At 46.1% G+C, this 69,758-nt stretch overlaps 1 protein-coding gene across 6 annotated transcripts; it reads right to left on the bottom strand.

The window, feature by feature from the left end:
- Positions 1-10,090: 10,090 nt before the first annotated feature.
- Positions 10,091-45,861, bottom strand: LOC142465195 (dnaJ homolog subfamily A member 4-like). 6 transcript variants are annotated; one of them, XM_075569185.1, is made up of 8 exons: positions 45,577-45,861; positions 44,797-44,936; positions 43,236-43,416; positions 37,580-37,684; positions 36,734-36,961; positions 32,790-33,020; positions 11,039-11,139; positions 10,091-10,794 (listed from the first exon to the last, which is right to left on the bottom strand). In XM_075569185.1, the coding sequence occupies exons 2-8, from the start codon at positions 44,926-44,928 to the stop codon at positions 10,582-10,584; spliced, it is 1,191 nt and encodes a 396-aa protein (XP_075425300.1). In that variant the 5' UTR covers positions 44,929-44,936; positions 45,577-45,861; the 3' UTR covers positions 10,091-10,581. The 6 variants fall into 6 exon arrangements, with proteins under 6 accessions (XP_075425300.1, XP_075425301.1, XP_075425299.1 ...); XM_075569186.1 differs by having other exon boundaries at positions 45,622-45,861; XM_075569184.1 differs by having other exon boundaries at positions 43,236-43,398; positions 45,747-45,858.
- Between the last annotated feature and the right edge of the window lie 23,897 nt (positions 45,862-69,758).

Here is a 69,758-nt window from a genome sequence, read left to right as displayed (position 1 = left end):
CGTGGATGAAAATGCCTTGCATTTCTGGAGCGACCAGTTGCAGCCAGGCGAAGAGTTAATTCTAGAAGAATGGTAAATATAACAATCGTTATGCGTTGACTCTGCGTTTAAATTTTTTTTTTTTTTGTAACCACCATTTTCACTTTCAATGCGTGGATACAGCGTAACATTGCAGACTGCATAACATGTAGCGATCACAAACAAATTGTTTCCTAATACAATATAGTAGAACCTGAAAGAGTAGTACACATTGCTGACGGTATACATATACGTACTTTCCTATCCCTTTAAACATATTAGCAACATTTTTCCATAACTCTAACACATACCTGTTTTGTTATCATGCAACATCTACAACATTGAAAACCGGGTCCACCACGTATGACGTGGGACCCTTGTCATGGGCCAAGGCGTCCTTAAAAAGGATTACGGATGTAAGTCCCGCCCCCAAGCGACGTGCGCGCCTCAAAGCCTATTGGCTGTCATGTTTTGTTATAGTAACGGTAACTGCAGTGTGTGATGCGTGCGGCTCAGTGTTTGTAGGCGTACCCTGGGCGTTAGCCGAATGTTAATTGAGTGGGAGGAGTGTTAGCGTGCGTTTCACGCTGGCTTAACATGACGTCACACGTATTGCATTTGCGCATTGTGTTATCGGCCGTCCTTTCTGTCCAAACACGTCTGGTTTAAAAGAATACAGATGTACTCGTTTAGAATGATTTTAGTTTCATCTTCATTGTATTTGAAATAAAGATGTGATGTTTACTGGTATTTTCTACATGTATTGAACGCACAACGTTCGCTTTGTTTTGCGCATGCGCTAACAGTTAGTGGAGCCAAGCGTGAAGTGCGTGCGCACACTAAGATGTGCGCGCACATTTTTCAGTATACAGGCAACGTTCACTTCATATACATAGTTATGGCTGCTACAAATAATAATAAAAATTACATACTGATGTACACTTGTAGTTGTAACATATAAATGAGTGACGTGTGTATGTACACAATCATATAGAGCTGTGTAACGCGTTGTCACGGATACATATATAGTAAGGTGCCATATTTGACCATCATGTGTTTGCTGTATTTCAGAGATGTCGGGGAAGATACAATCGGATCAATGTATGATTTCAGAAGAGTCTACCTTTATATGAGATGATTGTGAGGAGGAGCCACCGACTACTATACTACATATGGAACTAATTTTATATTGCTTGCAGCGCTTATTAACAAACAATTAAAAAAGTGATACCCTTATGCCTATATTGCATAAGCACTTAATTAACATAATGATGTTGCAAAATAGTGCCTATTGAATTTTTCTTGAGTGTTCTTTAATGACTACTAACATTTTATGACATGGTGTGTTTTTTATATAACAACCATTCCCACTCTGCTAACACATTTGTGTATTCTATTGTGTAATGGAACGTATGACTGTCGAAACTATGTAACAATAATAATAATAATAATATGAGCATGTTCATGTATAGGGCTGCTAGTTGTACGCAGCGATTTACAGACACATGTTTCGGCCTGAGGTCCCTGGCCCGTGGAACGTACACATGTTTTTTTGCCGCATGAGGCACAGGGAGATAAAGTGACTTGGCCAAGGTCACAAGGAGCCCACACCGGGAATTGAACCAGACTCCCCTGCTTCAAACTATCAGTGCCAGTGTGTGTCTTTACTCACTGAGCCACTCCTTCTCCCAATGTAAAGGACACTTACAACCAAGTAGCCATTTAAATTTAAAATCTCTTGTTACATGGGTATGTAGATAAAATGGTTTGGGACTGTAGCAAATAATGTTACTGGCCAGATGTTATGGTCCCCTCCAATGCATGATGTTCTGAATATGACATCACCATCATGTTATGAAGTACGTTTCTGTGTATATTTCATTAACCTAACTAACTATAGTTTACGGTGTTTATTAATCGTTTAAAAATACATAGTATAGTCAATATGATGATATAAGCTACCATAATAAAGCTGGTGTTATCATTTGTCGGTGTTATACATGGATCCTACACCAATTGATAGAGACACAAACAGTTGTCTTAAAAAGTGTGTCTATGCTAGTGATGAATGTGCTCCCGTAAGTAAACAAATAAGTACAGTTATCCCCTTTTCTCCAAACACCTCTATATTACATGAATGGAAATTATAAGGAAACATACATAAAATGTGATGAAATGTGAGTAATCATTTTGTAATACAATGCACATGAAACCTCAAGAGTAGCTAAATGCATATACATGATACAGAAAGTACATATATGTAACATTTGTGTTTAAACCAATATGTTGGGTTTTTAGTTCAAATAATTATAGGAAGATTGAGGTAGCCACATCTTATGAGAGATGTCAGCAAATATACATACCATGATCAGTCATACTGCAAATATACCTATAATGCAAAGGAACAATATATAAATTGCAAACATTGACATGCCATCTTCAGTACCGTAAACAACACATCAAAGTGTGTATTTGGTGTTAAATGTGCAACACCATGTATATTTAATGACATTCAAAATGTAAATGAGCCTGGTGTACACATCATATGGATGTACATGTTACACTGCACCAATAACATTGTATGTAAGCATACTAGAAGCATGAATGAGTATGGGCATAATATGTGTATTGTGTTAGCATAAGGAACAACACAATGCTAAAATATTAGTGCTTTGTTACCCCAGTTGTATTCACATACACACAACTAAAGTACAATTGAAGAGGGATTATATAACCTGTGCAACAATAACATACCGGTGCCACATCCCTTTGTGCACACAGCAGAGAAAAGAAAGGTATGCAACCCATATTCATCTGTGTCCTAACAGAAGGTTATATAAAAAAAAATTATTGTTAAGATAACATAATGTAAGTATAAAAGTAGAACTTGGAACATATCTGTTTTTACTTACAAGAAAAAAATGAATTGATGAGATTCTGTCGTGTCTGGCCACCACTGGCTGTTTGTTCATTTTCAGCAGCTACATGGGTGGGATGCTCGTCTACCAAAGGCTCAGCTACTGCTGCGGCACAGTTTATTCGAGCATTTGCCCGTTCTGTGCCGCAGCAGTAGCCTGGCGCGCGCCCGAGTGTGACGGGCGCACGCCGAAGCAGCGGAAGAGCGCCCTCCGATCGGGGCGTTCTCCCTACCGCTGCCGGGTCCGCCGGGTCCCCCGGAACCCCCTGCCGCTGTCCCGCGATCGCGGGACACCAGGGCTCCCTCGGGGAGCCCCTGGACACGCGTGCAGCGGGCGCACGCCCCCGATGACGCGTGACCGCGCGTCTATGACGCGCGGCACGCCGAGGGGCGGCCACTAGCAAGCCGGGAGATTTCCCGGCTTGCGGTACCGACCACACTTCAATAAAGTGTGTCGGTAGTGTAGGTCTGATTGTACATTGTGCCTGAGTGCAACATTGTGCAAAATGCAACAGGCAAGGATAATATCAGAGACTTTTTGAGGCTTGTATAGAAGAGCCCCACCAGTTCTGTCCAGACACCTAAATCTGGTCTTGAGTAGGCCAAATGTCCTCTCTATAACAGATCTTGTAGATATATGGGCTGCATTGTACCTCTCCTCTGCTTCAGTTTGAGGGTTTAGCACCGGAGTCAAGAGCCACGGCCTAATTCCGTATCCTGAGTCACCTATAATGAATGGAGCACACATAAGCTTACATTAGTGATCAAATTCTACAATGCCAACATTCCTAAATAAAAATGTGTTTTGTGTTATAACATGTAAATGTGTACTCACCCAGCAGCCAACCATATTCAAAATGTCCCTCTTCGAACGCATGGAAGACTGAAGAGTTCCTCAGGATAGAGGAATCGTGACTGGAACCAGGGAATTTGGGTACCACATGCATTATCCTCATCGTGGCATCACATACCACCTGTACATTGAGTGAATGGTAGTGCTTCCGATTGCGGTACACATGCTCACTCTGACTAGGTGCAATCAAAGCAACATGTGTGCAATCGATTGCACCCAGCACACATGGTATCCCTGCTATATTATAAAAGCCAGTCCTGACTTCCAGCCACTCTGTCGCCTCTGTAGGAAAATGAATATAATTCCTAGCGCGTCTATTGAGTGCATAGAGAAACTGGGTCAAGGCCCGCGAGAATGTAGATTGCGAGACCCCGCCCACTATGCCCTCAGTTGTCTGGTATGACGCGGAAGCAAGATAATGTAATGAGCACAGCATTTTAACAAGCCCAGGGACTGCACGACCTCTGGCTGTGAAAAAATCTAAATCTCCCCTTACTCCTGATAAAGAGCTAAGATTGCTGCTGAACTCAAACGATAGCGACTTACAATCTCCTCCTCACTCATCCCATCTAACAGGGTTCTCTCCCTGTACAGACGCGGACGAGGCACAACTTGTCTCCTCTGTCTTCTCCTCTGATCTCCTGTCCCTCGGCCTGTCCCTCTCCCTGTCCCTGTCGTATCCGCGTCACTGTCCCTGTCACTGTCCCTCGGTGTGTCCCTCCCTTGCCCTATATGATTGTCTTCATCATCAAGCATGTCATAGAAAAGAATGTTCCTCCGTCTCCTAAACAATCTCAACATTTTGAAATGAGTAGCTGTGAATGAGCAGGTAATGGGCGTCCTTTAAATAGGTATAATGATGTCAGGTGACATAGTAAAATGCAAGGTTTTACATGAACATAATAAAGTACTTGTGTGGCAAGCTGTGTGCAGTTGTTGTGTGTATTCTGCAGGGAATGATGATATTTGCCAATGATGTGACGTGATGCTTTGTAGAAACATTGCTTGCAAATAAATAGTTGCATGTGCAATGCATGTAAAACTTGTGAACGCAAGAGTCAGTCATGTAATGAGACAAAAAGGCTGAGATTGATGTGGGAAAAGTTTTGTGTAACATGTGTAATTAGGCATGTTATTGTGACATGTTGCCAACAATGAATAGTCGTGTGCATATGCATGCATTTCTGTAAGGAGGATAGTTGGTATAGAATGAGTTAACAAGGTGTCCCAATGCTGAATTACTGTACATGTGTGTATAAGTTAGGTTGAAGTGCTTGTAATGCTACGGTTACAATGTAAACATGCAATGTGATTGAGCGTCCAATAAGTGACGTCATGAAAATAGGGAGGACCAAACGTAGATGTAAACATGAGAATTTAGATGTACATGAACGTTTAAAGATGCGTGACACATTACAAGCATTGTGTAATGTAAAGGAACATGAATATACGGTGTATGTGTGACATGTGTGACATGTGTAACATCATGTAAACAATTGTCGATCAATGCAGTAAAATGTGTGCTATGATGTGAGGTTCTCCTTTAAGAGTTGAGTATAGTATTTTCCCTTGCCACATCATCACATGATGAGTAATGTGACCCGCAAATGCTGCAAACATGTAAAAGTATAATGTTATGCAAATAATACACGTCAGCCGTGACACAATGCAGGGAATGCCCCCCACACTGTAATGCAAATGACGTTTGTATTGTGAGCAATGAAACGTAAACAGTACTATACTGTTATACGTCCCCGCTCCATTGACTCCATTGATGTACAGAAGATTTTTTTTTTCTAAGTGCCGTTCCGGCAGCCTTAGCGATCGTTCTCCCGTCCAAACTGCCAACTTTAGTTGGCGGGAGAAATCGGCCATAACATCTCAATTTCGTAGTGCCGATCAGCCCCGATAAGCTGTTTTTTTTTGTTGAATCCAGCCGATTTAAAAAAGTGGCGATCAGTGGCGAAAACAGGCTTATCGGCAGCCGACTGGCCATAACAAAATAATCGGCTCCGAAACCTGGCGAAATCAAGCACTTATCGGCGCTTACTGAATCTCAAACCCAATTTTGGCTATAAAATGGTGATAATTCCCTTATCAACGCTTACTGCATGAGGCCCTTGGCCCTGATAGCGCTGGTGAGTTTATGTAGCAACCAGTGCAACCTCTATCAGGGGCAGACATCACATAGGTCTAACCTACCGCACACTATGCCACAATGTGCTAATGTATATATCCTTAGTGTATCAATTGAGTGCGCACTATACGCCTAGATACACTCACATTGAGACTGTCCTTCTGGTGGGCTCCCAGAGGCTCCTTTCCTATACCTTTAGGTAGCTATAACTTATAGCGTTCGATCCCGAGTATCTATTAGGGATCTTATTACATCTACCCACCTAACCTTAGGTGGGTTATCAAGGATACAGTCACGTGCTGTTGAACTACACCATTTAATTACGTTTTAACACCCTATTTTTTATTCATGTTTATTAATAAAGTATTTTAAATTTACAATTATACATTTGTTGTGATTGAGTGCTGGAAGACTGGGTTCTTTTTTCTACCATATGATATAATCACGTCTCCATCCAGTCAGCACCTCACTGTGGTTAACACTAGCTGTGCGGGTTTTCTTTACATGTAGCTCCCACTGTGGGCACAGGCATGCCTCTCTTTGCTTGTTCTTTGGTGTCTACTGCGTCCTCTGCGGAGGTCCAGACTTCGGACCTGATGCTCCCCAAACCCCATATGCCCAGGGATGCTGACCTCTTATCGTTTGCCAGTTCCATGGCAAAAAACTACGTAAACACTCCAACCGTCACACTCAACTTGCGAGGGATAACGGCCCTGGACTTTAACAAGAGAACAGTATCAGTATTTTTCAGTGCACCCTCCTACCCTCTACACTCGCTACCTAGTGATCGGATTTCTTTTGGGGTAAAGGATTCTCACAAACACCTACCTGCTTATTTGAGCAAGACTATTGCTCTTCCAGAATGTTTCTCTGCTACACCCGACCAACAATCAGTGTGTCTTGTCTTGTACTCTGCGACTATTGCTGGAAGTCTTGCACCTGGCTTGTGCCCTTCTGACAACCATGTTCTGGAACCTCTTTTTTCCAAAGATCCTGGATTTCGAAATCGCTCTGTGATGCTTTATGCGCCTCAAGAATTGCTGTACCTTCATTTTCTTGTCCAAAGATTGAACTCGCCAATGGACTGCTGGATCATGTGCCTACTTCCTGCCTAACACACTTCAGAAACAATTCTATGTCACCCAGATCTCTGATTGATTCTGCTCGTCCAGAGGCTTTGCTTAGAGGAGGGGGGTGGGGGGGGATACTGTGAGGAATCCGTTCCTGGGTTTGGCTGGATCTCACTCTTGCAGAGCTGGTGAGCCCTCATATAAACCTTACCTTGGATTTGCTAGCACTATCACCTGTCCTTGCAATCACTGAAGCTCTGTGTCTCTGCTCTAGCATTGGAGGAATTCCCACACACCCCTATTTTGGGATTGGCTATCTGCCCTTCTTATACTGGCCTCTCCCTTTGACTCATTGCTGAGCATAACCCAAAGATTCCCTTGGATATACCTCTGTTTGCCGCAAGCCACTTGGCTTAGCCCTGCCTTGTTCCTGAGACCTGCTGCATTCACCCCAGGCAGAGGTCTGCTATCTGGTTCCTGTACTGAAGAGTTGGATCCCCAGTGCTAGTCTTGCCTTGTTCCTGAGACCTGCTGCATTCCCTCCTGGCAGAGGTCTGCTCCTGTGCTGAAGCGTTGGATTCCCAGTGCTACTCTTACCTTGTTCTTGAGACCTGCTGCATTCACCCCAGGCAGAGGTCTGCTATCTAGTTCCTATACTGAAGCGCTGGATCCCCAGTGCCAGTCTTGCCTTGTTCCTGAGACCTGTTGCATTCACCCCAGGCAGAGGTCTGCTATCCGGTTCCTGTACTGAAGCGCTGGATCACCAGTGCCAGCCTTGCCTTGTTCCTAAGACCTGCATTCTCCCCTTGCAGAGACCTTATTATGGGCCGCTCCCGTTCCTCGCGCAGAGGCCCTTCCCGCGCTTCAGTTGCTACGCTGAAGCGTTGTGTACCTGACTCCCTGTTGCCGAACTCCAGCCTGGACATCAACTACTCTGACGTCTGCAATTCTGATCCCGGTTTGCCCATGGATTTCCCTGCCTTCTCCAACTTTGATCAGGCTACGAATGACTATGAACTGCGCAATCCAGTACTGGCTTCGTGGTCTAAGGTCGGTGTATTCACATCCCCACCTCAGCCCCGCAGTCCGGTCCCGGTTTGTGGCGAGTACGTCCGTTACATGGTGATACTAAATTGTGTAAGGTAGTAGAATCAGAGCAGGATGTAATTTCTCTTCAGAAGGACTTGGAGAGACTGGAAACATGGACAGCTAAATGGCAGATGAGGTTTAATAAGTAAGGAGTTAGTAGGACCACACCTTGAATATGGAGTACAATTTTGGGCACCAATCCTAAGAAAAGACAGTATGGAACTAGAGAGAGTGCAGAGAAGAGCCACCAAATTAATAAAGGGGATGGACATTCTAACTTATGAGGAGAGGCTAGATTTATTTACATTAGAAAAGAGGCGTCTAAGAGGGGATATGATAACTATATACAAATATATTTGGGGACAATACAAGGAGCTTTCAAAAGAGCTATTCATCCCACGGGCAGTACAAAGGACTCGGGCCATCCCTTAAGGTTGGGGGAAAGGAAATTTCACCAGCAACAAAGGAATGGGTTCTTTACAGTAAGGGCAGTTAAAATGTGGAATTCATTACCCATGGAGACTGTGATGGCAGATACAATAGATTTGTTCAAAAAAAGGTTGGACATCTTTTTAGAAAGGAAAGGTATACAGGGATATACCAAATAAGTAAACATGGTAAGGATGTTGATCCAGCGATTCATCTGATTGCCAATTCTTGGAGTCAGGAAGGAATTTATTTTTCCCTTTAATGGGATTTTTTGTTTGTCTTCCTCTGGATCAATAAGTATAGATATAGGATAAAGTATCTGTTGTCTAAATTTAGCATAGGTTGAACTTGATGGACGTATGTATTTTTTCAACCTTTTCTACTATGTAACTATGTGTAGGGTCATATAATGTTCGCTGTTTCCAAGCGGGGCCATTGTGGTGTTTTACTGGGGGGAGGATGTAAACCCGCTCCCCATGGTTCCCCGAGGCTTCCGATGTTTCCCCTTACCTCCAATGTTAGAAGGTTCTAGGGGCATGCGACACGTGACACCAGGGAGCCAATCGCGCGACAGAGATCTTCTGCAGAGGCAGTTACATTCCACGCATTTAAACAAGGAAGGCAGTTGGAGCTGGAACATGGACAGGGGAAGGTGTGTAGGTGCAGGGGTCTGTGACCCTCTGCACTAGGCCAGAGACACCCCCTAGATTGTGGCTGCCCTAGGGAAGGCCACATTAGTTAGGGACCCTGCCTTTAGTGGTTAGCCAGATTAGGGCCACAGCTGCTTTTGGAGCATCTTGCTATCTGCAGTCTGGGACCAGACTGAAGAGAGAGCGACTATCATCGCAAGTGTCACTTCAGTGGGAGGTGTTCGGACGGCGGAGGATATCGCTAGGATCGGCGGATCCCTTTACGTCTCCTTGTCAGCGCGCCCGGGTGTGGACACACCCGGCAGCTACCTGTTCACCAAACGTGCACCAACACTACTGTACAGTAAGGCGCTGATCACGCCTAGAAGGGAGGGTATCTTTGGGGGACACTCAGAGGGTGAGGCGACCCTGGGACTCTTCTGGTATTGTGGACAGTGTGGGGTACAAGGTGGTGGGTCAAAGCCCTGTGTGGCTAGTGATAACTGTGATAGCTGTAACCAGTAGAGTTATTATATCCTCTGTGTTGATTAGTTTATATATATGACAGTAAAAGGTTATTGCATAATCTGTGAGCTGTTATTATTGGTTCCTGTTTGGGCTAATCTCATATAATTGGGATTCTGTGCAGGTGGAGGCGCTGCCACGTTATATATTTTTTAACCCAGGCTCCCAGTGGCAGAGGCTCAGCTCTCTGTGAGCCCACAGGTAACGCCAGCACCAGTAGTCCCTTTATGCTACAGGGAAAAGGGGCTACACAAATCTATACTTCTGCGAAACCAATAGGCTCGTGGAATATCTGAATAACACTCGTTTTTTGGACACAAACCACTGCAGTAATTTTAACATCAGTATCTCTTTGTTACACATTGTTAAACTCTCCAATGACATGAAGTCAGGATTTACATAACTGAAAATAAAGGCAAAAGATTTTGGTTGGATGCAAGTTTTAATTAAGTTATAGGGCTCTTTACAATGCAGAAACTGTAACCATATTAAACTGAGTCACAGTTACTTAACATGTTCATATTTATACAGAAATAACCTCAGCAGACTAAAAGTAAAACAATTAAATGTGGTTTTTTTTTGGGAGGGGGGGGGTCCAGGAAAACTGGGAATGTAACTTTAAACATAAAAATAACTAAATAAAAACTTTATTAAAAACAAAAATCCAGAAAATTTAAAATAAGGGTAATTATGTACAAAACAGAACTGCATTGCATTTCCATCGGTCCCACAGCACACAGAAAGGGTCACGTTTAGGTCATATGTGGAAATCATTAACGCCTCCTACAGCTTTGAAGCCCCTGGTTGGGGGACATTAGTGCAACCAACAGTCGTTATACAGAATCTACAGTGACGTTAGTCCACACATTCACCAGGTATTCTGTTTTGGGTGACATTATCTTGTTTGTATTTATTTAGGAGGTCTGGCACTGCACCCCTTCCCTTTGCCTGTTGTCTTCCTGGTACGCCTCCCCACTGTAATGTCTTCTCTGCTCTCTGGGGTCGCATTCTGTGAGCTCTACCACATCCATGTCATCTGTGACCAGGACATCTTCTCTGGGTGGGAGCAAGGCCTCCAAGAGAGGGAGCCTGTCCAATGGAAGCCAATGATGCTCAGGAAATGCCACCTGAAAACAAAACAAAATAAAAGCATTTACAACTTGTTAATATTCAAAAAAAGACAAAAAAGATTCAAATGAGAGAATGTAAAGGAGGTTTAGGATTACATCAAGATATGTATTTTTTTTTATGAGGGGAGAGACTGCAGGGTGAACCGTACTAATTTGTATGTTGACATGTTGTGATGATAGTGAGAAAGGCGCTAATCTTCAGATAGAAAACGATTGAAGGGAGTCATCGAGAGACCCTTACCAGAAACTGAATTATTAGGACACCCTTTTCGAAGGGGTCTCTTTGCAGGGGCATGCCTTCATTCTGAATGCTCTTCAAGCTGCCCTGTTTTATCACATCACCTGGAAGGATACAAAGTAGATTAAACAACAAAAGAGAGGGATTTAGTGCATACAGATCTAGGATTACTTATGGCTGCATTATCCTGCAATGTACAGGCACCGCATGTTCACAACACAAAGTATAAGTTAATTGGGGAAATCCATCCTTCTCAGTTATCAGCATTATAGGCCTTGACCGAGAGAATCAACAGACGTATACGCAAATGATTTTTGTCATTTTTTCAATGATTTAGGTCATCTATCTCCTTGCTGAAAAATTGCATAACATTTACTAGCAAACACACAGAATCCCACCCAGCAAGCTCAAGAAACCCCAAAACATACCACACATATATATATATATATATATATATATATATATATATCTACTGTAAATATTCCTGTATATTCATTTGCATGTCTTAGACAGGTCTGCAACCCTGTCTTTCACCATTATCACCCAGCAAACAGCACTTCCACTGCAGCAAGGGATTCTGGGAAATGACATGCAAATGAGCACACAGTGCCACTTTTTATCTCATGCTCACATTACATGAGCAACCCTTAGTCAATGCATGCTGCTTTAAACACAGCTTTTAAGCAAAGACTTGGGAGATGCAAAGTCAGTTAACCCACTCACAGACATGTTTCAATCTTGATGGGTATCATCAGTGTCAGGTTGGCTTGCTGACATTTGCTCAAATGAGATAAGAGTAGGTAATCACCACACATGCAAATGAATATACAGGAATATTTACAGTTGCTTTATGCTTTACTGTGGAGGGTTTTAGTCACTTTTTTTACCCACCATAACCTTAATAGTCGTGGTGATTACCTACTCTTATCTCATTTGAGCAAATGTCAGCAAGCCAACCTCACACTGATGATACCCATCAAGGTTGAAACATGTCTGTGAGTGGGTTAACTGACTTTGCATTTCCCAAGTCCTTGCTTAAAAGCTGTGTTTAAAGCAGCATGAATTGACTAAGGGTTGCTCATGTAATGTGAGCATGAGATAAAAAGTGGCACTGTGTGCTCATTTGCATGTCATTTCCCAGAATCCCTTGCTGCAGTGGAAGTGCTGTTTGCTGGGTGATAATGGTGAAAGAAGAGTAGTCCCAAGGGGGGCACAGGCGGAGCACTGCCAAACCAGAGAGGGAGAAAGGGGGCTGCATCCAGTAGTATTAAAAATTTATTTATTGAGTGGTCAAAAAAAAGAACATTATCACTTTTACGCGTTTCGGGAATTGCGTCCCTTTCTCAAAAAGTGCCCCCCTTGGGACTACTCTTCTGTATACTTCTATGGACGTGAAGCACCCACTACAAGGAAAGAGCTGTGCTGCAAAAGGGGATTCTCATTGAAACTAAGATTATTTCTGGTATGTACTTTTTGGTTCTGTTGGGGCTTGTTTGGGAACTTTATGGCATATATGGAGACCTGAGCTAGCCACACAGCTTCATTAGTACACATATACCATTTCATGTACCATTACACATGGTTTATCAGAGTTTCCCCAGCACTCATATTTGCTCCTATACCTTGATTACAGAGGTTATCATCATCATTTTACATATATTCTACCCTGAGTCAGCTGAGACCCGTTTATAGGGATACCATCCCTCAATCCTGTGATAATGGTGAAAGACAGGGTTGCAGACCTGTCTAAGACATGCAAATGAATATACAGGAATATTTACAGTTGCTTTATGCTTTACTGTGGAGGGTTTTAGTCACTTTTTTTACCCACCATAACCTATATATATCTATATATATAGCAGGGTCCCTTCCCCTGGTCACCCACTTACCTCCGCTACAGTGGGGGAACGGCGAGAGGTTGCGGCTGGAGCACGCACACTCGGCGGGAGGTGGAGTGAGGGCACTGTAGGGAGCACTCCGGTGCTCCGTAGGCTCAGCGGCGGGACGATCATCCAGGGTGCCATCTTGTGTACGATCGCGCATACGCAAGAACCAGCACATGCGCAGAGGCATCTAATGAGTGGCAGCCATTACAATTAGGCTCTGCATGGGGAATCACAGCTCCCAGAATGCCATAGGGATTATTTGTCAGGTGACAGACAGCGGCCAATAGGGCACCAGAATTCCCCTGCTAGGAGAAAGATACATTTGGCGCACTGCAGACCACACCAGTCGGAGCTGGGACATCAGAAAGGTAAGGTGTGCGTTTGCAGGGTGTTAGTGGCCCCTGCACTAGGCCAGAGACCCCCTTAGGCCCCAGCTAGGCTCTGACTCCTCTGCATAGTTTGTGGCTGCTACAGGGACAGGCCCTTAGACAGGGACACTGCCCCACTTAGCCTCACTAGTGTCAGGGACACAGCAGAACGCCGCGCAGCAGTTGCGGCTTGTGGTCTGGGACCAGACCTCCACCGAAAGGACAGAGACTATCTTCATGGTGTGACACTCCAACCGGATACCAGCCGACATGGAGGCGGACACTATCGCGGACAACGTTGCTGGATCAGCGGATCCCTTTCTACAATTGGCGCTAGCGGGTGTTGGAGCACCCGTCAGGTATACCTCATCTCAACAAGTTCACCACTGTACACACATTACTGGGGCAGTTCTGCCTCACCTATTGGATGGGTTGCTGCTTGTGGACGCCATGCTGGTTGGGTGCCCAAGGGCCCCTCAGTACTTTGGGGACTGTGTTATCAGGTGGGGACAGAGTTGGAGGGTACGGCCGTGCATGGCCTAGTTGGTGGGACTGGTTCCATTGTTATTGTATGTCTGCAGTAAACTGTTATCTAATACCACGTGTTTATTTCTTATATTGTCCTGTGATGGGGTTATCCAACACAGTTAAGATCCCGCCCTGGTGGAGGCACTATCACCAGATAGATCAGGTGATCCCCAGACTCCCAGACGCGGAGGTTCAGGCCTTCTGTGAGCCCCAGGGAACGCACCACACACACAGTAGCCGCCATATCTCCCATAGGGTGGGGGAAAGTGCGCTACATTTTGAGGCGCTGCTGAGATCTCAGACCTGGGGTGCCCAACCTAAGTTCAGAAACCAGTCAGACCAAATTAGAGACCATGTCTCTACCGTCCCGCCGGAGCGTCCATGAATGGGCCCTGTGGCGCCACGCATCTCCTCGCCATGTGGTTGCCATCAGTCAGGTCCCAGTATCCCTTCCCCAGCTTGCAAACCGCCCTGAGACAGCTACCAGGGTTCACAAAAGAAAGTATTGTGGACGCTCTATGGAACACCGATGTCCAGTGGAGTACGCTCCTGATTGATTGTCGCTGTGATATTCCAGTGCACAATGCCCCACAGTTCCTGCAAATACCTGAAGCCCCACCCGGTGGAAGCCCACTTATTTTCCCCAGACTGAGCACCCGGACAGAGGCCGCTAGAGCTACTCCAAGCGTACAGGAGTGTCAGGCGGCAAGAGCCATAGGGAGCATTAACAGGAGCGAAGCTGGCAGCCAACGGTCCGGATGCAGCCTACCCAGTGCCCGCGGGTCAGGGGAAGCTCAGCTATTCGTGACAACTCTGTGACAACTGACAGAGAAAATAGGGCAGTTGGCCCCGGCGCAAACCTACCTCAAATTGAAGGCCTTTTCCGGGGTATCACCCACTCCTGTCAGAGAAGAGGGAATCGTAGTATGGAAAGAACATGCCCTCAAGGTAGTGGAGGGATGGACGTGCACCGAAGCTGTGAAAAGACAGCTGCTCCTGGAATCTCTGAGGCCTCCAGCATCTACAATGATGAGTATGCAAAGGGAGCAGAATGGGGATGAAACGGCCAAGCAGCTAGTGGAGTTCATAGCGGAGACCTACAGCCTGGAGGACGATGCCCTCCGCCAGAAAGAAGGTAAAGAGCTGTCGGCATTCATCCACCGTATACAATTGGCGTTGAGGTCGCTACTCACCCGCAGCCTCATCCCGCTTCCGGGGTGGATGAATTCCGTTGCAAGCTATTTCTGCGAGGGTCAAGCACAATCTACCCTATCGCCAACATGCTTCGGTGTGGCATCTTGCCAGGGAGTCCACCTATGTTCTTGGGACTCCTGAAGCAGGTGATAGTACACGAGGTGCACACCCAACTCCACGCTCCCAAGAAGTCTAAAGACCACCGCAAAGAAAGACTAAAGGGCCGGCGGTTCCGAAGCCTTCAGGAGAGCAGCCCAGGGCCAAAGAAAAATCGGAGGACCCGACTCCCCAGAGGCAGCATCAACCAATCTCCCCGCCACCTAGGAGATTAGCTCTCCCCTCCACAACTGGCGAAGGTCGCTCCAACCGCTGCGGCTAGAACCAGTGGCCTACGTCAGCCGCAGTCTGACTCCCAGCAAGCAGAATTATCCAGTCCATAAATTGGAATTCCTCGCTTTCAAATGGGCAATCATTGATGAACTCCATGATTACCTACTGTATACGGCGTCACCATTGAGGTACGAATGGATAACAAATCTGTTAACATACATACTAACGTCTGCCAAGCTGGACGACACCGGCCACAGATGGCTGGTGGACCTTTTCAATTACTGGTTTACATGGAAATATAAACCCGGGCCCCTGAACATTGGAGCCGACGCTCTATCCCGAAGACCGGGTCTGGGTACCACCCCGGATGATTACCTCTAGGAGGAGATCCCTGGACCAGGGATGCGAGCTATGTGCAATACAGCGCCTATCATGGAAAATAGGGTGGCCTTCTCAGAACTGAGGGTAGTGGATTCCTTGGGATGCCAATCCAAAGCCATTCCCGCTGTCTACTGTGACCCGGGGGGGGGATGAATGTAGAGGGAGAGGGGGGTTGGCCCGGTATTAAAGGGGTTGCACCCCATGTGGCCACCCCCTGACCTCACCAGGGAGGCAAGGGGTTAACTGGACTGCGGTCCAGGAATGTGGCTTACACCTTGTCATGTCAGGAAACTGTATGTTCCCCTGTTCCCATGTTTCATTATAATCCTGTATTTTAATGTTTTAAAGTGCATTTCTGTATCTCCAGTTCTGGAGGTCACAGAGAGTTGATATTTGGCCAATATGTGGAGTCACTGTAGGCATTAAAAACTGGCAAATTTCGACCCACTGAGCCCACCAGAATGGAACTTATTAATATGTGTAGATATTAAAGAGTATATGTATGGTATTTTGGATCTGCTCTGAAAAATGCAGACTCCATCTGCTATGCTAAATAGGTCAGGAAGGGCAGCCGGATGATTGAGCCTAAGTACTAATCAACAGACCAAGTACTAATCTGCCACTCTAATTGTTACCTGAGGGCGGAGAATCATCAAACTGGAGTGGTTTGTAAGTGTTATGTCTACACCCCAAAGAAAAATGGGTGTAAGTAGCGCTAAAAAAAAAAATATGCAGTGACAATAAAAAGTGATGTGATGTGATAATACGCAAACAATAAACTAGGCTGCCAGGTAACACCAACTCCAAGACGCAGTTGGTAAAACAAGACAAATATTAAACAATACAGACCGGCGCCGATTAGTCCAAGGTGGAAATAAATGTCCAGCACTGAAAGAGTCTCAAATAGTAGATAGCTGTAGAGGGATCTTCCCAGCTTGACTTCAATAAGTGGACTCCGTCAACATAATGCAGAGAAAAAAAACAAACAAAAGGAACACATCATAGTGCAATATGCAATTACTAGACATGCAGGACTAACAAGACAAGACAAACACTACATATAACAAGCAAGGCTGACTATTACTAAAAGATACATTTATTAAACACAATAACAATGAGGTAGCAGACGTGGGATCCGGTGGGTAAAACCGGAATCCTACTTACAGGACTGCCACAGATCATGAGCAGGGGTTTAGAGGTGGTTGGTGGCCGGCTGCAGCTCCGTTTAGACTTCTGACATCCAGGGCTCTCCTCCGCTCCGTGACCGGAAGCGCGTCACACCGAGCGACTCGGCGGCTCTCCTGGAACTGTCCGTCAAGCTGTCTCCGGAAACACACTCACAGGGGGCGGGTTGATTCGCCGAATTCCCTCTCTCTGAACTGAACAGCTGCTGCAATACTTGCAAGTCCTCTGCCACTCTCAAAACGTATTAACAAATCGGCCCAACGCGTTTCATGCGCATGCGTACTTCTTCAGGGGTTATGGGGTACTGGACATGAATTACTTATATACTGACAAGACTATTTCCATTGGATTGTTTAACCAAAAACTGGTACATGATTGGTTCAAGCTGCTGTCAGTCATGCCCATAAGAACAATCAGCCTCACTAACACTTACATAACAAACAATGACAACAAATCAAATAAATTATTAAAATATCTAAAAAATGCAATAGAAGATGTTAACTACTTAGGTGTATAATTAATGTGAACCACCATAATGACTAGCAAATCGTAAACTAGACACAACTGCATGTCTAGTAATTGCATATTGCACTATGATGTGTTCCTTTTGTTTGTTTTTTTTCTCTGCATTATGTTGACGGAGTCCACTTATTGAAGTCAAGCTGGGAAGATCCCTCTACAGCTATCTACTATTTGAGATAGGAAATCCTGGGATTGCAGCGGTGCACAGCCAAAACAGGAGAAGGGGACCAGCAAGGTGAGGGTTAAAAAATTAATTTATTGGTGCATGATAACGGGCTAACACACTCTGACGCGTTTCGGACACGAAATGTCCTTTATCAAAGAGCTGATTTGCGTCTTACCCCTGTAGCAGTCTTATAGGACAGGCCCCGCCCACCCGCGTCATCGCGCTGCGTGATTTTGGCGCCAAAACCGCCGATGTATAACCTGATTGGTTAAGCCTACAACCAATAGGAAGATTCCCTGTAACTAGTGCATTACAGGGCGAGGATGATGACGCGCTGCTTGCGCCGTCACAGCAAACTCTGTGCCCTTATACATAGCAACCACGCATGGTTACCTGTCTGACAAATGAGGGAGGGGTAGGGGGGCGGGGTGGGGGAGGGGGAAAGGGAAAAGACAGAGAAGGACACAGCAATAAGACTGTTGAGGAGGAAAAAAGGAAATACAATAAACTTAACATTAGCATAGCAATGAATGCTAGGCTATACAGATAACAACATTCAGAACAAAATATTTAAAAACAATGGATCATCAAAAAGCAAATCTAAAATCTGAAATGGAGGCCATTTATAACCTTCAAAGAGTAATATTCGAATGTGTCTTTTTCCAAGTGACTATAAATAAAGGATATTTATAAATTATTCCTATGTGTATTTATTTGATAACCTTAATGTATTTTGTTTTATTTGTTTATACTCTATTAGTGGAGGCATATGCATATCCCCACTCTAACACAGTGCATTGTGCATGGAGCACATATCTTGTCTCAAAGGTATTAATCAATTGAGTGGACAAAAAACAGGTTGTTCCACGCCACTAGCTTATTGGGGTGTACCTATATCTTAATAAATATTAAGGTGCAATGGACAGTGGTATATGGGAATAATATTCTTGTAACACATTAATTTGCACTTTTTTTGCACTTTTTTGTCCATATGGACACAGATGTTAATTTTTAGAGGTCAAATATAGTGTACATTGAGTATGAGCGCTATGACCAATATTCGTATATTTATTTAAGGAAATGCTTGAGCTCCCAGTCCTGGTTCATGCCCCTGGGTGCCAATGTCCCAAGGGCATAAATCCAGAACATCTCCCTACAATTGAGTGATGCCTCCCTATGACCACCCCTAGGATGTACGGGGATATATTCAATTGCGCTGTATGTGAATGTTTTTATAGATCCTTTAGGACATGTATTGAAATGGCGCGCCACAGGAAAACGATCATCACAGTTCCTAATGCTTCGAATGTGCTCACTTACTCTGATTTTAAGTGCTCTTATGGTCCTGCCTATGTAGCCACTCCCACATGCACATTTTAACAAGTAGATGACAAAATTAGTGTTACATGTCATAAATGACGCAATACGGTATATATGACCAGTATGGATATCTCTGAGTGATTTGATGGGTTCAGCATATCTGCAGAGATTACATAGTCCACACTTGTAGAATCCCTTGGGTAGTTGTTTTTTTACTAATCTCCTTAGACCCATACATACTTGGAGAAACATAGTTACCAATGGTCTTCGCCTTTCTGAAGACCATTCTTGGGTCAAATCTGGTGTACTGATCTAGGTCCGTGTCCAATTTCAAAATTCCCCAATGTTTCTTCAATATGAATCTAATCTGCTCTGATTGTTTAGAAAATGTGGTTATGAACAGGGGGCACTGATCTATTGCATCTTTATTCATGGTTTTTGTGGTTGTTTTTATGGGGGTCCTCTTTTTGAGAAGTTGTTCCCGGTCCAATTCCAATGCATGGTTAAATGCCATTTCTATGTTCCTCTCTCCATAACCACGATCTCTAAATCTGTTCTTAAGATCTTCTGCTTGTTCCATAAAGGACTCTTGTGTGGAACATAACCTCCTTAACCTCAGGAACTGTCCTTTCGGTATGCCCTTGATTAGTGATCTAGGAAGGGCACTGTTTGATCTGAGCAGAGAGTTTTTGGAGTTTGCTTTTCTGTAGATGTTAGTCTGTATTTGTTGACCAACATCTATGTACAAATGTAAGTCTAGGTAATCAATCTGTGTGTCATGATATGAATGTGTAAACTTCAAGTTGTACGTGTTTGCTTCAAGATATTCAAAAAAGGCGTGCAGTGTGTCAGTGTCCCCGTTCCAGATAAATAATAAATCATCAATGAAACGACGATAAAAAATAATATGTTCTCTAAAGGGGTTAGTGTCACCAAAGATGTGAGTGGTCTCCCAGAATCCCATGAATAGGTTCGCATATGAAGGTGCAAATGATGTGCCCATAGCTGTCCCTTGTGACTGCAGGTACACTACCGACACACTTTATCACTCTGCGGCCAGATCCGCAAGCCGGGAGATTTCCCGGCTTGCTAGTGGCCGCCCCTCGGCGTGCCGCGCGTCACCGACGCGCGGTCACGCGTCATCGGGAGCCTGCGCCCCCTGCACGCGCGTCCAGGGCTCCCCGAGGGAGCCCTGGTGTCCCGCGATCGCGGGACGGCGGCAGGGGGTTCCGGGGAACCCGGCGGACCCGGCAGCGGTAGGGAGAGCGCCCCGATCGGAGGGCGCTCTTCCGCTGCTTCGGCGCGCGCCCGTCACCCTCCGGCGCGCGCCAGGATACTGCTGCGGCCAAGAACGGGCAAATGCTCGAATAAACTTGGCCGCAGCAGTAGAATTGAGTGTCAAACATAAAATAATTGTGCTGTAATAGAAAAATGACCGAGTCCAGTAAAAACGTGCTTTGTGCCAAATTTAAGTTGGAGTGATTGAAAAAGTGACTGATTGCTCTCATGCCCAGGGTGTGATCAATTATAGTGTATAGGGAGGTCACGTCGAGCGTGACCCACATATAACCATTTAACCATTTGATTTTTTGAATATCCTGAAGCAAATCCGCCGAGTCCCTTAAATAGGCCGGTAATGTTTTAACCAATGTTTGTAAGAAATAATCAACGTACCTAGATAGACCATCTCCCAAAGATCCAATGCTTGAAATAATAGGTCTGCCTGGAGGGCTGACTAAGGTTTATGGATCTTTGGGAGATGGTGAAAAATAGGCACGATGGGAAACGGGTTGTACAGATACATTGATTCCCGACTGTTGAGTACCCCCAACTCCCTGCCCAGATCAAACAGGTCTCGAATCTCCGCCAGATATGACTGTGTGGGGTCTTTATCAATCTTACAGTATGCCTGTGTATTGGACAGCTGTCTCAAGGCTTCTGTACGATAAGCTTCAGTGTGCATAATCACCACTGCTCCCCCTTTGTCCGCGTTCTTGATAATAATATCTGACCTCTTTTTTAGTGAACTCAAGTTTAATCTTTCCTCTTTAGTCAAATTGTCAAAAGAGGGAGCAGTGAAGGTATAGCCTTTGGCCAGAATCTGTAGGTCCTTCTCCACAAGTCTCTCAAAGGTTTGTAAATGAGGACCCCTGGAGAAGGATGGACAGAAAATGGATTTGCTTCTGAAATCTGTGTGTTTGGTTCCGCTCAAGAATGTGAACTGTTCTTCATTATCTAAGGAATCTGAAATCCCGTCTTCCATATCTAGGTCTAACATATCCTGAAGCACTCCACATTCTTTGAAGGATAATCTATCACCCTGAAGCCCGTCAGTTGCATGAGGGGGGTCTGAAAAACCCCTGTCATCCAATGGAGGAGGTTCAGGGCGAGAGGTGTCCTTGGATGCAAAACATTTTTTCAATGACAGTTTACGAACATATTTTTGTAAGTCAATAACCGTGTTGAACAAAATAAAGTCATTCTTAAGGGCAAAATTAAGACCCTTGCTCAACAGGGCTATTTTGCCGTCTGGAATAATGACCCCCGAGATGTTAATAACATTCTGATTTTCCATTAAAAGTCGGCTTTCTTTTTCTTTTGTGCTCCGTCTTTTATTCGAGCGCCTTGTCCTTTTAGTGAGTTTTTTGTCACTTTTTGGCTTCTGAGATCATATGAAGTAGACGCTTCACTTTGGGGTCTCATACTCCGGGTTTCGTAATCTGTGTTGTCCCGGTATCTATCTGTGTCTTCATCAGTGGAAAAGGACACTGTTTGTTGGCGGCTTTCCCCATCGGATATGTCCGAAATACTGGATGTTTCTGGCGATTTTTTAAGGATTGATTTTTTTGGTGTCGACCTCCTGGATCTGTCCCTTTTGTTCTGGGATTCCTTCTGTCCGAATTCCTGACGAGCAGCACCTCTCACTTGTGGCGGTCTCTGCCAAACATATATTTGTTGACGTTCGTAATCAATACGATCTCTTTCAAACTTCTGCTGTTTTTTCATCATAATATCTCCCTCAATTTTTTCCACATTTTTTGACAATCTTTTATCCATCATTTGGAAATCTTCCACATTCTTAAATGTGTTGAGTTTTTGCTGTAGTTCCTTTATATTCTTTTTTACAATGATCCTTTCTTGAACTTTTGTTTTAATAATTAGATCCATTAACTTCATGGAACATTCATTAAGTGTATTAGTCCATTCTTGTTCAAAATCTTTTGATGGGAAACCAAAAGATGGCGTCTTTTTAACGCGAAGGCCTCTGGGGATCCTCTTGGTGAGGACATAGTTGTCTAATGTAGTGATATCCCACCAGAGTCTAATGTTTGTTTAAAGGATCTTTTCTAGTTTTATAAAATATAGTTCAAGGTCAGCATTATCTTCAACCACATCTTGTGTCACATTATCAAAGAGGTACGCCGCTCTGCGTTTTCTCCCCGAATTGTCCGCACATTTTTGCACATATGTACTGTTCATAGAGTCACCTGATTCACATTCTTCTAAATCTTCCTCCATATTCAGAAAAAAATCACCCGTATATCAATAGTTAAAAATAAAGATCAATATAGTCGCACCATATGATAAACTAGTGCTGATCCCCCACATATGTTAGATAACAACTTGATGTCTTCTTCAGACAAGCTACTGTATGTAGGTTCAAATAGTGAAAAGGTTTTGGGACAAAGTCTCCTTCCCTACCCGCCCACCCGTTTATATATGGGTCCATGCACCTTTAAGGGAGATCCCTCTGTTATTGTTATGAACCAGGACAGGTAACCATGCGTGGTTGCTATGTATAAGGGCGGAGAGTTTGCTGTGACGGCGCAAGCAGCGCGTCATCATCCTCGCCCTGTAATGCACTAGTTACAGGGAATCTTCCTATTGGTTGTAGGCTTAACCAATCAGGTTATACATTGGTGGTTTTGGCGCCAAAATCACGCAGCGCGATGACGCGGGTGGGCGGGGCCTGTCCTATAAGACTGCTACAGGGGTAAGACGCAAATCAGCTCTTTGATAAAGGACATTTCGTGTCCGAAACGCGTCAGAGTGTGTTAGCCCGTTATCATGCACAATAAATTAATTTTTTAACCCTCACCTTGCTGGTCCCCTTCTCCTGTTTTGGCTGTGCACCGCTGGAATCCCAGGATTTCCTTTCTACAGCAACACTGAGCGTGATGCACGCACCATAGGAAGCTGCCAATCGTGAGTACAGTTTGCCTTCTTTATGTGGAGACTTGTTGACCAGTAACAGTGTTGCAGCTAAAGTGTCAAGTTCAGCGGAGTACACACCACAATGGTATGTTAACCCTTTATTTACTCCTGCTCATGGACGTTAATACCTTATGAAACCACTGCTGCACTTTTAACACTGGGTCCTATACTCCATCAGTCTGGCTGTTTATGCTTCCTTTATACCATGATATGTGGACAATTTATTCTATCAAATGTTACAGAGTCTAACTTGGATTGAGCGCTGTTATTGGGACTTTGTCCCAAAACCTTTTCACTATCTACTATTTGAGACTCTTTCAGTGCTGGACATTTATTTCCACCTTTGACTAATCGGCGCCGGTCTACACCTACAAACAATGAAGATCCTATCAGATACTTCATTTGGTAGACTGGTCGTTGCCCCTGATTTAATTATGGGGCTACAGAAATAAGACCCTCAGAGTCCCAGTACACATGGGCTAACTAGCTGGGGGGCATGGGTTAATCTGTGTCTCCACGTTAGGGATTGGATACAGATAATTGTTCACCAATAGTCTGTATTTAATGTTAAGAATAGGGTTACACAGGTATATAAACTGTGTCAACCCTACAGTTTTTAGTTCTTCTTCTGATATTGCTGGAGATTTGCTTGCTGATAGTTCTCCATTCCCCAATCCTAAGTAAGTGTTACCTTCTTGTCTGTTAATTGTACTATATTGCTGTGTTCACCTTTTTTAAGGAATAAATATATTTTATTATATCTAAGCCTCGTTCAGTTCAACCCAGATATTTGGGGTTCATTATATCTTGTCATAAGCTACCGTGACAAGCACTATAATTAACTGGTGGCAGCAGTGGGATTGAACTGAACCTATATTACAGTGTTCTGTGGGACTCTGTCATATAGTGGGAACTCGAGAGTAATTGCGAGTTCCTGGGACTAAAGATATTGAACACACAGTAGTGCAACAGTTAACACAAGTTGTAACACCACCTCACTGCTGCGACTGTGAACCATGAGCGAGGCGGAAGGCTCATCCAACACGAGGACCCGAGCTCAGCTGAAGGACAAGTGCAGTGAATATGGACTGCCCTATGAGAACCAGGAGGTCGCAGACATGGTTGACGCAATCGGTGACTATGAAGCCCGGCTTGCAGAGCCTCAGGATACGGCTCAGCTTGCCTTTATACAGCCACCCGGAGATCAGGGAAGGAACCCAGTGCCGGGGCGGCGGAATCTCGGGGAGGGAACGAGTGCACCTCCCGGAAGCAGTGCAACAGTAGGGGTACTGGTTGCTGCGGCTACCAGTCCATTCACCCCTGAAATGTTGGCACTGATTACTGCGTGGGGAGACAGAGGGACACCGGAGGAGCGGCTGCAGTTTATCACTATGGCAGTGAACAGACCCACTTATTGCCCCCCTGTCCAACCCAACACAGATGAACTCAAACTGGATCAGCACAGTCTCACCAAGTTCGTGGAAGGTACTGATCAGATAGACAGTTTTCTAAAGAACTTTGAGACACAGTGTCGGCGGTACAAAGTGCTTCACCAGCATAGGGTTGCACGTTTGGACCCCTTACTGTCCGGCTTGGCTAAGCAGACGATGATGGCGCTTCCAGATGAGTATGCTGATGACTATGAACACCTGAAAGAACTGTTATTGTTTCAGTACGGTTTTACCCCTGAAGCCTACCGGGGTAAATTCCGGCAGGAAGAGAGGCAGCCCCTGGAGTCCTATGTCACCTACGTGACCCGCATGGCTTTGTATGGGATACGCTGGGTGGAGGGCTATGAGGCACGGACTTACCAACGCCTGCTGGACCTCATCTTTCAGGAGCAGCTCATGCAGCAGTGCCCGCCGGCAATGAGAGCTTGGGTGTACGACAAGAAGCCCAAGACTTACCAGGAGGCGGCGAGGCTTGCAGACGACTATGTGGCCAGCCGAGCCCTGATGACCGCCAAAGCAGTAGCCAAGGCGGCGGCACCGGCCAGAAAGTCTGCCAATACCCCCCAATGGACTCAGAGGCCGCCTGCGGGCAGCAGTCCACCGAAGGCGGGGGAGCTCCGGCACGAGCGCCGGTGCTACAACTGCAACCGCTCTGGCCACATCAGACCAGATTGCCCGGAACCCCTGCGTTCCTGCGGACCCCATCAGGGGCAACGCACCCCAGCTGCGAAGCCGGTAGCCCGCGTGCGGGTGGCTTTCACTACAGACTCCGGACCGGTCATGGAACCAACTCCCAACGAGACGTCTCATGCAACGCCTGTCCCGGTTTCATCGGTGCCTACAGCCAGGAGCGGAGGACATCTCAGCGCGGACCTGCAGCAGACGGACGGCCGGAGCAGACATCTCACCCCGGTCACAGTAGGTGACCGGCAAGCAGTCGGCTTGCTGGATTCAGGAGCTGCAGTGACCCTGGTCCGACCTGATATGGTCCGGCCAGAGGAATTACTCCCAGGCCCTGGGATACAGATCACTGTGGCCGACGGAGAGCCACGTTTCCTGCAAGTGGCCAGAATCTTTTTGGATTGGGGGGAGGGCCAGGGTGTACGGGAGGTGGGGGTTTTACCCGGTTTGGATGCCGATGTTCTTCTTGGCAACGATCTGGGTCCGATGACCTGCACCTACGACCGAGTGCCCAAACCCGCTGCAGTGGCGGCGGTTACCCGGAGCCAGACAGCGGCAATGGCGGCAGCGCCAGTCCACCAGCCTTTGGGACCAACGTTAGCGGAGGGCGCAGAGGAGCCTGGGGAGGTAAGCCAGGATCAGTTGCAACCACAGACTGACTTACTGTTCCCCCTCACCCTTCCCCATTCTCCAGACAATGACATGACTGGGGGGTGGCCAGAATTAGGAGCCCAGTTTAGGGAGGCAGTGAAGAGACCCTACCCTGGCCGGCGTGAGACTTCGGGCATCCGAATCTAAGGCAGGGGAAGGCACTGAGCACTGCCTATGGTATAAGGGACTCCTGTATAGAGAAGAAGGGAACCCAGGGATAGAGGAGGAATTGACCGGTAAGCGACAGCTAGTAGTGCCCCAGGGGTACCGACAGCAACTGTTACGGGTAGCTCACTCTATTCCGTTAGCGGGACATCAGGGGGTCAACAGAACGCGAGCCCGGTTATTACAGCCCGTTACTACTGGCCGGGGGCATCTCGAGATGTAGGCACTTTCTGCCGCTCTTGTGATGCCTGCCAGCGAGTGGGTAAGGCGGGCGACCGTGTGACGGCACCCTTGAAACCCCTACCGATAATAGGGGAACCCTTCCAGAAAGTAGTGATGGATCTTGTGGGACCCCTTATGATTCCTAGCAGGTAAGGGAAGCGCTACAGCCTCAAGGTGGTGGATTTTGCCACCCGGTACCCTGAGGCGGTAGCGCTTGGCACCATAGATGCCAAGACAGTGGCAGCAGCTTTGCTGAACATTTTTTCTGGGGTAGGTTTCCCTAGTGAGGTCCTAACCGATCAGGGGTCACAGTTCATGAGTGAACTGTTACATTGTCTCTGGGATGCATGCGGTGTACAGCACCGGCGCACTACCCCTTACCATCCCCAGACAAACGGATTATGTGAGAGGTTTAACGGTACCCTGAAGCAGATGCTTCGGACTTTAATAGAGGCGGAGGGGAAAGACTGGGAGATTCATTTATAGTACTTGCTGTTTGCATACCAAGAGTTACCGCAGGAATCTACAGGCTTCTCCCCCTTCGAGCTACTATATGGCCGCAGGGTACATGGACCTCTGGACCTATTCCGTGAGGGATGGGAAGTGGAGGCTACTGCTACTGATGCTTCAGAGATCCAGTATGTAGTAGATCTCCGAGACCGGTTAGAGATGCTCATGGGGGTGGCCCAGGACCACCTCAGGGCCGTTCAGACCAAACAAAAGCAATGGTATGACCGGAATGCCCATAGCAGGGAATTCATCCCAGGACAGTAGGTGCTTGTTCTCAAACCCACTCGGGGGAACAAGTTGATGGCTGCCTGGTCGGGACCGTACCCGGTTATCCGAAAGGTGAATGAGTACAACTACGTTGTACAGGTAGAGCCTGAGAGGCATAAGACATATCACGTCAATATGCTGAAAGAATACAGAGCACCGAGTATGGGAGCAGTAATGGCCATTTGTAGCCCACTGCTGGAGGATCCGGCAAGCAGTGCTCTGCCTGATCTCCTAGGGGAGGCTAGGCAGGGAAACACTGTGGAGCAGGAAGAGATAGGGGCACAGTTGAGTGCTAGGCAGCAGGTAGAAGCCAGGGACATGCTAGCTAAGTTTAGGGCCCTCTTCACTGACATGCCAGGGACCACACATTTCACAAAACACCCAGTGCACACAGGGGATCTGCAGCCTCTGCATAAGCACGCTTATAGAGTGTCAGCAGAGGTCAAGACCAGTATGGATAGGGAGATAGAGATGCTGGCCCTAGGGGTAATTACTCCGTCCCAGAGTCCTTGGGCAAGCCCGGTAGTTCTAGTCCCTAAGAAGGACAAGACCACCCGGTTTTGTGTGGACTACAGTTTGCTCAACGCTGGGACGGTGTCAGATGCCTACCCCATGCCCCGCATGGATGAGTTACTGGATGAACTCGCGGGGGCAAGGTATCTGACCACTATGGATTTGAGCAAAGGCTATTGGCAAATCCCACTGACCCTGGAGGCTAGGGAGAAGTCAGCATTCCTCACTCCAAGTGGCCTCTATGAGTTTTTGGTGATGCCATTTGGGATGAAGAATGCCCCGGCTACCTTCCAACGCCTGGTCAATAGGTTACTGGAAGGGATGCAGAGCTATGCCAGGGCTTACTTAGATGACATTGCTGTCTTTAGTAATTCCTGGGACTCCCACTTAGGACATGTAGCTGCGGTGCTGGAAAGGATCATGGAGGCTGGGCTTACCTTGAAACCCACTAAGTGTATGGTAGGGATGGCAGAGATCCTGTACTTAGGGCACAAGGTGGGTGGAGGGCACCCCAAACCAGAGCCAGCCAAGGTAGAAGCCATAGTTCAGTGGCCTTTTCCAAAAACCAAGAAATAGATCATGGCATTTTTGGGCATCGCAGGGTACTATAAGAAGTTTGTCCCACAGTACAGCGCCGTGGCCAAACCCCTGACTGATTTGACTAAGAAGCAACTGCCTGTGCTTATCACCTGGACTCCTGCCTGTGAGACTGCATTCGAGGCACTGAAAACTGCGCTTGCTGGGGCCCCCATACTGGCTGCCCCGGACTATACCAAACATTTCCATATACAGACTGATGCCTCGGACTATGGCATTGGGGCTGTGTTGAGCCAAGTGGGGGGCAACGGAAAAGAGCACCCTGTGGTGTACCTCAACCGAAAACTACTCCCCAGAGAGGTGGCCTATGCCACCATTGAGAAAGAGTGCTTGGCCATTGTGTGGGCACTCAAAAAACTCCAGCCCTACGTGTATGGAAGGGCTTTCACGGTCCACACAGACCACAACAAAATGAGTTGGCTGCAGAGGGCATCAGGGGAGAATGCCAAGTTGCTAAGGTGGAGCTTGGCCTTGCAAGAGTTTGAGTTTACTATTCAGCACAAAAAGCATTAAGAAGGGGAGGTGTAGAGGGAGAGGGGGGTTGGCCCGGTATTAAAGGGGTTGCACCCCATTTGGCCACCCCCTGACCTCATTTCATTATAATCCTGTATTTTAATGTTTTAAAGTGCATTTCTGTATCTCCAGTTCTGGAGGTCACAGAGAGTTGATATTTGGCCAATATGTGGAGTCACTGTATGCATTAAAAACTGGCAAATTTCGACCCACTGAGCCCACCAGAATGGAACTTATTAATATGTGTAGATATTAAAGAGTATATGTATGGTATTTTGGATCTGCTCTGAAAAATGCAGACTCCATCTGCTATGCTAAATAGGTCAGGAAGGGCAGCCGGATGATTGAGCCTAAGTACTAATCAACAGACCAAGTACTAATCTGCCACTCTAATTGTTACCTGAGGGCGGAGAATCATCAAACTGGAGTGGTTAGTAAGTGTTATGTCTACACCTACAAACAATGAAGATCCTATCAGATACTTCATTTTGTAGACTGGTCATTGCCCCTGATTTAATTATGGGGCTACAGAAATAAGATCCTCAGAGCTAGCTGGGGGGCATGGGTTAATCTGTGTCTCCACGTTAGGGATTGGATACAGATAATTGTTCACCAATAGTCTGTATTCAATGTTAAGAATAGGGTTACACAGGTATATAAACTGTGTCAACCCTACAGTTTTTAGTTCTTCTTCTGATACCATCTTGAATGTCACCGGATTGCTGGAGAATTGCTAGCTGATACTTCTCCATTCCTCAACCCTAAGTAAGTGTTACCTTCTTGTCTGTTAATTGTACTATATTGCTGTGTTCACCTTTTTTAAGGAATAAATATATGTTATTATATCTAAGCCTCGTTCAGTTCAACCCAGATATTTATATTATATCTTGTCATAAGCTACCGTGACAATGAATATCACTCATGACAAGATCATTGTGTGGAAGGATATGGTGCAACATCAAAAGCGGGATCAAGTTTTATTTATTTATAAAATGTTTTACCAGGAAGTAATACATTGAGAGTTATCTCTCATTTTCAAGTATGTCCTGGCATTATCCACCAGGCCATCCAGCAAAACAAGGCTGCAATCCTGAAACGTGCCCCCAGCGACATGGTGGTGATACTAATGTGAGAAATTGATAAATTCGAGATCGATAACAGTCTACTCTATCGGGTGGTACAGTACCACAACCACCCGAATAGAAAGCAACTGGTCCTGCTCAGGATCCTACAACATATGGTCCTGAAAGCACTGCATGACGAACATGGCCACCTCGGTGTAAAGAAGACCTTCGGACTGATACGTGACTGGTTCTTCTGGCCATGGATGCAAGAGTCAGTGGAACGACAATGCTGTAAATGCTCATGGTGCATCCAGTGCAAGACCCTCCCCACCAGAGCCGCGCCAATGCCTCACCTGAAGAGTTTGGGTCCCATGGATCTAGTGTCTATGGATTTCCTATGCATTGAACCAGACACCCGAGGCATCATCACGGACCATTACACCCGCTACGCTCAAGCTTTCCCAACTAAAGACCAGAAGGCCATCATGGTGGCAAAGATCCTGTAGGAGCGATATTTCATACACTATGGCCTACCCATTCGCCTACACTCAGACCAAGGCCGGGGTTTTGAGTAAACTCATCCGGGAATTACTCAAACTCCTCAGCATCACTAAGTCCTGAACGACCCTGTACCATAAGTAGGGGGACGCTCTGCTGGAGCGATTTAACAGAACATTAGACATGCTCTAATGCTCTGAAAGGCGCTCAGAAAAACGAGTGGAGCAAACATGTGGAAACAAATGTACACGCATATAATTGTACCCGCCACGAGTCCACGGATTCTCCCCTTACTTCCTTATGTTCGGGCGAGAAGCCAGGCTGCCTGTGGATGTGCGTCTGAGGGTGTCAACAGATGGGATACACAATATGACACACTTCAAATATGTGCAACGGCTCCAGGAAAGCTTGCAACATGCTTACCAGCTAGCTGAAAAATCTGCTTCCCAGCTGAACACCAACAATAAAAGGCGCTATGACCATAAGATCAGACACCGGGAGATTTGCCCTGGAGACGATGTGCTCCTCCGTAACCTCGGAATCTCTAGGAAACATAAATTGGTTAACCGTTGGCGAGACGGAGTGTTTGAGGTTGAGTCACAGATGCCAGGCCTCCCGGTCTACCGCATAAAAGACGCGGATGGCAAGGTAAGGGTCTGGCACAGGAATCATCTCCTACCTATCCCACAAGTGGGGGGTGACGACCCAGAGATACCGGCTACACCTCTGGACGGTGACCCATCACAATTGGGAGACAACAAAGACCATAGATGATCCTATGGAGGGACCCTTTCAAAGGGAACTTCAAAATCATGGGGCACCTCCCGGAGGAGCTACGGGTAAAGGGCCCAGACGACAAACGCCTGCTCCTGTGGCTCCAAGGAGCCAACCTCTGGATCCCCCAATGGGAGAGGCTGAGCCGCAGGACTATGTACATTACTCCCCTGAGGGAGTAGAAGAAGAGCTTTGCAGAAGCCAAAGAATGAGGTACCCTCCTAACCGGGTAGCCTACAATTCATTTGGGGCACCCCACTATGAGGCTCAGCAATGGTCTCTGAGTAAAAAACACTCTGTAATAGTCATGTTTACCCAGATGTACAATCTCATGTTAAGTCATTACAAGTGTTAAGATTGTATATACAGACTGCATTTTTATAATATAACTCTGTGTGGTTATAATGTTGTGCTTTCACTGTTCCCAAGCGGGAACATTGGTATTTTCACCAAAGGAGAGTGTAGAAAGGTCCCTTCCCCCGGTGCTCCCGCTTACCACCGCTACAGCGTGGTAACCGTGAGAGGTTGCGGTTGGCGCACTCGGCGGCAGGTGGAGAGAGGGCACTGTAGGGAGCACTCCGGGTCTCCATGGCGGCTTGATCATCCAGTGCGCCACCATCTTGTGCACGATCACACATGCGCAACACCCGGCGTGTGCGCAGAGGCATCTAAGGAATGGTGGCCATTACAGTTCGGCTCTGCATGGGGAACTACAGCCCCCAGAATTCCCCTGCTAGGAGAAAGATACATTTGGCATGCTGCAGACCACACCAGTCGGAGCTGGGACATCAGAAGGGTAGGGTGTGTAAGGTGTCAGTGGCCCCTGCACTAGGTCAGAGACTCCCTTAGGCCCCAGCTAGGCCCTGACTTCCCCGTCATAGTTTGCGGCTGCTACAGGGACAGGCCCTTAGACAGGGACACTGCCCTACTTAGCCTCACTAGTGTCAGGGACACAGCATAATGCCATGCAGCAGTTGTGGCCGGTGGTCTGAGACCAGACCACCACCGAAAGGACAGAGACTATCTTAACTGTGGGACACTCCAACCGGATACCACCCAACGTGGAGGCGGACGTCATCGCGGACGCCGCTGGATTAGTGAATTCCTTTCTTCAGTTGGCTCTACCGGGTGTTGGAGCACCAGGCATGTATACCGCATCTCGACAAGTGCACTAACTGTACACAAATTAGTGGGGCAGCACTGTCTCACACATTGGGTGGGTTGCTGCTTGTGGATGCCAGGGTGGTTGGGTGCTGTCCAAACCAAGTAACATGAAAAAGACTTGCTAACTTAGAATGTGCTTAAAACCTGGGGGAGAGGCGGGGGGGGGGGGGGGTTTCCTGTGTTTGGACAGATCCAATGTGGTAATTCTCCCTCCAAATAGAGGTAAATGAGCATTTTAATCAGGTAGTGTTAGGACCTGCTAATGGTCATGCCTTGATGTGGCTTGCAGGCTAATGGTGCTTTGGTCAAAGGGTTTAACTAAATTACCCTTTTTCAAGAGAATATATAAGTATTTCGCTGTGTATTTTTGTCATATTGTATGTAGCATTTGGGCTTTTGTCTTTTGATAACATTTACTAGCAAATAAATGCCATTACTTTTAATTTTTTGTTCTTAGCACACCCAGAGCTGTATTAAACATGAAATGTATAGCTGGCTGTCTTAAAGTAAAATGGGAAGATCACAACTCCGTAGTTATGGTGGGGGACAACAAGGAATATCTTCCAAGTACAGTCGGCCCCTCACTCACCAGGTGGGAATGTAATGAGCAAAATTCGGCCATCCATGGTCTCGATGTTCTTCTTGAAGCCGCATAGAGCTTCTACCAGCTGAATCTCCATCTTCATAATCAGGTTGTCTTCCTGCCTATGAAACAACTCATGGTCCCTTTGATCCAGGACGATCACTATGTCTCCAGGCTCCAAACCTGGCTCCTGGTCCCCTTCCCCATGAATCACAATCTTCTGCCCATCCCTCATACCTGGGAGAGAACAGAAATTACAATATTAGAGATCCCAGTGTAAGAAAGGGAATTTCTAAGGAGATGTAATATAGTAGATTAGCAACAATGCTGTCAATTATCAACAATGCTGTCAATTATCAATGCCTCTTTATGCCTTTCTCAATTGCGGTCCCATAGAGCACCCATCACTGCCAGAGATCCCTGGATAATGCAGCCAAAGGAGATAACTTCAAAAAGGGATAACCCAATTTCTTTCAACGCACGCACCTGTGTGAAGGACTCCTTTCTGTTTATTATTAATGTGAAAGAGAGGACAGTGGGTGTGATGGTAGGGGCCGCCGGGCAAGTACATTAAAAGGTTAAGCCCGACATTTGCCCCTACCTGTCAAGATGGATGCCTATGCTACAGACTAAAAGACCATTTATTGAGGCTAAAATAGACGTCCTGTGTGATATTACACTGTCCCCAGTACCAGTTTAACAGTTTATCCCCCCATGTAAAGATTTGGTGTATGTATTTGTATGCCTCTATTGTGTGCTGGGCTGGTAATTCACCCAGCCAGCCAGCTCACAATGGACTCTGGGCCTGTTATCCAAATGTTGGCTGGGTGAAATGCTTGGAACACGGGAGGAGTGGGGAGGGGTGTTTACTCAGGCCGGAGGAACAGTCACTCCAAAAGTGGAGCAACTTTTTCACCACGATAACGATATTAAGAAATGTATCACGATAACGATATATATCGCAATACATTTGTTAAAATAAAAGTCTGAAAATGTTCTAGTAAATATAAATAAAACGTTCTCTCAAAATATATTATGCAGTTAGAAACAGAAGGAAAGGGAAGTGCTGTGTATAGTAGCAGGGGTTGCTGTTTTTGGGGAGTGTGCAGTTGGTTAATTTATTTTTAAAGTGTGTTGTAATTGAAGCCTGTAGCTTTTCCCCCCCTTTCTCCTGCCAGAGTGGGTGTGGTTAGTTAATTGGCTGGCCTAACACACCTTCAGTGGGTGTGGTTAGTTAATTGATAACCTAACACAACTGGTGGATGTAATTTCTCTTCAGAAGGACTTGGAGAGACTGGAAATGTGGGCAGGAAAAAGGCAGATGAGGTTTAATACAGATAAATGTAAGGTTATACATCTGGGATGCAATAATAAAAAGACGAATTACAAATTAAATGGGGATAAATTGGGGGAATCCTTGATGGAGAAGGATTTAGGAGTGCTTGTAGACAGCAGGCTTAGCAATAGTGATCTTATCTTGCATCAAACGGGCAATGGATGGAAGGGAAGTGAACATAATCATGCCCCTTTACAAAGCATTAGTAAGACCACACCTTGAATATGGAGTATCATTTTGGACACCAATCCTAAGAAAAGACATTATGGAACTAGAGAGAGTGCAGAGAAGAGCAACCAAATTAATAAAGGGGATGGACAATCTAACTTATGAGGAGAGACTAGCTAAATTATGATTTATTTACATTAGAAAAGAGGCGTTTAAGAGGGGATATGATAACTATATACAAATATATTCGGGGACAATACAAGGAGCTTTCAAAAGAACTATTCATCCCACGGACAGTACTAAGGACTCTGGGCCATCCCTTAAGGTTGGAGGAAAGGAGAATTCACCAGCAACAAAAGAAAGGGTTCTTTACAGTAAGGGCAGTTAAAATGTGGAATTCATTACCTATGGCGACTGTGATGGCATATACAATAGATTTGTTCAAAAAAAGGTTGGACATCTTTTTATATAGGAAAGGTATACAGGGATATACCAATTAAGTATACATGGGAAGGATGTTGATCCAGGGATTAATCCGATTGCCAATTCTTGGAGTCAGGAAGGAATTTATTTATCCCCTTATGAGATATCATTGGATGATATGACTCTGGGCTTTTTTGTTTGCCTTCCTCTGGATCAATAATTAAGTATAGACATAGGATATAGGATCAATAATTAAGTATAGATAAAGTATCTGTTGTCTACATTTAGCATAGGTTGAACTTGATGGACGTACATCTTTTTTCAACCTCATCTACTATGTAACTATATTTTCTTTAGATTTACTAGAACAAAGGGACATACATTCCCAAACCCTTTCCATGTCTGCACTTCCTTTCCTCACCTACACTGCTCCAATCACCCTAAAATCTCCCTCATACCATTACTCTAACCCCAAGATACTCCCTCCATTTAAAAACACATTTCATTTATAAAAGGTTAAAAATATATTAAACAGTTTTTGACAATTAAGAATTGAAAAAAAAAATTGTTTTAATTAATTTTAAACATTATTATAAAGGGTGAGAATGATGGGATGAAGAGCATGTTAGGGTGATGAAAGCAGTGTAGGTGAGAAATAGTGAAGTGCAGGTATGGCTGGGGGGAGGTGGAGTTAAGGATCCCAGGAGAGAGACAGGAGGGGGCTAAGTGTCCCAGGGGTGAGAGAAGGGATTATATGTCCCAGAGGGGGGAGGGGGACGGGTTAACATTCCTGGGGGGGGGGTGGGGAGGAGGAGGAGAGAAGGGGTTAAGTGTCCCACGCCCAGGGGGAGTTAAGTACCCCAGGTGTTAAGGGTCAAACAGATAGGTTGGGGAAGAGGTTAAGTGCCCCAGAATTGAGAGGAATGGGTTAAGTGCGTTAGGGGGTGATGGAGGGGTTAAGTGCTTCAGGGGGGGAGAAAGGAAGGGGTTAAATGCCCCAAGGGTAAGAGAGGAAGGGGTTAAATGCCCCAGGGGGAGGGTGTGGGGCTGGAGGGCTTAACAAAACGTAAAGTGAAGAGAGGAGTTCCAACCTTACCTTGCTGCAGTCCGCTGCTCTCACATGTGGCTCTCCTCATGCTGCCCAAAGCTCCGCCCCCTCCGAGTCAACATTCAGAAGCAGCAAGGGAGGGGGACTCAGGGAGAGTCAGAGGGAGACAGCTCAGTGGCAGCTTCAAAGCTGCACCTCTGACCACAGATATCTCGTAATAATCGCGATATTACTGAATACCGCTATATATCATCCAACCCTACATGTAGCATCCGTGCTCTGGTCGGCGCCCCGCCTTCCATGGTTTTAGATGGAGATGGGGAACTATGTAAACCACTGATGATCTCGGTTCCATAGATATTCAGACAGTTGGTGTGTTACTCAGAGGTTTTGCCCGAGTCACACTTCCAGAATGAGGTTCGGTTGCATAGAGAAGCGGGAAGTTTGAACTTGCTAGAACGCAACTAGCATCCCTACGGTACTATGGCACCCAGAGCCTCCCGGTGTGTGTAAGACACCCTGGGTAAGCCTATCGCTTATCGAGCTAGGATTCCCCCCCGTAAACCTGTTTTGGGGAGTATAAACCTGAAGCTGTGTACTGTTTTGCTCCTATTGGCTTCGGACTAAATAAACTTGCTTCATTTAACTCCTTTGTTCTGTCTGGTGCTTGCGATCCTTTGTAATTGTCCTGTTCTCCTGTGGCAGTGAGCACCACAAAATTTACAAAGCAGAATTTGGTGATATCTCTATTGCCCAATACATAGTGCATGATAAGAATTAACTATATGCAATCAGGTGTATGTTTCTCAGTACCACTATATAGAACCACAGTAGAATCTTAGTACCAACCATAAACGAATATTATGTGTTCGTGACATCAGCAACGTACAGACAGGGTTTTATTCTTCAGCTGGAATATAAGTCAGCTACCTGCCCGATCCTGTCTCATCCAAGAGTGATTTGCCCTGACCTCACCTTTTTTAATGTCGACCTCTAGGATCTTCTTATCACGGACAACCTTGCTGCCAGAGCAGTGTTTGCAGCGGTCCTTGGGATTGATGCGTTCGCCCTCACCATGGCAGTCTGAGCACATAGTTTGGATCTGCTGGACCATCCCAGGCCCAATCTGCATCACATGAACCTGGATACCTCGGCCCTCGCAGGTCGGACACGTCTCCACTGCTCCCTTCTTCCCTCCACGACCTTTTCAGAAAGGGGAACAGGTCAGTCACATACAGCCTGACCAGACAAGCAGCGTTCTACACGTGAACACTGCCCATAGTATTTATTCAAGGAATAAGGAGCTCCAGTACAAGTGGCTCATAGTTTGAAGACCTACAACTACAAACGTCTATGTGAACCAAATATTATAAGCTCTTGTAAGTTCTTTGAAAAGAACAGGTAGGTGTTACTTTGAGTAATGTTAAGCAGAGTACAGTACGTCGACTCATTTAACCAACATAAAAAAGTAAGACGTGGCACACAAAATGAAAAAAAATAAAAACCAGACAAAATAAAAAAAAAACAAAAGAAAAAAATGCATCCAGCTCAATAGTCTCTCACAACTCGACAGAAATAAACATATAAATATCAGCAAACAAGCTGGGAACTTCAGAAAAATCTATTTTAATGAATTCAGTAAATTCATTAAAAGATAGCTATACTAGCGACGTTTCGGTCGTAGAGTCAGACCTTCATCGTGATGCTCTGACATTGGTAGTATGCCTGTCTTTTACTGAATTCATTCAAATAGATTTTTTAAAGTGCCCAGCTTGTTTGCTGACTCATGTAACCAGACAGACACATGCACACACGAGTTACCTTCACACTTGTCACAGACTATGTTCCTCTGCAGTGCCAGCTCCCTGCTCGCTCCACTGTACAGATCTCCTAGTGACACCGACATCTGGTGTACCACATTCTTACCTGGAAACACAGGTGGCATAAGGAAGGGGGTGGAGAGGATTTGATGGGCACTTGTTCTGTGTCACATAACTGTACAGCAAACTGACGGATTCATCAGGCTTTAAAAAGCAGCAATTACATCTAAAACATATATACATATAATATATATACATATAATATAATATACACACACACACATTTATATATATAGCCAATAAAGAGGGAGGGCTCTCGTGAGCGCAGCGTCCGCCACAGCGGACGCTGTAGCAGGCAGCGGGGGCAAGGCCTTAGACAGGTCTGCAACCCTGCCTTTTAACCATTATCACCTTGCATACAGGGCTAGTCCTTTGAGAAAGTCGCCATCTGGTGACGAAACGCGTCAGGGAACGTCATTACGTCGCTACGACGCCACGCATGTGTACGAGACCGCACCGAGCGCGGAATACTATTGCGGCCATTTGAATGCAGGAGGCAGTCTCTGGGACTTCTAACAGACAGATTTTAATCTTTGAAACAAAAGAAGAGATGGGGTAGCACAATGTGAGGGGGATGTAATAACTTTCACTGATGGTCAATATGGTGTCTAAGACTCTATTGATCCCTCATAGAAAGAGAAACTCCTTGGATAGGGAGTTTGTGTACGGATGTGTGATCACAGGGTTTAGATGGAAAAATCAATAAATAAATAAATAAACTTACACGGCCTTGTGTAAGTTGTATCCCATCAAGGTTTCTTTTACTTCTTTTCGTGTCTTGCTTCTGAATGGTGGTACTTCTTTCTCTCTGGTCCTTTTTGCTCCTTTGGGTCTGTGGATTCTTGACTGTAGTTCGCCTCTCGTGCGGATGTAAGTGTAAACAATAAAAGAAGGCAATTAGGCATATGCATACACAGGTCTGCTGCGGTATGGGGGTGGAGCAATATGATATTGCATGTATCCAATACTGACACGGCCTAATGTGAGTGATCTCCTATATCTGTATCTTGTCAACACCAATACGATTAACAGATTTTTGGGTGGATAACATATAGCCAATGACCAGGGCTCAAACGTTCAAACCTGGTGGAGGAGGGATAAAGGGATGTACTAAAATACTCACACGGGCCAGTGTGAGCGCACACTCATAAAGGTATCTTTAATACTCCAGTAGCAATGGTGGTAGGTAAACACCTAAGTGCTATAAACAATCTCAAATGGACTCAGGGACACTGTACACTATGGGAGGTGAAATCTTTATTTAAACTACCATAAAATAAGCAATAAACACCTTAAAACAATTTAAAACAATAAGGGGGTAGGAGATATAAAACAAAGAAGCCACTGCTGCTTCTTAAATGGGGAGAATAAAACAGCAAAAGGAAATGGTTAGTGGTTAGTGGGCACAAAGTCTCTTTTCTCCGCGTCCGGATGAAGAGTTTCCACTGCACCTCCGGTTCCTCACTGAGTGCTGCACGGTTCCAAAAGACGCTCATCGACTTTGTGCCCACTAACCACTAACCATTTCCTTTTGCTGTTTTATTCTCCCCATTTAAGAAGCAGCAGTGGCTTCTTTGTTTTATATCTCCTACCCCCTTATTGTTTTAAATTGTTTTAAGGTGTTTATTGCTTATTTTATGCCAGTTTAAATAAAGATTTCACCTCCCATAGTGTACAGTGTCCCTGAGTCCATTTGAGATTGTTTATAGCCCTTAGGTGTTTACCTACCACCATTGCTACTGGAGTATTAAAGATACCTTTATGAGTGTGCGCTCACACTGGCCCGTGTGAGTATTTTAGTACATCCCTTTATCCCTCCTCCACCAGGTTTGAACGTTTGAGCCCTGGTCATTGGCTATATGTTATCCACCCAAAAATCTGTTAATCGTATTGGTGTTGACAAGATACAGATATAGGAGATCACTCACATTAGGCCGTGTGAGTGGGATATTATTTATCAGTATTGGATACATGCAATATCATATTGCTCCACCCCCATACCGCAGCAGACCTGTGTATGCATATGCCTAATTGCCTTCTTTTATTGTTTACACTTACATCCGCACGAGAGGCGAACTACAGTCAAGAATCCACAGACCCAAAGGAGAAAAAAGGACCAGAGAGAAAGAAGTACCACCATTCAGAAGCAAGACACGAAAAGAAGTAAAAGAAACCTTGATGGGATACAACTTACACAAGGCCGTGTACGTTTATTTATTTATTTATTGATTTTTCCATCTAAACCCTGTGATCACACATCCGTACACAAACTCCCTATTCAAGGAGTTTCTCTTTCTATGAGGGATCAATAGAGTCTTCGACACCATATTGACCATCAGTGAAAGTTATTACATCCCCCTCATATTGTGCTCCCCCATCTCTTCTTTTGTTTCATATATACCAAGGGTCCAGGATAGACCCTAGTGGGGTAATTTGAGTCACACGAGGACTTTTCAAGAGACCTCCGTTTAAAGTTGTATTATACCCTTCACATCTTTAAAATACACACCCATTAACCAAGCGACGGTTAGAGCTAGCGCCCGAGTAACACACCATAACTCCTAGATTTTAATCTTTGGAAGCACCTCTGGATCCCTGCAGCAGTCATATCGTCCGTACAGCCCTGAGGGAGCTTCGAATTGTGGACTACTGATGCAGATTAACCAGATGGTGGTGATATAATTCACAAATTGCCTGAATTGCTTTTACTCTTGTGAGTGCATTTCCTCCCCCCCCCCTTCCTTTTTTACCATTAAATGTACAATTTTACGCTATGGGGCGTGCACTCTCTTCTTTTTCTCATATATATATATATATATATATATATATATATATATATATATATATATGAGAAAAAGAAGAGACAGCACAGAGATAGAGATAGAGATAGCACAGTAAAGAAGAGATAGCGCAGTAAAAACTGATGTCATTTAGATTTTGGTTACCAATTGAGATCTACGATACATATTGAATTTGTATATAATACAAATATTATAAAAATATTTTCTTTATAATTTTTATTAATATATATGTATTCCTTTTTAAATTCCTTTTTCCTCATTTGCGATTCGGTATAACAGTTGTCAAAGTAATTGATGGCTAACTATATATAAAGAATAGTTCAATTATTGATATAAGTTTTTTATTTTTTATTTATTTAATTCCAATCGAATGCAATTTCCCTTTATGTCCTATTTTGGACTCACTCTCTAATAGCTCAATTGGGTCCTCATAACACTATGTGATTAAAATTGTTAATTGTGAATTGATTGTTTAACTAATTAATGTATGCAAATACCTCCCTATCAATACTGTTAAGGGGTGTCTAGTGGGTATCCCCTGAAGTCATCATCGACGACGAAACGTGTAGGGCGTGGTCTGATTGAGGCCGTCATTTGCCCATGAACTCTGGTACTATTGGAAGTTGGTTCCTTTGGCTACCGGCATACAGACTTTCTAACTGCAGGTTCCCGGAGGGAATCCTTATACTGAACACCTAACTGGAGGGACTCTATTTCCGGCCACACGAAGGAGGGCCACGGGAGGACGCTGCTGCCTCGAGCCGGACGGAGAGGACCGCGTTGCTGGCACATGAGAGCCAATCTCATACATGCTTTTTATTACAGTACTCTTGTGAGTGGGCATTTGCTTGATTTTATGTTCCATAAACTATATGTTATTACGTTAATGCACTAGGTGTGCGCCTGTTTTTTTCTTCTTTTTCACAGATTTGGTCAGGGATTGGTGATCCCTTTGAAACGGGCTGCAAAGACCTGGATGCTATTGACATTGGAACAGGACTTTGTTTTTTCAGAGGTTTTTGTTTTTTCATTCATTCATTTTTTAAAGAATTGTTATTTAGTGTATTAATACATTATTTTTTTATCATAATTATTTTCATCTTTATTAAATAGTATTGTTTAATTAATACATTTTTACTTCACCTTATCCCTTTTGAGATCACAGGTTCTTAGTATTGTTATTAGCCATCATCACACCGCCCCACTAGACACATTCATGGTAGGGTTAATTCGTTTTTCAATATATTAGCTTTTGTTCAGAGTATATTAGAGGCGCTACTTTATTGTTTTCTGCTTTTTGGTCTATCTCTCTCTCTCTCTCTCTCTCTATATATCTATACACACATACACACACACACACGCACGCACGCACACACACACGCACGCTCTGGGGATCCCCCGGTTCCCAAGACATTTACCGGTATACTTACCACTCTTCTCCCAGGGCATTTAAATTGCCATCCAAAAGGAAGTCATAACAATGCGGCTTCCTATTGGCACACGGCACCTGAGATATATGGTGGCTAATTTGGTTTACCAGGAGGGATCAGAAACACTGATAACCACCTACATACACAGAAATTAATATATAAAATAAGATAACAAATCACCCGGTATTGCTACTTTAAGTGGTTAAAACATACAGAACACCTACAAGCTCATATTGAACCCCCGAAATACCCACAACATATATATAAGCATATAAGTTTCACAGAGGAGTGCTACTGAGCATGGCGATATATATATTTAAAACCAAAGACATAACATAAAACACAGACAAAGCTCAGTGCACATCCAGAAAAACTTATATATGGTACAGTGCCTAAATATACATGTATAGATAACTAATAAATAAAATGGTCTTTTAGTTTAACATTTTGGCCAAATTGTTGTAAGCCGTTGAGCCAACTGCACGGCAGACCACGTTTCAAGGGTCCCTACACTAATATAAATTCTTAATAACCTGTGCATTGCCAGGAAGAATGATTTATAATAAATCTGTCAATATTAGTTGCAAAAGTTCTAAGTCTGATTGAAGCTTTTATTCACCTGTACATTACCAGGAAAAGCACTCTAATTGTTCAGCTAGTCTTAGCTGATTGGAGGGTGGCAACCTCCTACCTAATTGAAGCTCACTCCCTCCCACATTTAAATGGTTAAAAGCTCACTCCATGGCATCTCCCACTCTCAGGGGAACTTGCCTGCTTATAGTGTGATTGTGACAAATCTATTACAGAGTGCTTTTCCTGGTAATGTACAGGTTAATAAAAGCTTCAATCAGACATAGAACTAATATTGATAATATTGACAGCTAATATTGACAGATTTATTATAAATCATTCTTCCTGGCAATGCACAGGTTATTAAGAATCTATATTAGTGTAGGGACCCTTGAAACGTGGTCTGCCGTGCAGTTGGCTCAAGGGCTTACAACAATTTGGCCAAAATGTTAAACTAAAAGACCATTTTATTTATTAGTTATTTATACATGTATATTTAGGCACAGTACCGTATATAAGTTTTTCTGGAAGTGCACTGAGCTTTGTCTGTGTTTTATGTTATGTCTTTGGTTTTAAATACTTTAAGTGGTTGAATGGACAGGCTATATGACCTTTTCTGCGTATTAGATGGATTCTGGATCCTTTCTGTAACCTTGTCATAGAAAACTATAGGAAAAGGATCTCACCTGTGTCACTACATCACCCTACAATAGGAAGGACAAATTAAGAGTCCACCCAGTAGGAGGATTGTTTCACTGGGCCCAAGGGTCTCTAAAGCTACCATTCCTTCAATTACCTCTTTTCTCTCTGTTCATGCGGCCGCCCCCTCCGAAGAACATATCAAAGATATCCATGGGGGAGGAGAAGCTGCTCCCGCTCATACCTCCCTCTTTGATAGCCTGCTCCCCACCCTTATCATATAGATCTCTCTTCTTGGGGTCGGATAGCACCTCATACGCCTGGGAGATAAGTTTGAACTGGATTGAGTAGGGAGGAAGGGATTGTTAGAAGGCAGGACAGTGAGAACGCAACTGCAAAAACATAAGAGAACAAAGGACCAAAAGTGACTGTACCAATGCTCTACATCGACCTAGAACCTGGGCATACTGAACGGACCATATACAGGCATACCCCGCTTTAAGGACACTCACTTTAAGTACACTCGTGAGTAAGTACATATCGCCCAATAGGCAAATGGCAGCTCGCGCATGCGCCTGTCAGCACGTCCTGAACAGCAATACCGGCTCCCTACCTGTACCGAAGCTGAGCGCAAGCGGGGAGACTATAGAGCCTGTTACAAATGTGTTATTTACATCAGTTATGCACGTATATGACGATTGCAGTATAGTACATGCATTGATAAGTGGGAAAAGGTAGTGCTTCACTTTAAGTACATTTTCGCTTTACATACATGCCCCGGTCCCATTGCGTACTTTATTGCGCGGTATGCCTGTAATGCAAATCAAGATGGATACACAATAAATTGGAAACACATCCTTCATAAAATATTAGGAAGGTGATAGACAGACTATACTGCACATACACAACTGTTAAGAAGTAAATTGTATCCATTAAATTATCAATGCTTTGTTTTTACACTATCAAATTGAGATGTGTTATCACACCACTGCAGTGTCAGTGAGACCTGTAACACATTGCTATGCAAATAGCCATATAGATAAATGTTAGAATACAATATTTACATCACTTTGCAATGTATGTCTTTATTTATATAGCGCCATTAATGTACATAGCGCTTCACAGTAGTAATACACATGGTAATCATATAAATAACAAATAATATAAATAACAGGTCATGAGAATAAGTGCTTCAGACATAGAAGTAACATTAAGGAAGAGGAGTCCCTGCTCCGATGAGCTTACAATCTAATTGGTAGGTAGGGAGAACGTACTGAGACAGTAGGAGGGAGTTCTGGTAAGTGCGTCTGCAGGGGACCAAGCTTTATGTATCATGTGTCCAGTATTATCCACAGTGCTATTCATATGCCTCTTTAAGCAAGTGTGTCCTAGGCTGCGGCCCCGCTAACGCTGAGCGCGCTGGCGCTCAAAGCATGCGTGGCGGGTGTCCTGTGTCTGCTCGCACGCGGGGGGAGGGGGTGGGGTGGCATTGCCGAATATTGAGCGAGCAGGTAAGTATAATTTTTTTTATTTACTTAAGCGCATCGCGTGTCTGCGCATACGCGGGCGCCTCGCGTGAGCGGGGACTTGCATATATATATATGCAAGTCACCTCGCCAACCACCACCCGCTCAGCGCTAGCGGGGCCGCAGCCTAAAGGTGGAAGTCACTAAAGATGCTAAAAGATGGCAGCCCCCTGTAAGCATCAAGACAATCACCTTTTCCCCCTCGTCTGGGTTCTTGTCGGGGTGATATTTCAGGGCCAGCTTCCTGTAGGCCTTCTTGATCTCATTGGGGTTGGCGTTGGGTTTAACCCCAAGGGTGTCGTAGTATGCAGTCTCCTTCACCATTTTGATGTCTGCACAAACAAGACAGAGGTGTTAACAAGATGTGCGTACATACATACGCCGGCGCTCCTGCCATCCACATTTACATGCGTGTAAACATTGTCTATCCAATGTTCTGATGATTGTAAAGCAGTAACATCCCCCGACTATATACACACTGTGCCAAGGTTTCTGATCTCTTCTGGTAAATTTCATTTATAAAATGTGTTACCAGGAAGTCATACATTGAGAGTTACCTCTTCAAGTATGTCCCGAGTTCTAACAATACACGGTTACATTAAAAGAACAGGGTTATACAGCCAATTCACAAACATGTCATGGACAGATAGTTGGAAAATTGGGAACAAGGGATAAAAGGGCCAGTGAGGTTCAGCTTGAAATAGAGAAGATTTTAATCAAATTAGCCACCATATATCACAGGTTACATATACATTATCTTCCCTCTCCCACTGACAACCGTTGATAGTGTGTTATACCACTTACCCCAAACAAGACAATAACTTGCACCTCACCTATTCTGTCCAATTATACCATATATACTAGAAAGTCTCCAGAAGACTCCAAAACTATATCCTTAGGTTAGTTATGTAGGGACTCTGGACACCCCCGAGTATTTATATACAGAAGATCCTTAGAGGCTCCCACACTTACCTACAGTGTCCCCGGAAATTCCCGTGGCTATTTACAGTGATATACCTGTATAATCTGTATAGATAAACTGGTGTTCGTGCACAATGTAATCCACCGTCAGGCGACGCAGTCCGATTGAATTTTGCTTTATATGCCCTACGTCTGCTGGCCACGTCCCTTCCCCTTCCTACCAGAACCTTCCCGAGACTCCATTCGGATCTGTCACAGCTTCGTGCGCTTTCCAGAAACCAAGCGGCAACCAAGCCATGAAGTTGCGATGGATGAGCAGGGCGGAGGATATGATTGGACGAGCATGTTAAAGGGGCGGGGCTTGGATGCCTGTGGAGACGGGAAGAGAGCTGTCAGTCAGACTGAGAGGAGTTAAAGAAGGCAGTTATGTCGCTAGAATCTTCCTGAACCGTAGTGGGGCCTAACAGAAAATAATCATTTAATGTGCCATATAGCTTTTGGATAAAGCACATAATGCTGTCAGTATTTTATTTACCTTATTATACAAGCTTCAGAAATCTTGCTCTCAAATAAATATATGCGGGAATCTGAGCAGAAATTACATTTGAACAAAAAAGCTCCGATTTTGATTTTATTTATTTGGAGTAAAACAATTGCCATAGGTCTCAATATGCTATATAAACCAATTCAAGTTATCCTGTTCGGATTTACAGGATATAATCTATATTAAATAAAACCTGGCTATTTACAGGTAGAATGTGTCAGGAGTCAAAAAAAAAAAGCTGTGTGTGCTGTGCACGCGCATAGTAAGTGAAACTTCTTTGACTTTTGTCACAGAAATTGTATTTGTATTGGTGATGTTTTAATTAAAAATCAAAATACAATTTCATTGACAAAACGCAAATAAATTTGACTTAGAACATGCGTACACATCCCTTGTATTTGCACTAAGCGTGAATTCCTCGTGTGTGTGTGTGCGTGACTGTGTGACTGTGCGTGTGACGGTGCGTGTGACTGTGTGACTGTGTGACTGTGCGTGTGACTGTGCGTGTTACTGTGTGACTGTGTGTGACTGTGCGCGTGACAGTGCGCGTGACAGTGCATGGTGCACGTGACAGTGCGTGTGCGCGCGACTGACTGTGTGCGCGACTGACTGTGTGCGCGACTGACTGTGTGCGCGACTGACTGTGTGTGTGTGCGACTGACTGTGTGTGTGTGCGTGTGACTGTGACTGTGTGTGTGTGCGTGTGACTGTGCGTGACCATGTGCGTGTGCGTGTGTGTGTGACCGTGTGCGTGCGTGTGACCGTGTGACCGTGTGACGTATGCGCAGCCCCCCTGCACCTCACACATCCCCCTAACCTATTCACAGTCAGTGTGTGTATGTGTCAGTCAGTGTGTGTGTGTGTGTGTGTGTCAGTCAGTGTGTGTGTATGTGTCAGTGTGTGTGCATGTGTGTCAGTCAGTGTGTGTGTATGTGTGTCAGTCAGTGTGTGTGTGTGTGTGTGTATATATATGTATGTGTGTGTTTCTGTCACTGTATGTGTGTCTCTCTTTCTGTGTCCTGCCCCTCTCTCCTGACTCCCCCCCCCCCTCAAAGGCAGGCAGAGCTGCGGACCCGCGGCGGCTCTGCCTGAGACTCTCCTCCTCCCCTCACACGCCCTCACAGACAGGCAGAGCTGCGGACCCGCGGCGGCTCTGCCTGAGACTCTCCTCCCCCCCCCCCCTCACAGACAGGCAGAGCTGCGGATCCGCGGCGGCTCTGCCTGAGTCTCTCCTCACACCCCCCCCCCCCCCTCACAGACAGGCAGAGCTGCGGACCCGCGGCGGCTCTGCCTGAGACTCTCCTCCTCCCCTCACACCCCCTTACAGACAGGCAGAGCTGCGGACCCGCGGCGGCTCTGCCTGAGACTCTCCTCCCCCCCCCCCCTCACAGACAGGCAGAGCTGCGGACCCGCGGCGGCTCTGCCTGAGACTCTCCTCCCCGTCCCCCCCCCTCACAGACAGGCAGAGCTGCGGACCCGCGGCGGCTCTGCCTGAGACTCTCCTCCCCCCCCCCTAACAGTCAGGCAGAGCTGCGGACCCGCGGCGGCTCTGCCTGAGTCTCTCCTCACACCCCCCCCTCACACCCCGGCGGCGCTCAGTCAGCGGGACGCAGGAAAGCGGAGGTAGGGAGGAGAGAGGCTGCGCGGCATGGCAGCGGCCGTTAGGAGCGGCGGCTATCGCCGCCGCATATGTCACGGTTTGTGGGGGGTGTGGGGCTCGGGGGGGGGTGTGGGGCTCGGGGGGGGGGTGATTAGGAGCGGCGCCGGCGGCTATCGCCGCCGCCGCCGCATCTGATTTGTGGAGCGGGTGTGATGTCAGTGTTGGGGTCGGGCTGAGCCAGAACACAGCCCGGCCTCAACTGCCAGCACTGACGTCACATCCGTTTCATTTCTGTCTCCACAATTCTTTTTTGCCCCATCACGAATGAGGTGCCACTAAGGAAGTTTCACTTCAATAATGTCTGGAACTTAAATTACAATAAGCATATGTAGCACTGTTTCTCCCCCCTCTCCCCCTCCTCCCCGCCCCTCCCCCCCTTCCTCCCCGCCCCTCCCCCCCCTCCTCCCCTCCTCCCCGCCCCTCCCCCCTCCTCCCCCCCTCCCCCCTCTCCCCCCTCTCCCCCCTCCTCCCCACCCCTCCCCCTCCTCCCCACCCCTCCCCCTCCTCCCCGCCCCTCCCCTCCTCCCCCTCCTCCCCGCCCCTCCCCCTCCTCCCCCCCTCCCCCCTGGGAGATGTTGCTGCTGCTACAGGTGTTCGTGGTGCGTGCATATCTGTGAGGGTCCAGGAGCGCTGAGTGGTCCGCGTTGTAGTGGGGACCAGGACAGGCTTTTGATGAGTTTAGACTTTTCCCATGGTGTCAGTGTGACGGTGAGGGGGTACCCAGGCCAATAATAAAGGTATTATGCCCGGCTGGGTGCCCCTGAGCCATATTGAGGAATCATAGATTGTCAGTTCTGCAACCCAGTAATGGCACGAACACTGTAATTTCAATATAAATGTATGTGTGTCTCCCACCAGGTATAAGGTGGTGAGACTAATGTGATTTCTAAATGTAAAAGGTGTTACTGTGGCAGTGTTTCCTGTAACCGCGCAAAGAAAAAATGGTTTTAAAACCCAGCACCTAGCAGCATAGCAGGTTGCTTTTTGCTAACTTTCACTAAGAAGCTCCAACAGTAGCACATTGGGATTTGCTGTGAGCGCTGTTCAGGTAAAACCAGGAAATATCATATCGCACAATTTTTATAGAGTTATATAAAAATTGATTAATTAAAGTCCCCCTATTTTAATTGTACCAGCATGTTAGGCATATTGGGATTTTCCTTTGACGCACCAGAGACAGGGGGAACACTTAATTTGGAAGTACTGTCGTTTAGAAATGCATGGCAAGAAATTCCTGCCAGGTAACGGCACATATTCAGCCATGGACTTCTAAAGCATCCCGCTGGTTCGAGGCCAGGATGTCTGGAAAAAGTCCATAGTTGAAAGGCTCCCCCTCACCAGAGTGTTAAGTGGGGAGGGGTAATTCAAGTATCCCCCATCTTAGTAATGTCTGGGTAAATGGGCCAGATGCTATTAGCCATAAGGCTGTGTAACATCAAAAGCGTCGCATCATAAGTGTACATCAAAAGTGTCTACAAGAGTTAATTTTGGAGGTGAAGATTGGAGGAAGATCTGGATTCTGCATTACAACTTTGCCTCTGTGAGACATTAACTTTTATCATCTGTGATTTATTTGTACACTTTTATCCTCCAGTACCTTGGAACTCTCTCACCCTGCATCTCACTATGCCCTCCCTATTTATTTTTCTGTTTACTATTTCCTCACCCCTTTGTGAGCATTTCTGTTCTCTACAACATCCCCACTCCCCACTGCACCGTTATTTATACACCTCTCTCCCAACAACTTCTTTACCCCTCAATAAAATACACCCACACAAATCCTCTATTCACACACCCTATCTACTCCTTCCTGCTGCTGAGGATCTCCCCTCAGCCTGAAGCCAGACATACACACCTGATCTCACTCATGCCTCCCTGCCCCCTCTTCCCCTGTAAATGGTGTTAACCTTTTCATTTAACACTGACCTTCCTTAAATTTTACCCCACAAATCAAGCATCCCAATAGCCTGCACTCATGGCTATTGTCCCACACTCAGTCACTCCCACCACCCATTGTGACCAAGCACTGCCATCTACAGCACTTACTCCCTCAACTGCTGTCTCTATGTAAGTTTCCCATTAAACCTCTTAGATTGTAAGCTCTTCGGGGCAGGGATTTCCTTTCCTATTGGCTGATTTTCCTGCACTTATTGTATAATTATAATTCCCTGTACTGTATTCTTTGTGAAGCGCTGAGTACACTTTTGGCACTACATAAATAAAGACATACAATACAATGTCCGGCCAACTCAGACAAAATGTTGCCAGGTAAAGGGGCCGGGTCTGGTATGCTAAGCGGCAAAGGTGCGAGGTTCGCACATGCTCTTAGCAAACTAAGAAGCCCTCTGGTAGGTTTTCCAAAGTATTGGCAACTCTGGGATAGTTGGGGAATATTATTCCCACGGAGTGGATTGGCTGCACGGGTTAAGTATAGGACTGTTTAGTGCATAAGAAACCCTGCAGCCCATCAGGAACCAGTTCCATCTAAGATTCATGCAACTTTGTGACAACGTAACAAGATTTAAGAGTTTGTAAGAACTAAGGGTTCCAGATCCAATACCACAGCGGCAGAACAAAGGAAGTAGCTCTGGCAGAGTAACAGCGGTTGTGAGAGGCGCCACTGTCCAAAGACTGTTTCCAGCTCTATTTGCGCACAACTCCAGCTCCTGGGAAATTGTGCCCAGGGACTCTATTTCCAAAGATTTTGTTTTGAGAACAAGATTTTTCGTTTGTCCCGTCCCAGTAAGTGTAATTTTTAGTGTAATTGTAAACTAATGTGTGTGTGTTCATTCTGTAAATAAATCACAATTTATTTTATCTCTTTGCTTAATCAAAAGATCTGGGTAATAATATGTTTCAAGTTCTGGTCTCCCGTGACAGGCTTTTTTCTGGTGACAGCGGCGGGATCTGATTGAGCCTATGGTATAGAATCCTGCGGGATCCTATAGCATAGCAGGAGAATCGAAAGTTGCGAGCTCCCAAAGCAAGAGGTAGCATACACATGGTTTACAAGAGCACGAAAAAATCTATAACTTTGTGCCTGTGGGTGAAACACGGAAAAGCGAGCAGGACGATTCCGGACTTGGGATCGTGCCCGAATCGTTGTCCGGTGTGAAGGTTATGGCTTACCGATGGCTGGTCGGTCAAAGGTGCAACTGGCGGAGGATTTGGAACGGCATGAAGTCGGAGTTGCTTTCCATGAGGGCACGGAGCCCGTAACTGCAGACACAGTGATCACACTTCAGCCCGGGGTACAGGAGGTTAATACAGCCCCGGAGGGAGATGGACATGGGGAGGGTGCTCACCGGGTTAATGGTGAAGGACTGGGTCTTGGGAGTGCGGGAGGGATAGTCCCTGTGGCTACTGTACTCGCTAACCCTTGACTCACAGCACTTCTTGCCTCGTGGGGAGAGAGGGCTACAGCAGATGAGAGGATTCGAATGCTTGCAGCAGTGCACGGCCAAGTGTCCCCTCACTCCCATATGATCAATGGGGAACAAGCAATCCCCCAAGTGGACCACCACAGTTTTAACAAGTTTGTTTGTGGCACCGATAAAATCGATGGTTTTCTCACGGACTTTGAAACACAGTGTCTGATATACTGGGTGCCAGAACGGGACCGGGTGCTGAAAATGCACCCCTTGTTGTCTGCGATAGACAAACAAACACTGCAGGGTATCCCACGAGAGGACCGGGATGATTACCAACTTGTGAAAGCTTTGCTGCTTTTGCAGTATGCCCTCACCCCAGAAGCTTACCTGGGCAAGTTCAGGACAGTGGAACGTTATCCCAAGGAGTCCTATGTCCGGTACGGGGCCCGCATGGCAATGCAGGGGACCAAGTGAGTGGAGGGTTGTGGTGCTACAAAATACAACACTTAAATGGACTTAATTTTCCAAGAACAATTATTGCAGCAGTGTCCCTCGGATGTGAGGGCATGGGTCTTTGACCGTAAACCTAAGACCCATGTGGAAGTTGCCAAGATGGCTGATGAGTATGTAACCAGTCGCTCTATGATGGATGAGAAAGGGGCTTCCAAGAAACCGTCTGTGCCAGCCAAGGGAACCAAGTAGACTCCACAGTGGGTACACAAGCCTGCACCAAAGAACAGCATTTCAAAATCTGCAGAGTTTAAGCACGAGAGGAGGTGCTATCTCTGTAACAAAGTGTGTCACATCAGACCAGACTGTCTGGACCGTGCCAGGTCCGGTGGACCCTATCACGGGCAATGTTCTCCAGCTGCGAGGCCTGTCGCCCGTGTGCGGCTGTCACATACAGAGGAGTCAAGCACAGCCATGGAATCAACCCTCAGAGGGACGTACGTGGAGAGATCTGTGCTTGCCACCCCGGGACCAGCAGTGGAGACAGAGGGGCATCAGGTTGCACTAGTCGGGTTGCAATCTAATGATGTCCGGCAGAAACATCTGCGGAGGGTGACTGTGACAGGGTGAAGTCAACCCCTGTCAATTATGCATGGGATGATGTCATTTTGGGGGTTCAATAGGAGCTTTTTAGGTGTCCAGTATGTTTTACAATTCTTGTCCAGCTAGTCATGGCTGATTAGAGGGTGGCAACCTCCTACCTAATTTAAGCTCACCCCCTCCCACATTTAAATGGTTATGGGCTCACTCCATAGCATCTTCCACTCAGGGGAATTAGCTTGCTTGCAGTTTGGCTGTGACATCTCTAATACAGAGTGCTTTTCCTGGTAATGTACAGGTTAATAAAAGCTTCAGTCAGACTTAGAATTTTGCAACTAATATTGACAGATTTACTATAAATCATTCTTCCTGTTATTACACAGGTTATTAAGAATTTATATTAGCGTTAGGGACCCCTGATATGTGGTCTGCCGTGGCGTTGGCTCAGGGGCTTACAACAATTTTGGCCAAAAATGTCAAACTAAAAGACCATTTTACTTATTAGATATTTATACATATATATTTAGGCACTGTACCGTGTATGAGTCTCACTGGATGTGCTAAAACTGAGCTTTGTCTGTGTTTTATGTTCTGTCTCTGGTTTTAAATATATATTGCCATGCTCAGTAGCACTCCTCTGTGACACTCATATGCTTATATATATGTTGTGGTCATTTTGGGGGTTCAATAGGAGCTTGTTAGGTGTCCAGTATGTTTTACAATTATGCATGGGAAACATATGTCTGAGTGCTTCATCCAGCACTCATAAGGGTTAACTCAGGTGGAAGTTAGGTAATCAGGAAGTAAGCTGACACCTGAGAGCCAGGAAGGTAGATACGGATCTTGTTACCAGCAGTAGCTGCCTGTCTCAGATGAGAGCACATGGATAGATGTGCTGCTAGCCAGAAGGATACAGCACACTACTTACTGCAGCCAAAGTAAGATTTGTTTCATTTGTTTGCATGATGTCTGCTTAAAAAGACTCTTAAGGTTTGGTTATGGTTTAGCCAGCCAGCCTGCTAGCTAGGAATGCTGTGTTAGTCAGCTTTCTCCCAACGAGGAGCAGGATTTATTTGCTTAAAGGGACAGTGTACCCGCATGTTATGTTGCTGTGGAGAAATAAAGCCACTGAACGTTTTCATTTATCCTGAAACTACACGTGTGGACTGTTCCCTGACCTCGGCTACAGGCCGTCCTGCCACAGGTGGTGTCAGAAGTGGGATGTTGGACGGGCCCTGTATCTGAAGGGCCACACGCACACAGATGGAAAAAAAAAATGGAGACAATTTTTTCTCAGTTCCTTGAGCAACAGCTCCAGCTAGCTGAGAAGCAAGCTGAGCGACAAGCCCAGCAAGATGAGCAACAGGCCCGGAGAGAGGAAAAGCTACTCCAATTGCTGGACGAAGGCCCAGCCCAGGCAGACCAGGGATTCCAAATAATCCACCGGTGATGCTGCATAAAATGAAGCCAAACGAAGACCCAGAGGCATTTCTCCTCACTTTTGAAAGGGTAGCCACGGCCCACGGCTGAACAGTTGATCGCTGGGTAACGACTCTGGCTCCACTCCTCATAGGGGAAGTTCAGGCAGCCTACCAGGCTCTTCCAGCAGACGAGTCCATGGACTATCAGCAACTAAAGGCTGCTATTCTGGATCGCTTAGGCCTCACTCAAGAAACCTACCGACAGCGGTTCCGGACAGGGAAATATACAAACAGAGACAGACCCCGGGTTGTAGCCCACCGCTTAGTAGACTTATGTTCCAGGTGGATACAACTGGAAAAACATGACAAGGCAGAGATCCTTGAACAGTTTGTGCTCGAGCAGTTCATACAGATACTGCCCCCCTCCTCCCGCTCCTGGGTAAAAAGACACGCTGCATTTTCCCTGGATTCAGCGGTCCGCTTGGTGGAAAACTTCCTGGGCGACGACACCCAACAGGATAGCTGGGAACGGCTGGTGCAAACACCAGTTGTTTCCCGTGATGCTAGAGGCAGGAGAGCAGACAATCGAGGGGGCTACAACCCGCCAGCTCGGGAGATCCAGACAACCTGATCGGAAGACCCTTTCCCATCTCGGAGGTTTCCTGGTACAAACTCCCGCAGAGACGCCCATCCTGGGTCCGAGGCCACTGGATCACTCAAGGGAGGCCGCCACCCACAGTATTCCCTGAGAACCTGGACTCCTGTCACCCACCCGGTGGAGAGGATAACCCCACCAATCAGAAGGGAGGACCCCATCCAACAGCGGAGAGGTCCAAACACCGAGCCCCGTCGAGAGCTTCCGCTGACGACCGAGGTTGCGGATTCAGGAGATGATGAGATGGACTGTTCATATGGCAGAACCACTGCCACAGCTTGTCTCCGAGGGGACCACAATCCGTGGTTAGTCCCGGCATCTCTGGAGGGGACAAAAGTAAACGCCATGCTGGACTCGGGCTCTGGAAAAACCCTGATCCTAGAGGGCCTAATTCCAAGCAATAAACTATCTTATGACTCTTCTTGGAATATCGAGTGTATCCATGGGGATACAAAGAGATACCTGACGGCGAACGTTCTACTGCGTATCCAGGATCAAGAGGCTAGCCTACTAGTGGGAGTTGCTCCCTGGCTACCTGCTCCTGTTTTACTTGGCCGAGACTGGCCCTACCTCGAAACATTGTTGGCCCCTACTCCTACGGAGCCTACTTCTCTGGTACCGGAGAAGCCCGGAGACTTGTTCCCTTTTTCCCCAGAGATTTTTCCCCGTAGACACCATGTCCCAAAGACACGTAAACAGAGACGTGTGGAAAAAGAGGACTGGTTAAGAAAGGCTGGGACTCTTGGTAACATTAGTCAGCCCAAAGGACTGCAGGTCATGGCCGGGGATGACCAGGGTGGGGAACAGATAGACACTGGAATTTTGCCAGACCTGGATCTTCCTGACTTCCGTCAGAGGCAGAGGCAGGACCCAGCTCTGGCTAGACAATATGAGAAGGTGGTACAGGTCAACAACAAGATAATGGATGAACAGGGTGTAAAAGTGTTTCCACATTTTGAACTGTTGAATGACATTCTATATCGTGTGAATAAGGTTACACAAACACGGGAGGTCATTTGACAGATGCTAGTCCCTAAAGGGTTGATTAAAACGGTGTTCACCCTAGCCCATACTCTCCCATGGGGTGGTCATTTGGGCAGAGATAAAACCACGGACCGCATCTCGTCCCGGTTTTATTGGCCAGGCATACATGGTGACATTATGAAACTATGTGAGACATGTCCTGAATGCCAGTTAACTAGCCAAAAAGGACAGAAGCCGGCTCCCTTGGTTCCTCTTCCCTTGGTAGCTGTCCCATTCGAGAGAATTGGGGTAGATCTGGTCGGACCTTTAGAACCCTCTGTGAAGGGATATAAATTTATACTCGTTGTGGTAGATTATGCCACCAGATATCCTGAGGCCTTCCCTCTGAGATCAGCCACTGCTAAACAGGTTGCTCACAGGCTGTTAGAACTGTTCTCTAGGGTAGGACTTCCCCAAGTAATGTTAACTGACCAGGGAACAAATTTCATGGCAAAGTTAATGCAGGATGTCCTGAAGTTATTGGAGGTAAAATCCGTCCGGACCTCAGTCTACCATCCTCAGACTGATGGATTGGTAGAGAGGTTTAACCGTACTTTAAAAACCATGCTTAGGAAGTTTGTGGACACTGAAAAGCGAGCTTGGGATGAACTTCTCCCTTTCCTGTTGTTTGCGGTACGAGAAGTTCCCCAATCATCCACAGGCTTCTCCCCGTTTGAGCTCCTATATGGACACCAACCTCGGGGTATTCTCGACCTACTGAAGGAATCCTGGGAGGAGGAGCACTCCCCCCTCCAAGAATACCCTTCAGTATGTCATAGACCTTAGAAATCGCCTAGACATGATAGGTCGGTTTGCTAAGGAAAACCTCAAATCTGCTCAAGAACGTCAAGAAAGGCAGTATAACCAAAATGCTCGCTTGAGGGTCTTCCAACCTGGGGACCAAGTGATGCTACTACTACCGACATCAGAGAGTAAATTCCTTGCGAAGTGGCAGGGTCCTTTCCAAGTTCTCTGCCGCACCGTGGAGGTGAACTATGAGATCTCTCAACCAGGGTCCAGGAAGGGTAAACAAATCTACCACGTGAACCTCCTGAAACCCTGGAAAACTATGAGATCGCTGTTCATCCACCCTCGGGAAGGAGAGATGGATTTGGGTCTGCAGCTTCCAAAGGGTAGTACGTACAATGACCATCAGGTTCCCATAGGGGGGCAGTTAACAACGGAACAAAGGTCAGACCTACTAGAATTATGTGATCAGTTCCCAGATGTTTTTTCGGAGCTGCCAGGGCAGACTAATTTAGTGTCCCATAGGATTGAGACAGAACCTGGCGTAAAAGTACGGTCCCGTCCCTATAGATTGCCAGAGGGCCGAAAAGACTTGGTAGAGAGGGAGATAATAGACATGTTGGAATTGGGCGTGATCGAGGAGTCCCACAGCGAATGGTGTAGCCCTATCGTGTTGGTCCCTAAACCAGATGGGAAGGTGAGGTTTTACGTGGATCTGCGAAAGGTAAATGCTGTATCCAGATTTGATGCATATCCAATGCCTAGGGTGGATGAATTGCTTGACTCGCTTGGTAAAGCAGAGTATATCTCTACCCTAGATCTCACGAAAGGATATTGGCAGATACCTCTAGCGGAAGAATCCAAATGCAAAACTGCCTTCGCCACCCCTCTCGGGTTATACCAATTCGTCACTATGCCATTTGGGTTACATGGGGCTCCAGCCACGTTCCAAAGGTTAATGGACAAAGTACTACGACCCCATAGGGTATATGCCGCGGCCTACTTGGATGACATTGTCATCTATAGCAGACACTGGCAGTCTCATATAAAAAGGATAAGGGCAGTCCTAACGTCCTTAAGAGACGCAGGGCTCACTGCAAATCCCAAAAAATGTGCCCTGGGTAAATCCACTACAAAGTACTTGGGCTATGCCGTTGGGGGAGGGATACTAAGGGCACAAGCTAGCAAGGTGGCCGCCATAAAGGAAGTCCCCACCCCACAGACAAAGACACAGGTCCGCTCCCTTTTGGGGCTAGCAGGGTATTACCGGCGGTTTATCCCCAATTTTTCAGAAATATCTGCACCCCTAACAGATCTGACAAAAAAGAGTGCCCCGACCCAAGTTAAATGGTCTTGGGAGTGCCAGGACGCCTTTGACATGCTAAAAAAGTGCCTGTCAGAGGGCCCCGCTCTTCGGAGCCCAGATTTTAAAGAGCCCTTCATCATCCAGACGGATGCCTCAGAGGTAGGACTGGGAGCAGTGCTGTCTCAGCAATTTGATGGTGTTGAACACCCCATACTGTTCATCAGCCGGAAGCTGTTCCCAAGGGAAGTGAGGTATTCCGTTATTGAGAAGGCGTGCCTCACTGTAAAATGGGCAATTGAGGCCTTGAGACATTATGTCACCGGAGTACACTTCACCCTGGTCACTGACCATGCACCCTTGAAGTGGTTAAACACCATGAAGGACACAAATCCAAGGTTGACCAGGTGGTATATGGCCCTCCAACCCTTCTCTTTTGATATTCAGCATAGACCTGGAAAGGACCATGGAAATGCTGATTTTTTGTCAAGAGAAGGAGTGGAGGGTCGGGCTTCAGCCATGTGGGACACTAGCCACACACAAACAGGGGAGGTATGTGACAGGGTGAAGTCAACCCCTATCAATTATGCATGGGAAACATATGTCTGAGTGCTTCATCCAGCACTCATAAGGGTTAACTCAGGTGGAAGTTAGGTAATCAGGAAGTAAGCTGACACCTGAGAGCCAGGAAGGTAGATAAGGATCTTGTTACCAGCAGTAGCTGCCTGTCTCAGATGAGAGCACATGGATAGATGTTCTGCTAGCCAGAAAGATACAGCACACTACTCACTGCAGCCAAAGTAAGATTTGTTTCATTTATTTGCATGACTACTTAAAAAGACTCAAGGTTTGGTTATGGTTTAGCCAGCCAGCCTGCTAGCTAGGAATGCTGTGTTAGTCAGTTTTCTCCCAACGAGGAGCAGGATTTATTTGCTTAAAGGGACAGTGTACCCGCATGTTATGTTGCTGTGGAGAAATAAAGCCACTGAACGTTTTCATTTATCCTGAAACTACACGTGTGGACTGTTCCCTGACCTCGGCTACAGGCCGTCCTGCCACAGTGACCATCAGAAATCGCCAAGCAGACGGCTTGCTCGACTCCGGTGCCACTGTTACCCTGGTCCAACCTGATAGGGTCCGACAAGAGGATTTGCACCAAAATGCAAGTAATCAAGCCAGATGGAGGACTGCGGTCACTCCAGGTTGCCCGAGTCTTTTTGGATTGGGGTGCAGGATGTGGCATGAGGGCGGTGTGGCTATTGCTCGGGTTAGATGCTGAGATCCTCTGGCAATGACCTGGGGCATGTTACCTGTGTATTCACAGCAGTGCTGGCACCGGTTGCAGCTATTACCAGGAGTCAGTCAGCCAAACTCACGGCGGAATCATCCCCTGCCCCCCTACATTTGGGACCAACAGTTCCAGGGGTCTCTGTGGAAACCAGACAGTTAAGCCAGACTGAGCCGTGACCAGAGACTGACTTACTGTTTTCTTTACCTGTACCTGTTCCCCCCGACTTAGAGATTAAGGGTGGGTGGCCAGTGTTAGGGACAGAGTTTAGGGATGCAGTGAAAGCTGACCCCAGCTTAGAAGGTATGAGACTTCATGCGTCCGAGTCTAGGGCAAGCGATGGGTCAGACCACTTTCTGTGGCACCGCAGGTTTCTGTATAGGGAGCAAGGATCTACTGGGTTAGGTAGAGTCTGGATTGGTAGAAATCAGCAAGTGGTACCCAGGGAGTTCAGGCAGCAATTATTGTAGGTAGCCCACTCCATTCCACTAGTGGGGCATCGGGGGGGTCATTCAGACGAGAGCTTGGCTGTTGCAGCGTTACTACTGGTCGGGGACATCAGGGGCTGTGGCAGATCTCTGCCGGTGCTATGATGCCTGCCAGCAAGTAGGTAAGGCGGGTGATCCTGTGAAGGCACCCCTGAACCCATTACCATAATAGGAGAACCATTCCAGAGGGTAGCCATGGATTTAGTGGGACCCCTCATGTTTCCTAGCTGGTCTGGGAAGCACTACATCCTCATGGTGGTGGACTTTGCCACCTGGTACCTTGAGGCGGTAGCGTTTGCCACTATAGATGCAAAGGCAGTAGCAAAGGCATTATTAGGGATTTTTACTAGGCTAGATTTCCCTAGCGAGATCCTAACCAATCAAGGGTCACAATTCACGAGTGAATTGTTACAGTGTCTCTGGGATGCGTGCGGGGTGAAGCACCAACGCACAACCCCTTATCACCCCCAAACCAACGGAATATGTTAGAGGTTCAATGGTACCCTAAAGCAGATGCTTCGTGCATTTATAGAGGCAGAGGGGAAAGACTGGGAGATTCACCTGCAGCACTTGCTGTTTGCGTACCGAGAGTTACTGCAAGAATCTACAGGTTTTTCTCCCTTCGAGCTGCTATATTGTCGCAGGGTACGGGGACCAGTCGACCTATTCTGTTAGGGGTGGGAAGGGGAGACTACCAATACTGATGCTTTTGTGCTTCAGTACATGGTAAATCTCAGAGATCGGTTAGAGATGCTCATGGGGTTGGCACCGGACAACCTTAGGGATGCTCAGACCAAACAGAAAACTTGGTATGATCAGAATGCCTGTAGTAGATCATTCATCCCAGCTCAGCAAGTACTTGTTCTGAAGCCCACTCGGAAGAATAAATTAATGGCTGCCTGGTCAGGACCGTACACGGTTCTCTGGAAGATGAATGAGTGCAACTATGTTGTACAGTTAGATGGAGAAACAGGTAGAACTAGGACGTATCATATAAACATGCTCAAGGAATACTTTGCACCGAGTGAGGCATCGGTGCTGGCTATCTGTAGCCCACCGATGGTGGACCCAGCGAGCAATGCTCTGCCGGACCTCCTAGGGGAGGCTAAGCAGCGGGATACAGTGCAGCAGGTAGAGATAGGGTCCCAGTTGGGTAAGCAGCAGAGAGCAGAGGCTAGGGCTATGTTAGAGCAGTATAGGGTTCTGTTCTCGGACAAGCCGGGCAGGACACATATTACAGATCGTCCTGTATGCTCACAGGTGATCTGCGTCCTCTGCATAAGCATGTCTACCGGGTATCTGCAGAGGTGAAGGGCAGTATAGAGAGGGAGGTAGAGGAGATGCTGGCCCTAGGGGTAATTGTGCCATCTCAGAGCACTTGAGCATGTCCGGTAGTCCTCGTACCTAAGAAGGATGGGACCACCTGCTTCTGTATAGACTCCCGACAGCTCAATTCAAGGATGGTTTCAGATGCTTATCCCATGCCCTGCATGGATGAGTTACCAGGTGAACTCGTGGGGGCAAAGTATCTGACGACCATGGATCTCAGTTAAGGGTACTGGCAGATTCCCCTGACCCAGGAGGCTAGGGAGAAGTCAGCTTTCATCACTCCGAGCGGCCTCTATGAATTCTTTGTGATGTCATTCGGGATGAAGAATACCCTGGCTACCTTCCAAGGCCTGGTCAATAAGTTGTTAGAAGGGACGAAGAGTTTTGCAAGGACATACCTGGATAATATTGCTGTCTTTAGTAATTCATGGGATTCACATCTAGTACATGTAGCAGTGGTGTTAGCCAGGATTAGGGAAGCAGGGCTTACCTTGAAAACCACTAAGTGCTTAGTCGGCATGGCCGAGGTATTTTACCTAGGGCACAGGGTGGGTGGAGGGCACAGGGTGGGTGGAGGGCATTTGAAACCTGAACTAGCTAAGGTTGAGGCAATAGTGCAGTGGCCCATCCCCAAGACTAAGAAGCAGGTTATGGCTTTCTTAGACACCACTGGCTACTATAGGATGTTTGTCCCGCAGTATAGTGCAGTGGCCAAACCCCTGATAGATTTGTCACAGAAGAGACTCTCAGTTTTGGTTGTCTGGTCTCCCGTCTGTGAAAGTGCATTTCAGGCATTAAAGACCGTACTGGCCAGTGCTCCTATCTTAGCTGCACCAAACTATTCAAAAAAGTTTTTGGTGCAGACTGATGCCTCGGACTTTGGCATTGGTGCTGTGCTTAGCCAAGTGGGGGAGGAGGGAGGCGAGCATCCTGTGGTGTACCTGAGCTGCAAACTGTTGCCCAGGGAAGTGGCTTATGCCACTATTGAAAAAGAGCGTCTGGCGATTGTATGGGCACTTCGCAAGCTGCAGCACTATCTATATGGTAGCCCATTTACTGTAATCACGAACAATAACCCCCTGAGTTGGTTACAACGGTTGTCCGGGGAAAATGCCAAGCTGCTGCGTTGGAGTCTTGCCCTGCAAGAGTTTGACTTTACTATCCAGCACAAGCAGGGCAGCGAGCATGACAATGTGGACGGACTATCCCGCAAGGACAGTCCTGTTGAACACTTAACCTCAAGAGGTGTCCGGCCCGTTAAACCACCAGACGAGGCGGTTGTAACAGTGCCAACACTTTGATGTGGGGAGGTGTGATGGTGAAGGGATACCCAGGCCAATAATAAAGGTATTATGCCCGGCTGGGTGCCCGTGAGCCATATTGGGGAATCGTAGATTGTCAGCTCTGCAACCCAGTAATGGCATGAACACTGTAATTTCAATATAAATGTATGTGTTTCTCCCACCAGGTATAAGGTGGTGAGACTAATGTGATTTCTAAATGTAAAAGGTGTTACTGTGGCAGTGTTTTCCTGTAACCGTGCAAAGGAAAAATGGTTTTAAAACCCAGCTCCTAGCAGTATAGCAGGCGGCTTTTTGCTAACTTTCGCTAGGAAGCTCCTAGCACATTGGGATTTGCTGTGAGGGCTGTTCGGGTAAAATCAGGAAATATCATATTGCACAATTTTTATAGATTTATATAAAAACGATATCCTCTCCCTTTAATTTCTGAACTCTTCGACCGTCTTCAAGGAGCCTCTATATTCTCCAAACTCGATTTATGAGGAGACTACAATCTTATTCGTATAAGAGACGGGGACGAATGGAAAACCGCGTTTAACACGCGTTCGGGACATTATGAGTATTTAGTGATACCGTTCGGCCTGTGCAATGCCCCTGCTGTTTTCCAAGAGTTCATGAACGTTATCTTCCGGGACGTTTTGGGGACCTTCGTCATCGTATATTTGGACGACATCCTCATTTTCTCTAAAGACTGGTACTCTCTAGGCTTCGTGCTAATCGCCTCTACGCAAAAATGGAGAAATGTCTGTTCCATCAGACTTCCACAGCCTTCCTAGGCTATATTATCTCTGACCAAGGCTTTACCATGGATCCCGAGAAATTGAAGTCTGTACTCGACTGGCCCTTGCCGAATTCACTCAAGGCCGTGCAACGCTTCGTCCGTAACTTCTCTACCATCTCTCTACCTATCACTGCCTTGACCAAGAAGGGTGCTGATCCGACTACTTGGTCTCCTGAAGCCATCGAAGCGTTCGAATTCCTCAAAAAAGTATTTGTGTCTGCACCCATCCTACGGCATCCAGATACTTGCCTTCCCTTTACATTAGAAGTAGACGCCTCTGATGTGGGAGCTGGTGCAGTACTGTCTCAGGGATCCACCCACAGGAAAAACTCTATCCTTGTGGATTCTTTTCTCGGAAGTTCTCTTCGGCTGAGAGAAATTACGATGTCTGGAACTGTGAACCTCTGGCCATCAAAATGGCTCTCCAGGAATGGAGGCATCTTATTAAGGGTACCAGGAAACCTATAGCCATCCTCACCGATCACAAAAACTTATTGTATTTTGAGGGGCTCGTCGCTTGGGATCCCGTCAAGCTCGTTGGGCACTGTTCTTCTCTCGATTCAATTATACTATTTCTTATATTCCCGGCAGCAAAAATATCAAGGCTGACGCTCTCTCTCGACAGTTCTCTACGGAGAACGACTCTAACTAATCCTCAGAGACAATTCTTCCCGCCAAATGTATAATTTCCGCCAATAACTTTGATATCTTGGATGAAATTAATAAAGCCCAGGTTCACATCCCCAGGAGATTTAGGGTGCCAGAAGGACGCTTGTACGCAGCTCCGCATTTTCGCCATAAGATACTTCTATGGTGACATTCTTCGAGATCTGCCGGTCATCCAGGCTTCAAGAGGACAGCAGACCTTATCAAACGGACCTTTTGGTGGCCTAAGATGAACAAGGATATTTTCAATTTCATCAGTGCTTGTCCGGTCTGTGCCCAGAGCAAATCCGCCCGACACAAACCTTCTGGTCTCCTCATGCCTCTCCCCATTCCGGAACAACCTTGGAAACATATCTCCATGGACTTTATTGTGGAACTCTCCAATTCTAAAGGGATGAATACCATCCTCGTTGTAGTAGATAGGTTTTCCAAGCATTCACACTTTATACCCCTCAAGGGTCTTCCTAATTCAGCTACTTTGGCCGACATTTTTTCTAAGGAAATTTTTAGATTACACGGTGTACCTATTTCAATTGTTTCAGACAGAGGTTCTCAATTAATTTCTAAGTTTTGGCGTGCTTTTTCCCAGAGACTTGGGATTTCCCTTCTATTTTCTTCGGGTTATCACCCTCAAACCAACGGTCAGACGGAGAGAATGAATCAGACCCTGGAGCAGTATCTCAGATGCTTCGTGTCCGAATCTCAAGACAACTGGGTGGACCTATTACCCTGGGCCGAGTTTGCTATTAACTCGTTAAAGAATGAGTCTACGCAAGAGTCGCCTTTTTTCATTAATTTTGGATTCCATCCCAGAAGTCTTCCCATCTCCTCCCTCCCCTCTGGTGTTCCCGCAGCGGATTCTCATATTTCTACTCTTCAAAATTCTTGGAGAAAGATCCTTAAAACCTTGCAAAGTGCTGTTCAAAGACAAAAAACGAAAGCAGATCGGCGACGTCAAGCGGGCCCACTATTCAAACCCGGAGACAGAGTTTGGTTATCTTCTAAAAATATCCGGCTCAAGATTCCTTCTCAGAAACTGGCTCCAAGATTCTTGGGTCCTTTTAAGGTCCTCGAGAGGATCAACCCGGTCGCATACCGTCTTGCACTTCCTTCTACCTTGAAGATTCCAAAAGTGTTCCATGTGTCTCTACTTAAACCTGTGATCCAAAATGCCCATTTTCCAGATTGTCCCCAAAGACCCAATCCTGTCGTCATTCAAGGAAAACAAGAATACGAAGTCCACTCCATACTCGATTCTCATTGGTCCAGAGGCAGATTGCAATTCCTTGTTCATTGGAAAGGATATGGGCCGGAGGATCGTTCCTGGATACTATCTCACCATATTCATGCCCCAACGCTCCTTAGGCAGTTTCGTCGGAAGTTCCCTAATAAACCTCGGGAGGATCGTCCGGAGTCCGATCCTCAAGGGGGGGATACTGTAACGGATTGGGGGACTCATGCTTCCCAGCGTGTCCCCGTCACCCCGGTTCCCACGACCTCTATCCACCCCTCTTTCCTTCATCCTCACTTTCTCCCATCCTCCTCTCACGGCCGTTCCTCTGTGGCACGGATTTGGTGCCCTGACGCACATTCACATCACGTGCACGGCTCCCGCACTGTGAGCGCACGTTCCCGGTCACTCACTACCCTCCGTAGTACCCGTACCTCTCGGCGTGCGTCTATCACCCCAGCTCTTGCATTACCTGGCTCCTCCGCCTCTCCTTCCCTTCCGCCTCCAGTGCCGAGCATCTCCCCAGCGGTGCGTCCCTCCCGCCCTGTGACACGCAAGGCGCACGCACCCGCTCCAGTTATTTGCCGCCCCTAAACTCTAGCTCCGCCCCCGTGGCTTACAAGCCATCTAGATTATTTCCCTGTCTCCTCCCCTACTCTCTCAGACCTAGCCCTGCAAACTCTCACTCAAGCCTCTGCTCCATCTCTCATCCTTATTGGTTCCCCTTCCTTTATAACCACACTCTGTCCTCTTAGTCATTGCTCTGCATAGATTTCCTGTAGCTCCTGTGTGTACAGTGTCTATGCCTAGCTCCCTTGTCTGTTTCAGCGCTGGTTCCTGTCCCTGCCCCTGTTTGGATTCCCTTGGTTTGAACTTATGCACTGCTTTGGATTTGACTACTCTGCCTTCTCCTGCCCTTGGACCCTGGCTTACGGACATCACTACGCTGCTCTCTCCAACCTCTGAACTCTGGCACAAGAACATTTCTCTCTGACCTCTGGCACCCCGGACTCAGCAAGTATACGTTAACCCTTTCTTACCAGGCCCAGCAACGCATTACCACACTCCGGGCACGCCCTCACTGCTGTGGGTGCGTGTTATACCCTTACCCACCTTAGTACTGGTTACTATCCAGGTCTGCTGGCATACAGGCGTTACAAACAGATGCTGATCAGATGGTTCCTTAATCTTTCTGAGTTCCTGGTGCACAGTTGTTGGGAGAATTTTGTGTGGTATGTGTTCGCAAGTGGGTTTTTGAGGACGAGCCCTTTTGGGATCAGATGCTCCGTTTTGCATTTGCTGAGGAAGATGATATCGCTTCCATTCTCCTGGAAGGTACAAGACTGCAACAGGTCTTCCTTGAAACAGCCTTATTATCATACAGACAAACCCCTAATCTCAAGAAAATGATTGTGAGGAGTAAAGTATTCAACAGTATAACTGAATGCGACAAGACCATGCCAGGATGCAAGATGCAAAACCTGTGCAATGCTCCAAACAGCAGGCACAATACAAATACCACACAGGAATCTGGAGTACAAAATCAGAGGAAGGTTCACCTTTTCCACCAGCAATGTTGTTTACCTCATCATGTGCATGAAATGCCCAGGGTGCTGCTACTACATAGGTGAGACAGGACAGGGGCTAAACAAAAGAATGAATCTGCATCGCCACAGCATCACAAGCGGGACCAGAGATAGTCCTGTCGGCGAAAATTTCTCTGACTCTGGCCACAAGATGAACAATCTGAAGGTGGCCATACTCAAAGGTAATCTTAGAACACCGAAAGAGAGACAGATGCAGGAATACAAATTTATGCAACTATTCGGGACACTTAGCGATGGCCTAAATCGAGACCGAAATTTTATGAGTCATTACTGACATGAGAGAACTCTCTTCCCATGAGTGCTAAGGCCATGTCCGTACATACTGCGATACATATATATATATATATACACACAGCTGTCTCTTACACATACACTCTATGCAATTCCATCCCTATATATCAATAGGGACCACATAGTTTATATACACTATTGTAGTTATGCCACAGCCTCTTACACTTCCACACCTACCCACAACATTTATATATACCCCCACTCCACACACACATTTTGTAAAGCGCTGTGTACACTGTGGGCTCTTTGCCTATTTATATACACACACACACACACACACACACACACACACACACACACACACACACACACACACACACACACACACACACACACACACACACACACACACACACACACACACACACACACATACTCTCACATCACTGACATTCAGGGACATTTTTTCCCCTCTAGCCATAAAACTGCACGGGGGAGGGATTGTCTTCCATCACAGATCACATTCCAGTATGCACTGCTTTTAAGTTTAAATCCCCTTTTTAGCTTCATTCATTGTAACATCGCCGGAAGAAGAGTTCAGTGTATCTTGAAAGCTCGCAAGAATAAAAGCATTTCGTTAGCCACAGAACGGTATCGTCTATTCATTTTTTATTATTAAACCTCGGCTAACACGGTACTGATACCTCTACATCAATATTTATATATATATATATATATATATATATATATATATATATATATATATATATATTACAATAAGATTGTCCTAAATGTTACTTTTATGTCTGAAGCACTTCTCCCCTTTGTTATTTATATTATTTGTTATATATATGAGTGTCACGTTTATTACTGCTGTGAAGCGCTATATACATTTTTTCTTTATTTCTAAAAATGTTTTACCAGGAAGTAATACGTTTTCAAGTATGTCCTGGGCACAGAGTTATAAAAAATACATGGTTGCATTAAAAGAACAGGGTTATACAGTCAATGCACAGACATTTCATGTGTCCATGTTCTCCATGGGCAACAACAGTACAATAAAAGATACAAACTAACACCTATTCACCTTGTAAGAGATGTATGCAGAGGTACACTAATGGAGACCGATTTGGGTGAAATTAAAACTTGGCTTTATTGAGCTTGTCCCTTTAAACACTGTACAGCATACAAAAACAAAATAAACCAAGACCTACTCCACTTTGGAGACTAAATAGACAGTATATGCCCTAACTATCTGTGACTGGCTGGATAAGCCAGTTCCAGTCCAAAAACATATAACATATTTATCAGGGAGCAATATATAAGAAAGTCTTATCCATCGTCTCCAGATTCAGGCGTTTCAGTTCTGCTGCTCCCAGGAAATCTCTTGTCAACACAGCCCTGGTGTGTGCTTCAAGACTCTCTCCTATGTCTTTGCTATCCTTTGTCAGCACCCTTGTGTGCTACGGAGTCTCTGTCTTGTGTCAGCACAGTTGTGTGCTAAGGAATCTCTCTCTGCAGTTTCCCACAGGAGGCGTTTTCATAGCTCTAATTAGCCAGGTGGTGACTGGTTAATTGTCTGGCTGCAATTAACCAGCTCCCTGCTGGATTACTCAGAGCTCTGAGGCAGCTTTAATTTGAACAGGGATAAGTCCCTGTTACACATCTTAGATGTTAGTAACCGCTATATAGTAATGAAGGGTTTAACCCCCCTCCTCCATTTTTTTCAAAAACGGTGACGTCACATCCTTTAAAAACCATGTGATGCCTCACATGGTATTTCTCACAATCTGATTAGTTGGAAAAACATGTAATGGCAGCCATTTTGTTTTTGGTGACATCCTCTTAAAGGGAGGGAAGCATAACTGTCCTGATTGGCTGGCTTCCCTCCCTTTTGATGATATCATATCCTTTCAACTACAAAAAAACTGTCACATGGTACACCATCCAATCGGATTGGAGGCGTATCATTTGACACTCAAATGTGATGTCAAAGGCCTTATATAAGGCCTGTCCCGTCTCATTTGAGTTTAAGAAGACGACGGGACCACATCCGCCAATGGATTGGGTTACAATTTAAAAAGAGAAGACTCAAGAAAGAAGAGAAGAACTGAAGAAAGAAGACAAGAACTTATCAGGATTTGAGGAGCATTGCATCAACACATTCCTTCTGAAGTCGGAATCAGAGGGTGAATACATCAAAAGGTAAGAAAACCATTGATTGTATGTTATTTCTGTTTTTTTGGTATTTGTATTGTATTTTTTTTACTAGTTTTTTTTTATTGGTTGACCATTGACTGCCAATATGTTTATCCATGCCCTTTAAGGTCACCTAAATGTCACACTATGTCTCACAATGCACCGTTGTGTCCTGTTAATGAATTCCTTCTTGCACCTCTGCTGTTTTGGTATTTCAATTTCACACACACTTTGGTGAGTGGGTTGTCTCAGTGTAGCATTAGCACTGTCTTTTGGAGTCAGATCTCAGATGATAAGTGCTGCATGTGGTAGGGGTGAGGAGCTTATTCAGGTAGACGGGTAGCTTGCCCAGAAAGTATTTGAAGGCAAGACAGGAAAGATGAACTTTGTACCTAGACTCAAGTAATGAACAATCTAGTTCTTTGAGCATTTCACAGTGATGTGTGTTGTAGTTGCATTGGAGGACAAAGCCACATATTGAGTTGTAGAGGGTATCAAGTTTGCTAAGGTGAGTTTGGGGTGCCGTGACAAATTCTATGTCCCCATAGTCTATATTTGGCATTTGCATCTGCTGTGCGATGCGCTTTCTGATGAGCAGATTTGGAGAGGATTTGTTCTTATAAAGTACACCTAGTTTGGCATAGGTTTTGGATGTCAGGGTATCAATGTGCAACCCAAATGTTAAATGGGAGTCAAACCATATACCCACATTTTTTAAACTAGTAACAGGGGCTAGGTTGGTATTAGAGTTGGTTCTGATCTGGAGTTCATTCATTGGTAGTTTTAGAAATGTAGCCTTAGTCTCAAATACCATTGTTACAGTCTTGTCAGTGTTTAAAAATAGTTTGTTTTGGGAAATACAATTTTCAAGTCTCAAAAAGTCAGACTGAAGTACGTGTCCAAGGTCGGAGAGGCTATGGCTGTGTGCATATAAGATTTTGTTATCCATATACATGTGTATTGAAGCTCCCTTACAAGCTGTAGGAAGATCATTGATGAACACTGAGAAGCGTAGGGGCCCCAGAACAGAGCCTTGTGGGATTCCACAAGTTATATCCAAGTGGTTGAAGTTAGTGCCCAAGATAGACACATACACTACCGACACACTTTATTAAAGTGTGGCCGGTTCCGCAAGCCGGGAGATTTCCCGGCTTGCTAGTGGCCACCCCTCGGCGTGCCGCGCGTCACCGACGCGCGGTCACGCGTCATCGGGAGCCTGCGCCCCCTGCACGCGCGTCCAGGGCTCCCCGAGGGAGCCCTGGTGTCCCGCGATGTGGGGGACGGCGGCAGGGGGTTCCGGGGGACCCGGCGGACCCGGCAGCGGGAGGGAGAGCGCCC

The sequence above is a fragment of the Ascaphus truei genome, chromosome 13, assembly GCF_040206685.1.
Source record: "Ascaphus truei isolate aAscTru1 chromosome 13, aAscTru1.hap1, whole genome shotgun sequence".
NCBI classification, from domain to species: Eukaryota; Metazoa; Chordata; class Amphibia; order Anura; family Ascaphidae; genus Ascaphus; species Ascaphus truei.
This window is presented reverse-complemented; position numbering and strand designations above follow the sequence as displayed.

Bases quoted from the DNA above. Each gene is read 5' to 3' on its own strand.
- LOC142465195 (XM_075569183.1), bottom strand. From the start codon at position 45,768: ATGGAGTCTCGGGAAGGTTCTG. The intron at 37,685-43,235 runs GTAATTGAAGGA...CTGTGTTTCCAG, and splicing joins CATGAACAGAGAGAAAAGAG to GTAAGAATGTGGTACACCAG. The intron at 10,795-11,038 runs GTAAGGGTCTCT...TTTTGTTTTCAG, and splicing joins TCCTAATAATTCAGTTTCTG to GTGGCATTTCCTGAGCATCA.